The sequence below is a fragment of the Sprattus sprattus genome (genome assembly GCF_963457725.1).
Source record: "Sprattus sprattus genome assembly, chromosome: 13".
NCBI lineage: Eukaryota > Metazoa > Chordata > Actinopteri > Clupeiformes > Clupeidae > Sprattus > Sprattus sprattus.
In genome coordinates, this window is record NC_137911.1 from 15019926 (window position 1) to 15091671 (window position 71746).

The 71746-nt window shown below is 44.5% G+C and overlaps 5 protein-coding genes across 5 annotated transcripts; 2 read left to right on the plus strand and 3 right to left on the minus strand.

Moving 5' to 3' along the window:
• Positions 1-11016: 11016 nt before the first annotated feature.
• chrm5a (cholinergic receptor, muscarinic 5a) lies at positions 11017-12684 on the plus strand (the record flags this gene model as incomplete). The annotated part of the gene is made up of 1 exon (XM_080849698.1): positions 11017-12684. One exon carries the CDS (start codon positions 11017-11019, stop codon positions 12682-12684), a length of 1668 nt encoding a protein of 555 aa, XP_080705824.1.
• Positions 12685-14225: 1541 nt separating this feature from the next.
• On the minus strand, positions 14226-16497 carry LOC308374654 (fibrinogen-like protein 1-like protein; the record flags this gene model as incomplete). Its single annotated transcript, XM_080850533.1, has 2 exons — positions 14226-14923; positions 16362-16497. 2 exons carry the CDS (start codon positions 16495-16497, stop codon positions 14226-14228), a joined length of 834 nt encoding a protein of 277 aa, XP_080706659.1.
• Positions 16498-17946: 1449 nt separating this feature from the next.
• emc7a (ER membrane protein complex subunit 7a) lies at positions 17947-20195 on the minus strand. Its single transcript, XM_080849801.1, has 5 exons — positions 19846-20195; positions 19572-19691; positions 19320-19458; positions 19130-19210; positions 17947-18943 (listed from the first exon to the last, which is right to left on the minus strand). Exons 1-5 carry the CDS (start codon positions 20079-20081, stop codon positions 18791-18793), a joined length of 729 nt encoding a protein of 242 aa, XP_080705927.1. The 5' UTR covers positions 20082-20195; the 3' UTR covers positions 17947-18790.
• A 9215-nt stretch (positions 20196-29410) lies between these two features.
• LOC308374798 (KATNB1-like protein 1) lies at positions 29411-33792 on the minus strand (the record flags this gene model as incomplete). Its single annotated transcript, XM_080850737.1, has 9 exons — positions 29411-29443; positions 29535-29628; positions 29728-29832; positions 30080-30169; positions 30281-30331; positions 30606-30721; positions 33101-33389; positions 33544-33581; positions 33679-33792. The coding sequence occupies 9 exons, from the start codon at positions 33790-33792 to the stop codon at positions 29411-29413; spliced, it is 930 nt and encodes a 309-aa protein (XP_080706863.1).
• Positions 33793-34303: 511 nt separating this feature from the next.
• acp7 (acid phosphatase 7, tartrate resistant (putative)) lies at positions 34304-51691 on the plus strand. Its single transcript, XM_080849545.1, has 15 exons — positions 34304-34343; positions 35327-35443; positions 35951-36084; positions 37134-37334; positions 37481-37663; positions 40041-40066; positions 41284-41381; positions 45750-45812; positions 47162-47276; positions 47465-47578; positions 49060-49126; positions 49634-49701; positions 50005-50076; positions 50834-50971; positions 51565-51691. The coding sequence occupies exons 3-15, from the start codon at positions 35973-35975 to the stop codon at positions 51628-51630; spliced, it is 1323 nt and encodes a 440-aa protein (XP_080705671.1). The 5' UTR covers positions 34304-34343; positions 35327-35443; positions 35951-35972; the 3' UTR covers positions 51631-51691.
• The last annotated feature ends 20055 nt before the right edge of the window (positions 51692-71746 follow it).

A 71746-nucleotide genomic window follows, 5' to 3' on the forward strand; every position in this document is an offset into this window, starting at 1 on the left:
GGAGCGGAGGCAGAGAGCAGTGCCCCTCACAGTAGAGGCAGAAGCAGCAGCAGCAGTAGCCAACAGCAGAGAGAGTGTTACCCACAGTAGCCGCTACCACCACAAGGCTCCAGGGCTGCTCCCTCTCTCTCTCTCTCTACTTCTTCTCTCTCCCTCACCCTCTCTCCCTCACTAAGCGAGGTCGACAGGCAGTGTGTGTGTGTGTGTGTGTGTGTGAAAGACAGAGAGAGAGTCTGAGACAGAGAGCCGGAGGAGGGGAGGAAAGTTATCTGTGTCTCCGGCTCACACCTGATAGCGCTCGACCTGTCAGCACTGACAGCCGCTACGTACTTCAGGGGCTCCTGGCAACTTGTGGATACTTCTTTTTTTTTTCTTTTGCTCTCTTTCTTTTTCCCCCCTCCCCATGACACTCTACCTCTGCCAGAGGCTTCTACAAACTGCCTGTCTTGTACGGTATCGACTAAAAGCTACTTCTTTTAAGGACTAAAATCCAAGTGATTGGTTAGGATTTTGCCTCTTGAAAGGATGGATTTCACTTCTATCCACACTGAAGACCCAGATCAGTGGGATTACACGAGTCGAGTCTCACCACAACAGCTGCCAGTCTGTTGTGTGTAATTTTTCCCCCTTCATCGCCAACGTCAAGCTAAGGACTTAAAAAAGAATAGGATTTACCATGAATACCCGACCACTGGGCACACACACCGGGAGATCCCTCCATGCCGGTGCAGACGGCGGACACTTTGGCAACGCTTTGTCCGTGAGTATGCCTGGCTGTTCTGACCGAAGCTCTTAACTCTCTGGAAAGATGGATGACTCACTTGAGGGCGAAAGGCACAGAACCATGGCCTTAATTCACGCGTGCACGTACAAAGATGCTACATACAGCCATGCATTTGAGAGGTCTGGCTGTGCATGTATATTTAATGTTGCCTTTTAAACTAATGAGAGGGAGCACAGTCTAAAAATCTCCACACAGGGCAGGAAGAAAAGAGCATTTCTAGCAGAAGAGACGAGAGCAAAAGACTCCACTGCACATCACTGTTGGATGGTGGTGACTACATAGTCTGTGACATAAAGCAAGTGCTAGATATGACCTTGTGGCATAACATTATTACAGTAAGATGAGAAGAAAGTAAGCGTTCAAAATATAACAAAATATTGTGGAGTCTCGATCATTGTCTTTGTTAGTTTACTGTTTAAGGATGCCTGTGAATGAACGCTCAGAATTCAGGTGTTTGTTCTTGTCCATTCATTCATCTGGCAGATAGAAAAGAACCAATTCATCTATGACTTCTTTTCATCATGTATTTCCTTTTTTTACATTTGTTCTTCCCATATCTCTCTCTCACACTCTCACACTCTCACACACTCACACTCACACTCACACTCACACTCACACTCACACTCACACTCACACTCACACTCACACTCACACTCACACTCACACTTCTTTACCCACTGCTTATTTTCAGAGAAACACCTGTTCGTCAATTTTTTTACATCCATTGTGGTTATTGCTCTGATCTTGCTGAGTTATTTCTTTCTTATCAACCCCTCCCCACCCCCCCAGCTCCCCCCACCAATCCCCGCCACCACCCCCCTCCATCTTAGCAAGAGTGGCCCGAGGGTAGTAGAGTATGCATGTGGAGAACACAAAAATAAATAAAAATGAAAATAAAAAATTGCCCGTCGTGAGGTTTGAAGTATGAGAGTTCTGCCCAGGCTCTTCATTAGCGGGGATGCGGCCCCATCGGAGCTGTGAGATGTGGGGGTCAGCACAGGGCGTCAGCTCCACCTCCACCTCATCAAGTGCTCAGTCTCTCGTTGACCTCCTGGTGTCCTCAGGCGGGGTCCAGAAAGGGAAATTGTTTCTTGTTCTTTTTCTCGGAGCGCAGGCAGAATTAAATATTAGGCTTTCAACTCCTTCCTGCGGACGTATTTTTAGGTCTGCGGCCATGGCGGGTTTGTGAGTGTGGCATGTGTGTGTGTGTGTGTGTGTGTGTATGTGTGTGTTAATATTTAAATTGAGTCATGAGCCTTGGAATGTATAAATGGGCCAACTGGGCATCTTTATTTCATAAAGCTGATAATGGTGCAGTTCTCCACGGAGGGACAAAGCTTAATAATTGAATGGTACGGAGGGGAGCCACGTCACTCTGTTATTATGCTAGTACACCTTTGCCAAGTACATTACATCACAAAGGGAAAAAAAATCAGTCAGGAAGGTTTGGAAAGATCGTGCTAACGGACTAACAAATGTTTTTTCACACAGATCAAATGCTAAAAAATACATGCCTTTACACACACACACACACACAGACAGACTCAAACACATATGATGACAGACAACCGTGTATTTTAGCACACACATGAGCACACATACTCATACATGTATTCTCTCTCCCACACACACAAAATCACACGCACACCAGATACACACACTACACTCTACACATAGAGCCATTTGAAAGGATTTGAAGCTCCAGCCCTCACCTAAAGGGATATTTACACTCTTCAGGCCCCTGTTCCAGCCCAGATGTGATTAGGGATGACAAAAAAAGGGCTTAATCACTGAAGCGTGATTTTTTTCTGGAGTCTTTCCAGAGTCCTTCAACTTACTGGAGCGTTCCACAGAGATGAAGTGTCGCGCAAGGTTGTTTAACACACTCAATACATGAGGAGCCGTCAAACTGAAAGACCGACTGACCAACACAAAAGTCGTCCGCAAAGCTCGTAAATTACAGCGGTGGGGGATTTTTCGACTGTTATTCCCGAAACAAAAAAACTAAGGAAATGGAGAAGGATACTGGCTTGATGAAATTGAATTCATCATCATCATGGCAGCTAAGGTTTGTTTCTTTTGAGAAACACAAGGATATATTGTTTAGTACTATGTGTACTGGACTACATTTACATTATGTTACATGAAAAACAATGCAGTCATGTTTGGTGAAATCTACCTCCAGGGCCCCTAAACATAAAGATTTTACATATTGTGGTCAAATTTGCATACAACAATCTATGCCCCCATTTGAGTGAGCTGAAAAGCTGCACAGTTTAAAACAATTTTGAAACAGTGGACACCTCTCAATGTCCGGCTATAACATGGATCCTTTGGGTCACAGTGCAGTGGAGTTCCGAACGCTGCCAACATTTCGGAGCCCATATTTGACACCTGACTGCATCTCAGCCATGTTTCATACATCAGCTTAATAGGGCCAGAGGAGGCAAGCAGGGAGTGTGGTGAGGAATTGAGTTGTCAAGCTGAATTTGAGGCCAATGTCCTTAAGCCCCTGGTTGTGATCCCCTTTTAGCAGGGGTATATCCTGTAAGTCTGCATGTTGGGAGTCAGGTCGCACACACACACAGTATTTTGTCATTACAGGCAACAAATTCAACACACACATGCACGCAACACTTTCTCTCACACACGAAGAATATTGCATATGGCATGCACACACACACGCACATACAGTACACACCCACTCTCTCTCATGTAGACAAACACAATCGCACTGTCACACACAAACACGCACACAAACACATACACACACACACACAAACAGGAAAAAAAGAGAACAAAATCTTTGTTTACTCTCCAGCTCAGCCTCACAAAGACTAATAGGCCTTTGAAAACAGAGCTCTAAAGCTGGATAGGCACCATGTTCAGTAAACAGAACCTAGACCCTCAGTCCAGCCTCACCACTTTCAGTCACATTCATCAAACAACCCCTCTGCCCACCCACCCCATCTGAAGAAAAGAAAAGGTGAGAAGAAAGACAAACTGGCTCGCTATCATGAAATAGTATTTGTGGCACGCCATTAAAACTTCTAATATATAAAACACCAAAAGAGGCCCACTCACTTATTCAGTCACGGACGGTTCCATAGACGCATAGGTGAGTCAGCAACAGAAACAGTGGCTCAATGGGCCCTCATAATCACCACCCTGGTGATAAAATGTGAGAGACGATCACCAGTGTGATGACATGTCATTCCTATTCCAACACATTGCGGTGCATGAAGTATCATTAGGCCCTGGATATGGAAGGCACTGAGATAAATCGGTGCTAATGGAGGAATTAGCGGCAGAAATTTAATGATGCGACAAAAAAAAATCATAAAACAGCAGCAAGCACTTTTCATTGTTGTTGTTCATTCTGCTAAGGAGCAAAAGCTTCTGTAGGATGTTGCTTATGATGTTTAATGTTCCTGATCAGTTAGTACAACAGTATGTCTGTTTGCATGTGTATATGTGTGTGTGTGAGTGTGTTTGCATGTGTTTATGTGTTATGTTTTGTTTGTGTGAGAGAGTTGAGCAAGTGAATGTTAGCGGACCGTGTGGGGTTGTACGTGTAACAGAGAGAGAGAGAGACATAAAGACTGATTGTGCATGTAGATGTGGCAGAAAGTGTGTCAGTGTGTGTGAGGGTGAGTGCATGTACATTTGTTTATGTGATTATGTGTGTGTGAGAGAGTGAATGTTAGCGTTGGAGGGGGTTTGTATGTGTGTCTGAGAGAGAGTGAGGTTGCGAAGTGTATGGATGTGGCGCGCATGTCGGAGAGAGTGTTGGTCTGGTTTTGCGTTTTGGTTGTTTTTGTTTTTGTGCAGACTTTTGCCTTGATTTGTGTCCCAATGGGAGTCATGCATCTCTCTCTGGCCGTGCACACCAGCAACCCTGCACAGGTCCAGCCCCAGAATGCCAGCTATGCACAGCTCTACAGCATGGGTCACTACACTCACCTGAGGCACGCATGTGGCCAGCACACAGCCAAGCACAGAGCCCTCGGCCAGTTTACACACACACATACACACACACTCTCTCTTTTTTCTCTCTCTCTGACACACACACACACACACTCTCTCTCTCTCTTTCACACGCACACACAGACGCACACACAGACAAACAGAGAAAAAAACATATAATAATAAACCTATGCTTACGTAGAAAACTATAAATATGCTAAGTATACTAAATAAAGTAATATATAATACAATATACTAAACCTATAGTAAACATATTGGGCAAACAGTATATAAAAGTGTCACTGTGTAAAGTGGCAAGTGAATAAAGTGGCGAAAGTGAATCACTGTCAATTGAGAAGCCTGATGGACCTCAAAAAGAAACTGTCCTCCCTCTGTGTCTTCTGTGTAAGCCCTACTCCTCTCAGTCTCCATCACTCTAAGCTTTTAAGGCAAAAGACCTGAAGTTCAGCCCCTCTCTTCCCCCCCATCCCTGTAATGCAGGAGAGACTTCCTCCATACGATCTGAGAGGAGTGATGCACATAGCAGCTCTCTATTTATATATTGAGTTTTTGGGAGGATGCCATCTGGATCTATGGCTTCCATAATGGCATCACTAAGAGGTCAGGGTGGAACAGTATCTTTGAAAACAAATGGGTACCAAAAGCTTTGTGGCTGTAAATGATTTATGGTGTTTATGTCTGAAAGACAAATGGACACACAGGCACACACAAACACACACACACACACACGGGGACAGTAACACTGCATGTTGGATGAAAACAGGAGCAGAGAGTTTCCATCACTGAACGTCAGTATGTACATACCTTTAGCTTCTATATTGACCAGCTGTTATGGAACGCCTAAAGATTTTGGACATTTTGAGGGGTGGCGTGTTGCTGACAGAAACAAACTTGGAACATTTCCGATTTCAACCGTCTGAGACACGAACTAACACACTGAGTGACAGGTACGCTGCATTGAAAGAAACCTTCTCTATCAAATTCAAATCAGCATGAGTGTTTGGATACAGTGTTGCCTACACTAGAGCAACAGAGTAATATAACGAGAATACAAAATTACAGCAATGTGAATATAAACAGTAATGAAATTAATTAAATGAATTTAAACAGCAACAATGAGAGAAAGAAGAAGAAGGAGACAAATAAGTGTGTGTGTGTGTGTGTGTGTGTGTGCCCAAGTTTACTTGAGGCTAGTGTTCCTCAGATCGTCACATTTTAAAACATACTGTGCTGCCAAAGCAGCTGAAGGCCCTTCACCAAGAATCATTGGCATGTTTCCATTGGTGTGAAGACGTTCAAAATGTTTTAAATGAAAAAAATCTATTTTCATTTTTCATATTTTACACATTGTAGAAGAAAGTGCTCCTGTCTTAACCATCTCTGCCTGGTAATGACATATTCTTTGTTCTCTTGGCAGCCGGCTTTTTCTGTGTCTGCCTGTTTCCACTACAAGGTTCACTAAGGCAAGGTCACTGAGCCTGTACTTCATAATCCTGCTCTGCTTCATATCCCTGACAGATAGCAGACACTCAATGCCTATTTAGATTATCTTTTTAGGTTTAGATAGGTGTTCATTCTACTTTGGTTGTTAGTTTGATTTGTCCAATAGTCTTCTTTTGCTTGATTCTTGGTTTTGTTGACGCTAATTGGTGTTTAGGAAGCCGAACTGGACTAAGTGTGCAGGAGAGTGTGTTGTTGAGTTGTGACTGAGTTAGTTAGCTTCAGTACCAGCTGGCTCAGAAGACCCTTTTGGGGTCCAGGATTCAAAGGTTGGTTTTTGAAAAGATAAAGCTCTTTTGTCCTTCATGCATTGTTGGGTGTTTTTGAATGAACTTTTAGTATATTGGCAGAAATCTGCCGATACACTATGTAATCATGCATTCTGTGGAGGCCCCAGGCCTCTCTTCCATATAGACCACTAGGCTTGATTATAAAGTGGGATATATGGCACCAGATTGTAAATGGGGTGTTTGTATTGTGATTTTTTTTTATTATTGTATAAATTGAAAGTGTCTAGAGGTTTTCAGCGCTGCCGAAGTGGCTTAACACGGCGGTTTATCGCTGGGTCTCAGGAGGTTGGTGTTCTTAAAATGTTTTTATACAATAATTAAAAAAAAAATCACAATACAAACACCCCATTTACTATCTGGTGCCATATATCCCACATCAGAATCAAGCCTAGTGTGCTATATGGAAGAGAGGCCTGGGGCCTCCACAGAATGCATGATTACATATCATGGGATAAGCATCCAGCTTTAGTGTATCGGCAGATTTCTGCCGATATACTAAAAGTTAATTCAAAAACACTTTTTCCTTGCCATTTACCGTCACTACATTCACTGCCTTGCTGCAACTTCCTGATGCAGTAAGAACTAGACCAAGGTAAGTATACTGCATCGTCTAGGGTGGCGCGTATATCTGTGTTCTTGACACCTGGGCTTTTTTTGGAAAATCATCATCTTGGTCTATCTTAAGGTTCACTGCCAGGGCCCAGTACTGGCAGTAAATCCCGAATCCTTTACACATATTTTATGTGAGTGGTTAAAGTGTGTCCCTCTGGATCGGTGAATGACTGATTGGGGAAAAGGTTAAAAATGGAAGAAGAGACACAACAGACACAGACAGGAAACGTGACACACATGCGTGACAAAAGAGAGAGGAGTCTGCAAATCTTTTTTTCAATTTCCTTTTTTTTCTCCTAGTGAGTGTATTCTCAGTGAGGGACAGTTTGTTGAGAGTCAGGAGATGGAAGAATGCTTGTGTCTCTCTTTCTCACACACACACGCACACACACACGCACACGCACACACTCACACACACACACACACACACACACACACACACACACACACACACACACGCACACACCAGTCATAATTTATTCATTCACTTCCTGACTAGGGGGAGCTGACTGAGAAAACAACAACCCACGCCTCCTCCCCGACCGGCCGATCATTTTAAGAACACCAACCTCCCGAGACCCAGCGATAAACCGCTATGTTAAGCCACTTCGGCAGCGCTGAAAACCTCTAGACACTTTCGAAGAACCACCAAACGACACCGACTTTAGCCGAGAGGAAGTTGAAGAGTAGAGTGTGACACAAGTTATGACTCATCGGAACTGAGAAGTGCTTTGGCGTCCCCTTGCTGGAATTTATGCAGTGTGAACGTGTCGGCAAAAATTGCGTTTTCACTGTTCTGGTGTCAGCTTAATGGTAGATACAGCCACCTTTAGGGCTGAATTTGTGACAGTATAATGGAAAAATAAATAATCCAAATAGCAATTAAAACTGTCAGCCTTGAAGTCTGTTCTATTTATTTTACATTTGTTAGAGGCTGGTTCCCTTCACCTGTGGCTTATTGTTGTGGTTTCACCAATAAAGAAATGTGTTTAAAATTATTTAAAAAAAAAATTAAACTGGAACACCACTCACATCCCTTTGTCGTTTTGAAATCGGTTTCTGCTGTCAGCCAGTGACGTTCTACCACACCAGTGTACAAACAAGGGTTGAAGTCAAGACCAAAGAGATTAATAGTAGGGATGGCAACTAAATAAAATCCTTCACATCATACCATGAAAAGTGTTTTTGTTGTCTATTGAAGACACCCAGGACCGTCAGAGAATAGTTCTTAGTTTGTGTGTGTGTGTGTGTGTGTGTGTATGTGTGTGTGTGTGACAGAGGGTAGAGAGAGAGAATGAAAAAGAGAAGGAATAAAGTAAAGGAGAGAGAAAGAGGGAAAGCAGATGAAGACTCAAAGACAGAGAGGGTGCTAGGCAACTGAGGGAATACAGAGTCAAAGAGAGAATGAAAGGATGATAGATGAATTGCACATATAAAATGACAGGACCATATTTATTAAAACACACACACACACACACACACACACAGAGAAGCTACACACATCAAGCGGTACCTGGGCCTCTGCTGTGATGATGATTGCATGAGTGATCTGAAATGTCATGGTAACTGGGCTGAAGGCGAGACAAGATTCCCCCCCCCCCCCCCCCCCCCCCCCCCCAAGCACGCATCATTTTATTCTCTGGACGCTCCTACTCTCACTGCCTCTGGACTCCCACACCCAACACCCCCCGCCCCAGCCACCCCCGACAGGCAGGGGTGTGTGCCCGTGGAATAGGAATGAAGTGGGAGTTGCTCAAAATGAAAGGTTGTTTAAGGGGGGCAGCGCCCAGCGGTGGAAGGGGAGTACAGGAGCATGGCTTCCCATGATGCCTCAGTGTGGGGCTGACGTGATGACAGATCGCTCCATCACAGGCTACAGACACGGAAAGGCTGGATGACTCAGAGGGTCTATTGTGTGTGTGTGTGTGTTTGTGTGTGTGTGTCTGTGTGTGTGTGTGTGTGTGTGTGTGAGTGTTTTTGGACTGGAGATCAGGGTTCAGTACACTGACATGGAGATTTGGTTTCTTCTTTGGCCTTTGCATGTTGAGCTCAACCCCAAGGCTTGTCTTGTTTGTTGAATTGAATGCTTAAACTAAACTAAACTAAAACTTAAACAGGTCTTGAAAAGGTGTCTTTTTTGCCTGTTTTTCTTCAGAATGCTTTAGTTCTGAAGATGCTTGTTGAATTTGAGAAGGGTACAGTAAGGGTACTAATCCCATACACTTTTTCTCAATTTCAACAAATTGCTCCTCAATGTCCTCTACCTGTCCGTTGAGTGTTAGCGGTCAAATAAGAACTCAACCACAGTCCTGGCTCTGCAAATGGCAAACAAATGAACCCAACCAATCAACACATGTGCTTCAGGAGCAGAGATTGGAGGGGTATTAGTTGATTGGCGGTTAAACTCAAATAGTAACAGCCTTTTCCAAAACTGAAACCAAACTGCAGACTGCATCTTTAACATCCTAAACTCTCTCTACACTGATTGTTAAATAAACAGTACCTGTTTAGAAGTTTTAAACCAGAAAAGCTGCAGAATAAGAAATTAACATCTTTAGTCATATCCAAGAGTTACACAATGTCTTTTGTAATGTAAACATTATCAAGCACAGCTGCCTTGGGATAAGATTATTCCAGAGGACACCCTGAAAGTTTGGCAGAAAATGTGTCAAGAGTCAAGACCAGCATAACTGACATCAGGAATTTCTTCCCACAAAAAAAAAAACACAAATCACACCAGCATTCTCCTTTTTTTCTAATTCTCTTTCTTTCTCTCTCTCTCTCTCTCTCTCTCTCTCTGTCTGCCAGTCTACTGACCTTTCTAATGTTGGCTGTCCATGTTACATGAGTGGTTCAGCTTCCTGATGGCCGACCCTGGCTGACTGTACAGCAAACACCTGCTGCATGTGTGGCCCAGTTCAAACAAGCTGAAAGCTCAGACATGACTGGGCCGTTTCTGTTTTGTACAGCGTGTCTGTGTGTGAGTGTGTCACTGTGTGTGAGTGTGACACTTTGTGTGTGACACTGCGTGTGTGTTTTCCCCGTGGCGCCGTTCTCAGTACCCTAAATGGTATCGGCTTTCGTCACACCGCGGGCAATCACTAGGCCGTCTCCCTGGAAACAAAAACCCAAAGAGCCTGTTTTGTGCCATCGCTGTCCCTCTCTGCACACAGACACACAGACATACTTCCACACACACCACACAGCTTGTTCAACGTCACATTCAACATCAGAAGGAAATTGAGTTTTCATCCAGCTTTTGATGAGGTTAAGAGTCAGCAGTCATTTTGATGGGTTTGTAAATAAATCAAAATGATCAAACAGATTAATTATGGCAGATGAATGAATATGAGCAGTGGTGGTTTGATATAAAAACATCAAAGGTAAATTAAAGAACACCTATGATCGTAACCTTAGGCTCTAATCCCTCTCTGGCTACTGTCAGATAAAATGTTGATTTCACCCCATTAAAAATGGACAAAATGAATTACTACCTTAAATTAAAAAAGGTGTAGGGCTGAACAGAATGAACAAAATGAAATCATTCCCTATGTTTTGTGTGTTTAGCTAATACAAATAGACTTTATTAGACTATTAGGTTTTCAACACATTTTGTGTCTGGGTGCAAGATTCAAGTTGATCAATCCTGCCCCCTTGAGGCTACATTGTGAAGTAAAGGCGATTTGAAAGAGGCACTGTAATTGAAACTATATCCCAAGGCACTATCTTAACTGCTAATTTCCTCTTCTCTTCTCTTTTAGGAGAGCATTATTGAGATGGAAGACTGCATACAACACCTTCAGCGAATGAGTGCCCGGTAGGCACTTAGGGTCTGTAGCAAAAATGGAGGTGGGCAACATAGACAACTCCTCCACCCATGACAATTCATCAGACATCCACCCAGTCACACACAGCCTGTGGGAAGTCATCAGCATAGCAATGGTGTCGGCCATCGTCAGTCTGATAACCATCGTGGGGAATGTTCTGGTGGTGCTGTCCTTTAAGGTAAACAGCCAGCTGAAGACGGTGAACAATTACTACCTGCTGAGCCTGGCATTCGCTGACCTCATCATCGGTGTGTTTTCAATGAACCTATACACCTCCTACATACTGATGGGCTACTGGTCTCTTGGTAGCTTGGCTTGTGACTTGTGGCTAGCGCTGGACTATGTGGCTTGTAACGCATCGGTCATGAACTTACTCGTCATCAGCTTTGATAGGTACTTCTCCATCACAAGGCCTTTGACGTATCGAGCCAAACGGACACCAAAACGAGCCGGGATCATGATCGGCCTGGCGTGGCTGGTGTCAATCATCCTCTGGGCGCCGCCTATCCTGTGCTGGCAGTACTTCGTTGGCAAGCGGACTGTGCCCGAGCGTCAGTGCCAGATCCAGTTCTTTTCGGAGCCGGTGATCACGTTTGGCACGGCTATCGCCGCGTTCTACATCCCCGTCTCCATCATGACCATCCTCTACTGCCGCATCTACAAAGAGACGGAGCGGCGCACTAAGGACCTGGCTGAGCTGCAGGGCATGAACTCTTCCATGGACTCAAGCAACAATGCCAAGCCCCAGAAAACCATCATCAGGTCCTGCTTCAACTGCAAGCAGCTGAACAGCACCACACGAGACCGCAACCAGGCGTCCTGGTCCTCCTCGAGCAGAAGCAACGCTACCAAGTCCGCAGCCATGTCCAACGACGAGTGGTCCAAAACCGACCAGCTGACCACCTTCAACAGCTACGCGTCCTCTGAGGATGAGGAGCGTCCCGTGTCCCCCGGGGGTATCTTCCAACCTTCATTCAGGAATGAGGCCTGCTTGGAGAACAGGTGCTCAATGGCGGCGACAGCACCAACTTGCGATGGCGAGCAGCTCAGCAGCTACGACGAAGACAGCTTTTTCCCCTCACCGCTCAAGAGCAGCTCCCAGAAGAGCAAGAAGTGCGTCTCCTACAAGTTCAAACCTGTCGTCAAGGAGACCAGCATTGGCGACGTCGGTGCCGATGACAGCGACAGCCCCCGTCGACACCATCAGCAGCAGCAGCTGCAGCTGAGCAAAAACGGGGACACCAAGGGCGGCACAGGCGCTTCCTCCTATTCCTCGGCGGAGTCCATGAGCGCCCCGTCCACCTCGTCCTCCTCAAAGCCGGCGGACGGGACGCTCAAGAGCCAGATGACCAAAAGGAAGAGGATGGTGCTGATCAAGGAGCGCAAGGCGGCGCAAACGCTCAGCGCCATCCTGCTGGCTTTCATCCTCACGTGGACGCCATACAACATCATGGTGCTCATTTCCACCTTCTGCTCCGACTGCATCCCCCTCTCAGTCTGGCACCTGGGCTACTGGCTGTGCTACGTCAACAGCACCGTCAACCCCATGTGCTACGCCCTGTGCAACAAGACCTTCCAGAAGACCTTCCGCATGCTGCTGCTCTGCCAGTGGAAGAGGAAGCGGGTGGAGGAGAAGCTCTACTGGTACGGCCCAAACCCGGTGGTGAACACCAAGCTCACGTGAAACTGTCATAGGCTCACACAAGCACCTGGATCAATAAGCATCCTCTGATAATTATATATGTAGGGATGCACTGAGGGAGACAAGTGCTGTTGAATACTACGTTGTGACCTTGTTGTTGTTTAAAGGGTGTTTGTGAGATTACCACTGAGCCTAGAGAACAGCAACTGTTCTGCCTGTGTACCACTTCCATTACAGAAGAAATGTGAATTGGAGCGACATCTGGTCAAATATATGATATGTAAGTAAAAAGTGTAAAGTCCTCAAAACACTAACTCTTTTGGATCTGCAATGTTGTTGGTGCTCTTAAAAACTGTGTTCCAGAGGCGTAAAGCACATACTGATAAGCATCAAATGTAGTTTTGTCAAAGTTCATTGTCACCGCCCGGCCGCACGTCATCACCACGCTAACATCCAAGGGCTACCTTTGCTTCCGTGTGAATTAAGTGAGCTAACGCTAACTGTGCTTAATGCTGTGAAGATTGTACACGCGCAACTCAAAGCCTTCTTCCAACAGTGCCATTTTTGGAGACAGACACAAAGAAAGAGTTGAAGGGAAAAATAGTATTTTGACAGGCCCAGAAAGAGAGTGTTATTTCATGTACAATAAAACCAATGTTAATTTTTAAGTCTGGTTATGCTGGTAAATGTGAGAAATTGTATGGAGACGTCAAATATTGCCGAAACCTGTATGGTTGCTTGAGCTTCAGTTAGCCTCTGCCAAAAAAAAAAAATTTAACGACATATCTCTGTTTTATTTGTGTATTTTACAAAAGAAAGGTTTATGTACCATTCCTGATCAAAAGAGGTAATTTTATTTTGATTGCTTCATCGCCACACCAATGTTTTGTGAAGCTGAGAAAGGTATTAAAATATCAACTGTGTACATTAATGCATATATAACTACTGTTCCCCAATCATGAAAAATAGCCCATTTCATGCATTGCCTGCTTTCAGTGATGACTGGATATTCTTTGTTGCTGGTGTTGACAGTATTATGCCTATGAACCATTTCAAACTTGCACAAAAAGTGAATAGCATATCTGTAAAGGAATACAGTATGTAGATGTAATTACAGTATGTGTGCTGATGCATCATTTCTTTTATTCCATTCAGGACACAATCTACTAAATACCGTCTAGGAGAATTAGTGGAAATCGTCCTTCTTTATTTAGTGTTCAATGTATTTCTGTGCATTATAATTCATTTTTTTTTTTATATAAAACATAAATCTGTATATTGCAAAAAACAATGTCTCCAGTGTGGCACTAGTCTCGTTCATCCCATCCATTCTTGTCTTCACACCTCAAAGCTTTCTTGATCACAAATCTAATCAACATGATGTGTGAAAAATCAACCCAAACTAATTAACCCTGATAGGACGAGCGAGTGTGAGGCTTTAAAGAGGGTCATCAGCTTCCGTTTCATCACTACGCTCTATTGATCGATCCACCCTCAGTGCCCACACACTGGCGACTCGACCTGATTAAATCAAGCTCGTCTCGCCACACCTCGTCTCATCCCGACTCCTCATTGTAATGCAATCACAGCTCATCCTTGCCACACTCCCCCTTGACTTTTACCACTTTGATCAGCTCGGACGGCTTCACCATCATCCAGGCGTATTTGCACAGGTGCTCCTTGTTGCAGTCCTTCTGCCAGTAGATAACGTTGCGGCGGTTCAGGTTTGCGCCGGCACAGGCGTCGTACCACCAGCCTCCACCCGCCACGCCCTGGAACTCCAGCCGGGCACAGTTCTGAAAGTAGTTGTCATTGTCACGGTCCTTTGTGGTGAACCTCTGGTTGTCGTGGAGATAGTTCTCCGTGTCTTGGGTGAGCGCGTCGCCGGCTGTGCCCTGGAAGAGACCCAGTCGGAGCCGATACTGGGCTTCCTCACCTTCCAGCAGAACCGGGTCGTACTCCCCAAATTTGGTCACGGCATCTTTGTCCACCAGCTTGACACCCAGCTTGTAGCGCACAGGTCCAGAGGTCAGCTGGTGGAGGTAATGGTTCCCCAGCCAGTGGTTGCCGCTGAGGGCCCCGAAGCCTCGCTTGTACTCCTCCCAGGTGCGATCGAAATCCACACTGCTGTTGACAGTGATGTGCTGCACCACGGTCCAGCCGCCGTCCTGCATGGAGCAGTAGGCTGAGATGCGGAGGTCCGCTGGCTGGATGAGGTAGATGCCGTCCCTGGCCTGTCCACCTGAGCTCTCCCATACCTCGTGGCAGTCCCTGGGAAGCACTGACAAACACAAACAAATATTTGTAGATACAGATGGTCATTGAAGTCCCTGGAAAGCACTGAAATCATAATAATCATTTTGACAGATGGTCACTGATGTCCCTACAAAGCACTTACAAACACAACAGTCACATTTACAGGTTGTCATTGATATCTTTGCAAAGCACTGACAAACACAATTTATCTACAGAAAGCCTTTTAGCACAAGGCTACCTGGCCCTGTCACCACTACATGAATTGTTAATTTCTCTGCTTGCTCTCTCTTAGTGACCCACACTTTTCCTGTCAAGGCCTTTGTAATTATGAAATCAATTTCAGTAATTATAAGTGATTCCGCCCTGCATACCAATGCTGCTCCCAGTGCCTGGGCATTGTAAGGCAGTATGACAATAACTTAATTTCCCTGGCAGCCTGAGCCAAGGACAGACCTAAAACATGATGAAAGACACAATATTTGTATGACTTCCATGGTCGTTTTGCCAACACATGCACCATCAGTGAATATAGATTCATTTGTATGATGATTGGCATAAGGGAGAAAAAGGGGACGGACATGCATATCATACTATACATAGAATATTCACACTGATAAGATGCCTTTTTGCCACATTGACCTAATGCCCTCAATTCCACATGTTATCTTCCAAGGAATGAATCCAGTGACCCTGGCCAACTAGTGAACTCTAGCACAGGTAGAGACAAACACTGAATTGTGTCTGGGTGTGAACTACACACTCACATACGTGTATGAGAAGGTCTTTGTGTGTCACTTAACCATTGATTCTTATCAGCTATCAATAGGAGTCTACAACCTCTAAATTCCATGGCGATATGTAAAGCACGTACTATAAACACTCCATGTCAGCTTTGAAAGGGCATATAGTGGACCTCGGACTACTGTAGTACAGTATTGTTGATCCAGACAAAACAAACTTGACAGTGCCATTCTGATGAATGGCATCCGACACCATTATAAATATAGTAGATATTCATAGTAAATAGTAGATTACAGTGAGTTTAACAAGGAATCAAGGGATGATGTTTTAAGATTCTTAATACAAATAAGAAGAGGCCCAAAATAACGGAATCATTATTCAGTTGAATTGTTTCTGAATGAGCAACTTATGACGTCATCCCGTACAACCAAATGCCAGGTACTGGACTGACACTCAACATGCAGACACAGGGCTATTCACTTTTATCAACATCAGAAGTTCAGTGATGCCAAACAGATTTCACATTTTCCAGAGCCTAAAATGTTACCATTATTACCGAAAGGTACCACAAACCACACTACTAGCCAGTGGATCAATGTTGGAACAGAGTCACATTAGTCCCAGAGACAATTATTACTGCATTCACCTTTACACCTACTTTTTATCAGTAGATCACAATGGCGGATATTCTGGCGTGAATATGTGTGCACCCCCGGCCCTACCTTTCTGGCCGAGGTTGATGATGTCTTTGTGCTCCTCCGGAGAGAGCATATGGAGGTTTTCAGCGGCGGGGGGCTCAGCGCTCAACACCTCAGTGAGCCCCCAGAGGAGCAGCACCATGGCCCCTAGACACTGCATCTTACACTGGATCAACCCTGGAGATACTAGAGACACAGCCACAGATAGTCATGAGATAACACCTCACACAACACAACACAGCAAGAGCACGAGTGATACCCCCCAGACGCTGCATCTTACCCTGGATCAACCGTAGAGACACTAGATACACTTGGGACAGTCACAACACAACCCAGCAAAGCAAAGTACCAAAATAGTCACAACACACGCCTCCACTGAAGATCAGGACAAGTTGATTGTCTTCTCTAGGGTAGAGCACATCTCCACTGAAGATCAATGCTTTGTGATAACATACACTCTGCAGACAGTAGATGATCAGATTATGAGTTTACGTACAGCACTAATTTACACTTCATAAAACAACACAACCTTAGTCTACTTACAAAGTTTATTCATCAAAAAACACTTACCTTCATTCAAATTAAATATCCAATTATGTGATAAAGAGCTCTATAAAAGTGATTTAGTGAGCTTTTTTATTTCTGACTGACTAATCTAACTCTTCTCCTGATTATCCATGAACAGAAAACTTCTTGGTGTAAATAATTGTGGGGAGACACATAAGCTTACCTTCTCTGCTAGCTGCTACAGGTTGCAATCAATGCTCTTCTGTGAAGTTGTGCCCGTTCTCATTCATTCACACCAAACATCAGCTGCGTCTAAGGGAACGATCAAGTGTGTCTGCCCTAAACCAAAGACTCAGAGTCCATAAGAGGTGTGTGTGTGTGTGTGTGTGTGTGTGTTTTTTTGTGAGTTGCCGTCACTCCGTTCCCTATCAGTGCTGGACTTCAGCCTTAGCTTCACATCACACCGGGACACGCCAAGGGTTAAATCCTGGCTTTATCTGTGTCCTCACAGAGTTACTTCATGCTTTAAGGCTTTTTTTATTGGCTAATATAGGCTTTTATTGGGAGCATTTCTTCTCTTATTTTCTCCCTGTCTCTATCTTTCTCTGTGACAAAGTAGACATTGCACTTGCAGTGTTGCAATTATATTGTTTGTTCAACGTGGATGACTATTACATCCTCCGATAGGGGTGGGTGGGTTGTGGGTATTTATTAAGTGCTTGTATGGGTTATGGTTTCAGTATGCACTGGCATTAGTGTTGGTTGAGTGATTTTCAACCAAGTTGAGACATGTTAAACTGACCCTCTAATGGTGAATGCCTTTCTCCCACTCACTCGAATCACTCACAGACACACACACATGCACACACACACACACACACACACACACACACACACACACACACACACACACGTGCGCACACATGCACACACAAACACTATTTCCTCAATTGACTTGTGTCTAACTACATGCCAAATGTTTAAATAAACTCCCATTTATCTCACTTTCAGTGTGTTGAAAAAAAGGAAAAACTCTACACTTATTTCAAATAATTTATTTAGCGCAGCATTAAATAAGTGACTTCTATTCAACTTCCACACTTCAGCAACGTTTATGTTAATAAATAATGTAAATAATGCTTTTCATTAATGAAGCCATACATCTATTCTTAGTAAAGTGGTAAATCTCACTTATTCTATACATCATTAATAGGCAGAAAACTCTCAGTCCTATACCATTGGCACCTATGCATTGTTTGCATATTCTATGCCATGCATTGCACACACAAGGACGTAAACTTAATGCACATCATTGATTGTAAAGCGCTAAAGAGGGAAGATGACTTCTAAGGCAATACAACGGTAGAGGTCAAAATGGAGGGAAGTGATGGGTGGTGTTTGCTGACAAAATTCAGATAAATCCAGAGAAAGGCCGAAAAATTAATCATGAGTGGAAACAAAAACATTTAAAAAAACTAAGGCTCAAAAAGATTCTCCAAACATCATTGTTTCTTATGTGCCTAAAAAATAATACAACCTCAAGAACAGGATTGACCTACGCTAGGCTTTAAGCTTACGGCTTGACACTTTGTGCTGTAACTAAGTGACAAATGGTGAGGCAGTTCCAGAGACATTGATCAACCTTAAGTTTTAGGGAGGCAAGCCAAGGATTTAGTTATAACTAAGGGCTTGGCTACCGCATACCAACAGATTAGTGAAACATGAAGACACTGCGCTACTAAATTAAGGGACTCTTAAAACAGTGTATTGCATGGTTTCAGAGGGAACCTAAGGTGAATATTCCTTCATTTTTGAGATGTTTTAAGGACTTTGTGTTTCCGAGTGAGGGGTTCCCTGTGCAAGGAGCAGGATTGAGATACACAGGTGCGGTTCATCGGAGGAGGGGGGGCCGGGGGGGTGGTGAGCACAGGGGTCAGAGGTCAGCGCTACCTCCTTTTTGTCGCCCCTCCCTTCGGAAGCCGACCAACAGCTCCTCCAGTCTTGGTGGGGCTCTTTGAGGAGAAGAGCTTGGTCATAAACTCCGAGACGTCTGGTAACTCAGGATTGGGATTTAGCATGTTCATTGACTGCTCCATTTCCTAATAAAAGAGGAAAAGGCTTACAGTGACAAACACTTACTGTACTCCAAAAACTTTAGAACATATTGACACTTCCTATCAATAACACCCAAAACTGGACAAAAATGGCAAAAACACAAAACAAAAATAGATATACATATGGTCTATAATAAGCATACTGAACACATACAACTTATGATCACTTACCCTTCTCATCTCTGGATCATTCGTGTTCACAACTTTAGGTAGAAGGACAATAACCACTAAAGGAAGCACCATCATCATAACCTAAAATGAATCAGAACATGTCACAACTGTGCAAATGCAGCCCATACTGACTGTCAGTTGTCCTCTAAACGTTATTTTATGTTTTGAACAGTATGGTAGTTTCACTTGCCATTGGGTTCATGAGGAAATCAGACCAGCCCCAGGTCTCACGTTTCACAAAATATGAGTGCGGGCCTATAGACCTCATCTGGAGGGGATAAGGATATCTAACTACTTCAGATGGTTTGATGTAATTCACAAGGCGTGCCCTGTAATACAGAACAGAATAAAATAAACTACAACAACATCAATTGTATTTATCATTTGAACATGGTGGCTGATAAGCACGTTTAATAGGCCTACTTGCCCGACTGATGCCTACCTCATTTTGCCTTTGGTTGTGATATCAACTCGGACAGGTTCAAATCTGTACGCCGGTGAAATTACTTGAACCACGTAGGATCCCGGTGGCACATCGTTGACAGTGAAGCTTCCATCAACTCTACGGGATACAAACCACAGTTAAGAACCACACACGTTACAATGTGAATTATTTATCTTAATTGTTTTAATAGATGCATTATTATACAGCGCCGCTTGCTTTAGTATCTCCGCAAACTACAGAAGCAAGCAAGCACATGCACACGCACACACACCTGAAAAACCCGACGTGTTCCTCCCCCTCGACAAAAACACGTGCTGTTGAAATCCAGTCCTGTAGTCTCACTCCAGGTACAATTGCACGGCCCTCGATTTTAAAGGTATCTCCATTTGTTTGCATTCCTGTCGAAGTTGCAATTGACACAGGGTCCACATCGGTGAAACATGCGCACAATCCTATTAGTACAACAAACACCTGACATTGCAACCTTGTATGCCTTACAGAAGGCATATCGATGAGTGTTGATCTGTTATAAAATCCTTACACGTTACATTAAGTTACTATAAAGGCGTGATAAAATCAAAATTACGACAATGTATCAAGAAACTCTGCCACACCACAGCTGTCAACTCGGCATAGGCGCCGAGTAATGACGTCAGAGAAACAACGTACCCGTTCTCCTTCCCAACATAGACATTCCCAATACTCCTTCGGTCAGTTCGTGCGACACAACACACATGCAAACGAATGTTAATGTTCTGGTTTTCTGTTTTTCCAAATGTTGGTTATAAGAAAAATTAACTGATACGCGTTACAAGTTACACGGATGTGCTTGCTCAATCACGCATCAATTTTAAGGGAGACATCAATTATTGATGAGCAGCGGCATCACCTCTTGCTAGACTTCACTTTCCTAACAGGATCATTACACTTCTTGTGAACACGGGCAATCATCTGTTAACATTTGCTTCCATTGTGTAGTTTTCTTCAGTGTATAGAGGGTGTATTCATGATATATATATATATATATATATATATATATATATATTCAACTCTTTTGGGGACGTGAACAAATAACTTGATTGCCTTACAGCTGCTCAGCACACCTCACTGAAACAGAAGGATGTATTGACATATTACTGTAGGGCAAAAAAAGTGTTGCGAGCCAATCAAAGACTCAACCTGATTTCTTGCCTTCGTCACAAGTTCTGACTTGAGATGGGTGATTCTGTTTAGTTGTGTGAGATTCATACCATTTTAGCCTTCCATTAAACCACTAGGTAATGCCGATGAACTCTTTTTTTTTTTCAGGAGACCTGGAGGTACGCCGTGAGTGGTTCGATGGCATGTGCGTTGCAGGGGGAGTTGTTACAGTCCCAGTGGACGATTCCGAAGTGGCCTGTCCCCACAGCGCCGTGGTTCATCCGCAGCAACTGGCCACGCACACAGGGAGGCACCAGCAGCTGGCAGCTGCAGTGTCTCGCGCTGTCCGGATGGTGTCTGTTGGTGGCAAAACAGTAGCCTCGGATGATAAAGTTGGGCCACTATGAGTACAGGGCTTTGGTCTTTTGGTTGGATGCTGCCCCTCTCCCACCCAAGAAAGGTGCCTGGCGAGGACAGGGTATTGTTCTTGCATCCGCTGCAGCTTTTGTCTGCCAAAGACCTCCCACTCGTGTCTGTGGACGGCACTGTGTCTGCGGTGTTGGCTGTGGGGACACTTGCCTCTCTTGGATGCTGGTCACGCGTTGTCTCAGCCGTCACCGTGCTCTTCCTCTCGTAACGCTCAAATTGGCGGCATTCCGTCGCCACACACAGTCCGCGTGACAATGTGTAATCTTGGAGCGTTTCTAGCCATCGAGCTAAACCCCTTAAGGTTTGTGGTACTTCAACAGCCAGGTAAGGTCGGCATGGTCTGTGTGTAGGAGGAACTTTTTCCCATCTTCTTGTAGGTTATAGCCCCCTTAAAGTCTGCAGCATGGCATAGCAAGCCGTCTAGTAACACCACACAGCGACTCCGTGACACAACCGCGAGAACCCTCTCCATTAAGCGCTTGAAGGTGGCGGGCCCGTTGCATAGTCTGAATGGTAAGGCCTGGAATTGTCATAACCCTTGGTCGATGGAGAATGCCGTTTCTGGTGTCAGGCGTATACCTGCCAATAACCGCTCCGGAGGTCCAGCTGAACTGAACTATCTCGACCCGGCAATGTCATCGAGCCCGTCGTCGATCTGTGGTAACGTGTAGGAGTCTTTCCGTGTGACAACGTTCAGGCATCTATAATCGACACAGAAACGCTATGTCTGATCTTTCTTCAGGAGCTGCTGGGTTCCTGGTGCCATCAATCGGTCGGGCCACATAACTTACTGACAATCTAGTCTGGGAGGGCTGGTAGTTATCCTGTGCTGGTCTGGAGGTCTGCTGGCGCTGCTCAGGCGCTGCAAATGGACGACCACTAGAAACTGGAGAGGACGGTCGATGCCAGGTCTGGACTAACTTAGCAGGAGCTGCTGGGTTCCTGGTGCCATCACTCTGTTGGGCCATAGAACTTTGTGTTAATCTAGTCTGGGAGGGCTGGTAATTAACCTGTGCTAGTCTGGAGGTTTGCTCATCTGGCGCATGTTCACCAGAACTGCCAAAGTACTGGTCATTTGGATCACTGCCTCCTCTTGTGGAGCCAGGGGACTCAAAATAACACCCTAAATAAAGGATTACACAGGTTAGTTAAGATGAAAGCCAAAGGCAAGTCAACATTATGACTTAATGAAGTGAAAGCCCTTACCATTTCCAATTCTGAAATCATGGAAAGCAATGACCAATACTAGCAAAGTCACCCTGAAAAACCAAGCAAAGCATCAACAGACAAGTTGGCAGTATTGGAACATCATTCACAAAGACATGCACATCATTCACAAAGACACAGCCCATAAAAACATACCGGAGTTGTAATTCTAGTGAAACCACACATCCAGCACGGGTGCTGCTGGCCAACTCAGCGCTATGGTCAACAAGACAAAAACCTGAGAGAGTGTAACGATGAAGCAGTGGCGGAGGCAGCTCTTATCTGGGATGCAATTTGTACCAACCAATCACAGACTGATCATTAAATCCACATCAGCTGCTCGTAAAGCCAACAGCGGATGCTCGACTAGTTGGGGTGTATTTTTTTTCATAAGATTATGATTGGTACTTGTGTTTTTCTTTCTTTCTAGAAAAGAAAACCAGACTCTAGTTTTTCAACTGAAATAAGGATTGCCAGCATGATTTTGACAAATGTCAAAATGTCTACTTCTTCATAACACCTTCAATTTTTAAACCTTTTCAAGTTAGTTTCAGTTACTTTATTTTGTCCCTTTAACGGACCTGTCGTTACACAGCACATAAGATATCAAGGACTTCAAATCAAATGTGAATTATATATTATAGGCCTGCGTAGCCTAAATATCACCGTAAAGGCAACAAATAACCATTGGGGTTGTTACAAATTGTACCTACATTAACAAAGGTCTAAATTTAAATTAATTATTAATCATTATTGTTTGTTATTAATTCCAACCTAAATCGAGTACAGTAGAATACAACTTATGGTTCAAAGCGTTTAATTGATTTAGGCATGCTTTATGCCAATGTATGTGGAAATTGCAGACAATATGGACCAAAATGGCAGTATTAACAAATCACAAGGTGTGATAATTTGCTGCACCTACATCCCTAAGGTCCCCATACTCCACCAAGGACATGGAAACGGCCAAAGAACTTGCCTGACACAACTGCCCCTGCCAGGGGCGGATTGGCCATCGGGAGGACCGGGATTTTTCCCGGTAGGCCGGTCGGCCAATAATCTATCGAGAACCAGCCTGCAGACCGGCCTTCGCAGCCGTCGTGTCAAATTCATGAGCGGCCCATCGAGATTACATGTACGTCAAATCATGGTCCCGTGAAAATCTCTAAGTTCTCTGAGAGTTCTGTGGTTCAGCAGTCCAACCACTATTTATAGCTCTATTTGTCTCTGTACATCACACCTATGGTGTGTGTCAAACTCACTCCCATTAATCCAACCTTCTGATTTTTGTTTAGCCTCCTATATTGATGTAATTCTTTTTTATTCAGACGCTTCATTAGGCTACTTTCATGACCACAAATATAAATTGGCCAGCGATTGAATTCGTTTTTTGTTGAATGTAGAATGGTCGGAGCAAATTGCCTCATGGGAAATGCGTATCGTTGTGCCTTTATCAAGTGAACCTAGGGAGATAAATTAGCGGCTATCAGCGAGAGAGAGCAGGTGAAGTGGACCTGATTGAGGGACATAAGAGAAAGGAGAAAGGAGGGGGCAAAAAGGCCAGACTGAAAAAGAGGCGGATGCTGGAGGAAAGTGCATCAAAATGTACAAGAATTACGGATTTATTCAACCAGCCGTCAACTAAATGCGAGTGAGTTGACAGGACACATTGTTGCGAATTAGCATAACATTTGAGCCAATACGGGACGCGATTTGTCCCGTATTTCCATAAATGTACATATACAAATACACTGTCACTGTCACTGTCATGTCTGTCACCCACACATCAACACTAAACTAAACTAAACTAACAATAATGATCAAAAGCCGCCCGTTTGTTTGTGTAGTTGTTATGGGAGGTGGAGGGGATGCGGGTTGGGCCAGTTTTGGGCACGTTGTGGGCCGGTGGTGGGCCGGTGCAGTCAGAATTGTCCCGGTGGATTTTTGTGTCCCACTCCGCCCCTGGCCCCTGCGTGGAGCAGTCCCTAGGTAGCTATCTGGTGCCATTCATCAACACTGGCATTAGACCTGCTCGCCACTTTTCGGCTGCTACACTGGGTAAAATCTTTAGGTCTATAGACAACAAGAGCCCAAAACACAGTTTCCATATTACTGGCGTACCTTGTGGAGCTGGGGGACATGTCAGGCATGCTGGATAGAGGGGAGCTGATTTAATTATGGGTACCAGCAGCTGTTTCAGGAGCATGGGGTCAGGACCAGTGGCAGGAGCATGGCGTCAGAACTCAGAACCCCTGGCGGCATTTTGCCAGAGTCCCTTCACCGCTGACGTCTTTCTCCATTGTGTTCACTCCCACAAAAAAACAGTAAATGTTAAACACCAATGTTAAAGTCAAGCACACGATGCACACAATGCCGAAAGCACAAACTATGCCCCTCAAGCATCAGGTTTCAGCTTCATAAACCCTCAGCTTACCCAGGGCAAGGTTTCAACGCAACTGCCTCCCTTTTTGTCTCCATGTCTGGTGTGTGCACCAAATGTAAGCCCAGCAACTCTGGACACAGTGGCCAGCTCTTCCTCTCTATGGCCACTAGAGAGCGCCATTGCTTCACAAACAAATCAGGCCAACAGCTAAACCTCTGATGCCAACCTGTGGCAATGCATAAAACTACACCCTGGGTATTGCAAACGATATGCGGACATTACCTTGGGTTAGACTTAGGGTTAGCGGTCAGCCTCTGCACTGAGGAAGGAAATTCCCTTCCACCAGAATTGTCCCGGCAGGAGAAAAGGCTTTTACAGCCACTATTTTTTTGGAAAAGGGCAAAGCCCTCAACAACTACTTACTTATGTACATTAAAAAAAGCTTACGCATTGTCATACGCCAAATAAACTGCTTTCCTACGGTGGATCTCAAAGACTCTCTACTTTTCTTTTGAAGGCATACGAATATCAATCCCTGCCCTCCAGCCTTACGCTAGCAGACACAAGCTCCGTTTTCTCACGTTGTTCAGCTGGGCTTTACTGTAAACAATGCATTGTTGGTGCTGATGTTGGACTCCCTGTCCACCAGAGCTTCCCTGATGAAGGAAAGAGTCCAGACCTTCATTTCCTGTCTGTCTCTCTTCGGAAGAGGGCACAAAGTTCATTTCCGCAACTGTCTTCGCCCTCTCTGCCTCATGGCCTCTGCGATTGCAGTCATTCCCCCTCGGCATGCTGCACTTGAGGGACTTTCAGAGATGGGTACTTGAACTCCCTCTTTGTCCCTCACGCAACTATCACCGCATGAGATGAGACAGCATTGTGTCTCTGCCCTGCGCAGCTGGTAGACTCCCAATTTCCTAACCACGCTTGTCCCCGTGGGCAACGCTGTGAAACACAAGGTGGTGGTGACAATAGATGCATGACTGACAGGTTGTGGAGCTGTGGGGGCTGAGGGATGAACAGCCCAGAGTCTGTTTCACGGGAACCGTTTACGGAACTTCTCCTTCTAAAACATTTCCTGTCATGTCTAGGGGTCTAACTGTCTTACCACAGTGGTTGCATACAAAAATTGTCATGGTAACACTGGCTCCCGGAGACTCCCAAAGTCTTCTATAGACGACACCTTCTGTCCCTAAGAAACATATGAACAAATGATTTGGGATTGGTAGGTAGTGTCCCAGGTCGATTTATTCTCCCCTCAAGAAAACTCAGGGGTACTGTAGCGTGCAGGGGTACTGCAGGGGTACTGCAGCGTTCAGGGGTACTGTAGTGTGCAGGGGTACTGTAGCGTGCAGGGGTACTGCAGCGTTCAGGGGTACTGTAGCGTGCAGGGGTACTGCAGCGTTCAGGGGTACTGTAGCGTGCAGGGGTACTGCAGCGTTCAGGGCTACTGTAGCGTGCAGGGGTACTGCAGCGTTCAGGGGTACTGTAGCGTGCAGGGGTACTGCAGCGTTCAGGGGTACTGTAGCGTGCAGGGGTACTGCAGCGTTCAGGGGTACTGCAGCGTTCAGGGGTACTGTAGCGTGCAGGGGTACTGCAGCGTTCAGGGGTACTGTAGCGTGCAGGGGTACTGCAGCGTTCAGGGGTACTGTAGCGTGCAGGGGTACTGTAGCGTGCAGGGGTACTGCAGCGTTCAGGGGTACTGTAGCGTGCAGGGGTACTGCAGCGTTCAGGGGTACTGTAGCGTGCAGGGGTACTGTAGCGTGCAGGGGTACTGTAGCGTGCAGGGGTACTGTAGCGTTCAGGGGTACTGTAGCGTTCAGGGGTACTGTAGCGTGCAGGGGTACTGTAGCGTTCAGGGGTACTGTAGCGTGCAGGGGTACTGCAGCGTTCAGGGGTACTGTAGCGTGCAGGGGTACTGCAGCGTTCAGGGGTACTGTAGCGTGCAGGGGTACTGCAGCGTTCAGGGGTACTGCAGCGTTCAGGGGTACTGTAGCGTGCAGGGGTACTGCAGCGTTCAGGGGTACTGTAGCGTGCAGGGGTACTGCAGCGTTCAGGGGTACTGTAGCGTGCAGGGGTACTGTAGCGTGCAGGGGTACTGCAGCGTTCAGGGGTACTGTAGCGTGCAGGGGTACTGCAGCGTTCAGGGGTACTGTAGCGTGCAGGGGTACTGTAGCGTGCAGGGGTACTGTAGCGTGCAGGGGTACTGTAGCGTTCAGGGGTACTGTAGCGTTCAGGGGTACTGTAGCGTGCAGGGGTACTGTAGCGCTACTGTAAATGAAGAGATTGTAAATAGGGATTAATGTGTGATTATCATTCTGGACTCTGCCTCGCTTTTGTTTCTAATGTCAGTTTGAGTACCTGATATAATTTAAGGCTGTGTGTTATGGTAAATTAATGTGACATTATATCCCCGCTTCTGTTAGTGTATCTGTCTACCATCATGGTGTGTGCCATGTCTGTAGAAGATATCCCCTTGTGTTCAAAGCATTTCATGTCCATTCATTGACCGATGTATGCCATTCTCAGGATCATGCAGTGTATAGGATACAGGTCCTTCCCACTCACCCAGAGATGCTTGTGCCTACCTCCATTCATCCTGCCCATTTTGCCATAGGAATGTAGCGATGAGTGCAGTCAAAGCTTTTCTTTGGCAGTAATGCAGTTTATTCAGATGTAGGTCAACTGACACAAAGTAGTAGATAGACTCTGGGTCTTATACACGGTTGCCTACAGTTTACAGGATAAGGGTAGACACGCTAGGAAACCATATGAGTCATCCCACATAACACACTGACTCCCAATTGCTAACAGAAGACACACGCTGACCCTAACGTCTTCCCCTGGTGCTGGCTAATCTATGTTAAACCCTTTGAGCTCTTACACGGAGTGGATATGCGATTCCTCTTATCTAAAGTGGGTCTCTTTTTGGCTCCTGTAATACCTAAATGAGTGGGTGAACTGCACAAAATCTCAGTGAGCGCCCTATGCACTCAGTTCACCACAGATGATTCTAAGGTTATTCTACGGACCCTGCCTTTGTGCCTAAGGTCATGTCTGCAGCTAGCAATTCAGTGCATATCGAGCTAGCTTTTTCCTGCCCCCCACCGTTTACCTTTGATAGACATTGCCTTATGTCCACTATGGGCTTCACATACTTGTATGGACAGGAAAAGGGATTTGACTAAATGTTTGTATGCTTTGTACTTCCCACACAGAGTCGGCCTTTGTCAAAGCATTGTCTTTCAGTGGATTGTGCAGGCTGTTAAAGCCTCGAACCAAATGAAAGGAAACGGAATGAAATTCGTCACAGGTGTGCGCCTACTGTACACACATGGCTTACACATAAAACAGATCCATTTAGCTGCTGATTGGGCCAGTTCTCATCCATCCATACGCTTTTATGTGTTTTGAGATCAAGGCCTAGTGGCAAGTAGGCTTGATGTTCGCCTAGGGGCTTTTACTAGGCGACTTTTAGCTATTCACATTCCGGGACCTTTTCTATATCACCATATGTGAGCTGTGTCTCATGAAGTGACCAAAGGAGAACCTCCGGTTTCTTTAAAACCTTGCTTCCCCTGAGAGAACAGACTGAGACACAGCCCAGGGTAGTCCCAGAATGCACACTAGTTCTGAAAGCAACTTGGCCTGATGGTGGCAACGGTGGGCAGTGGATAATGTGTAGCTCTTCCCCTGCCTAGTAGTTGCCTGCTCAAAGCCTTGATTGTAGGTGTTTCAGCAAAGTTGGCTATGTTTAGACTGCAGGCAAATTGGATTTGTTTCTCAAATCAGATCCTCTGAGATGACTGCCCACGCTGTTATTGTGATCAGATCGGATTTGTGAGTCCGGACATTACCCATCTATCTGCATGGGTTGCTGTGGTAACAGCGCAGGGGTCAGCTTTGCCTATACAGACGCCAGCAGACCATTTTTTTGGGAATCTGTCCACAGCCTGTTCTCCGTGGTGTAATTTGACTCCTCCATAGCACTTTCAAACAGTAAAGAAGCAATGACTCAATCAATGTAAGTTATTTGGCGATTTCTTTTTATAATCTGTTCTTTGGCTCTTTGCAGCATGAATTCTGGCACTCCTGTCACCCTAGATTTGCCGTGGCCATTTTGGGTCGCGATAAGAGTGAGGCAAAAGACACTCTAAAATCTGATTTGGTTGATCCGAGCTGATCTGTAGAAATGCAATTTGGAATGGCAAAAATCTGATTTCATGTTTTTTTTTCCCTGTTTAGACTTTCACAAATCTCAGAGAATCAACTGGACTATTTTTTTAAACTTTTGTATTTATTTTTTTAGCAAGTTATAATTTACATTAACATGTTTATCTTGTGTCTCACATTTAAACATCTCTCAAGTTGTTTTTCACAAATTTTGATAATGATCACCCAATCAGTATATTATGACACCATAACATTATTGATAAATATAGGCTACTATTTGGATTCATGTCATGTCTGAGTCAACAGAAAGGCATATTTACAGAATAATAATTCTTAGTTACAATAACAATAACAATAACATCCACAATCAGTCAGCTACTCAGATTCTTTTGAAGCAAAAGTCCAGTGGTTTCTGGTTAAATTAGGTTTGACAACCGCTGGGTGATGTGAATTAACTTTTCCAGTCGTGTGAGGTTTGGTTTGAGCTACCTCTGCATCAGCATCGTCAAGGCAACTGAAACAAGCATGCCTGTACACTCTGAAAAGGAAATTGTGCAAGCTTGATATTTCTGAAATAAATCTACTTTTTCAATTATTCAAATAAAACAAACTGTAACCACTATTCATACTTTTGCTAGTTTACCGGTTCTTCCTGAGAGTGAACGGCAATGGGACGCTTGTTCCCGCAGATCTTGTAGTTGGTGCTTTATGATATAGATATTTCTGTGAAGAGAGGTTCGAGGATAGGCTTTATGTTAAACATATGTTCTGACACACTTAATTGTGTGGTATGACAATATAAATCTTCACTGAAACACGTACCTATCGGAACGATATGTGTCACTAGCTTGATTATCCTGTCCCGTTAATTGTGGCCACCATTTGTTCAGGACAGATTGCACCCAGCTCAAACCCACCATCAGGTAGCTACAAGAAAATGAAAAATATGTTGATGGAGAAAGATTTAGTCTTCAGGGCAGGGTAGTTTACAGTGCTGTAATATATTATTGTTAATAATATCTACAGTATATTCCTGCATTATAAATTATAGGCTATATATTGTATGAAAAGAACAATAATAATAGTTATAATACTAGTAGTAATAGAGGTGGTAGTGAAAGAAGCTGTGTCATCAGCCCTTTTCCCTGCTTTACTGAATATGATCAACACTCACTCTTCAAATGGACTCCTGAGGGCGCTCCTCACCAAAGGTAGAAGATCCACACAGTAGCCAATGGTGATGTCTGATGTCTCATCTTGAAGGCTGAAAGCAATGAGGGGAGAGGAATATGAGACAAGACACACACAGTCAGTGGAGACTGGGCATTTATATATTTATAAAGAAGAAAACTCATACACTTTTTAAAAACCTCACCGTTTTGTTATCATAGGTAGGCAGTCCACGAGCAAGCTTGTGTCTTCAAGCCTATAAGAGAACAAAGGATGTTTGAACTTGCCTCATTATACATCTTTGTCCTATGTACCTCTGCAATGTTTAAAATAATCACAGTTTTGCATTTTTCCCAATTCAAAGCAACCAAACATCACCAAGGTTGCCTATCTTTTATGGTACAGGGTCTTATTGACCTCAACAAAAAAACTGAAGAAGCTGAGATTCAACCATATCAGTTGTTGGTCAACCACTCTTTGAGCCAAAAGTGACAGGCATAACATTTATAGTTTCCCTCAGTTTAGTTTACCTTAATAAATATGTCAGTAATTCCCCAGAACCTTTTCTCCACAAACTGGATGCTAACTTGAGCTGCAGGTGTCTTCCAGAAAGCACTTGATTCATCTTCCTGTGGTCTTGAGACAGCTGGGAAGTAAAAGAGTTTAAAGTACTGCGAGTAAGAAGACAATCACTACAAATTGGCTGAAAGCAGACATACCACACTGTAAGCAATGGTTGTCTATAACTGAGGAAATCCAGGGGATGAAAAAGTTAACATACAAACAGAAATTGAAAGAAGAGTTATTTGTAAGGAACTGGGGAACATGGCTACAAAATGAAACAGGTGTATGACTGGGTAATAAAATAAAATACAAATGATAATATATAATATACATTAAAGAAAGTCTCATCCTATTATAGGCCTGGTTCACCCCAACCCCTTGTATTTCTTTTTATTTCTTTTTATTATTATTTTATTTCTGTTTACTTATTTCCCCATGTGTGTTCTTACCATATTTCTGTTATTATCTGCACAATATGTTTGTGTGTCTTACTGTCAATAAACACAATTAAAAAAAAAGAGTGTAAAGTCAGAGTCACTGGCTTGCATGCATGATAACTGCAGCTTGGCGATATAGTAAGCGATGCCATGCTGTGAAAGCTTTACTCCCATATTTGCTTATAGTATAGAACTAAGTAGTGAAAAGCCTGGATGTCTAGCGGGAACAACACTTCGGTTTACCTGCCCTTTATATGACCATATACAATCAGATTGTATGTGAAGATCATACAAAAACTAGTTACCCACAAAAACATACCTCATAAAGAAGTACATTTTGTATATAGTGTTATAGGTATATAAGTATACAGTGCCACTTGAAAGTATGTGAACCCCTTGAGCACTAAGAGTTTTCTGTTGTTTTACCATGATTTTTCATTTTTTTTCATCACCAATTTTCCATAGATGAAATGTCAGGTTTATGTTTATCATGTGCATGTACTTGTTTGGAGGGAATTGTTTGAATAGCCAAAAAAATACATGAAACATGGAATTAGTCCATTTCAAAAGTAAGTGAACCCCCAGCTGAATTGGTAAAGTCAAGCAGGTAACAGATTCGGTGAAACTTATTTGGGTGCTTAATTAGTCAATTCAGCAAACCGATCAACTGAGACATCCTTAGGGAAAGGTTTGGGCAACACAGATTAAAAGAGAGAGGAAACCAACCAACTACTGTTAGTGCCAAGGTGTACCCACACAGATCAACAATGCCGAGAGGAAACGAGATATCCGAGAACATCAGGAAAAAGGTACTGACAGCCCATCAGTCTTGGGAAAGCTATAAGACCATCTCCAAAAGATTCCAGCTCCATCCATCCATCCAAGACAAATAATTTAGAAATGGAGGGCATTCAAATGACCGCATCTCTGCCTTGAGGTGGATGCCGATCAAGACCATCACCAAGAAGCACCAGAAGAAGAATAAATCAGGTAAAAGTCAACCCACACATCACCTCTAAAGAGTTTTGGACCTCTCTGGCAGCATCTGGGGTAAATGTACATGGGTCTACAGTCAGATGAAAATTGTTGGTTTTGATCGTGACCAAATAATTGTCTCGGACTCATCTGTCCAAAGAAGGGACTTCCAGAAGGCCTTTGGTTTATCCAAGTGCTCTCTGGCAAAGTTGAACCGGGCAGTTTTGTTCTTTCTTGAGAGCAGAGGCTTCCTTCTAGCAACCCAATCATGAATGTCATGTTTTTTCAATTTCTGTCTGATTGTAGACCCATGTACATTTACCCCAGATGCTGCCAGAGAGGTCCGAAACTCTTTAGAGGTGATGTGTGGGTTGACTTTTACCTGATTTATTCTTCTTCTGGTGCTTCTTGGTGATGGTCTTGATGGGCGTCCACTTCTAGGCAGAGATGCGGTCATGTTGAATGCCCTCCATTTCTAAATGATTTGTCTTGGAAGGATGGATGGAGCTGGAATCTTTTGGAGATGGTCTTATAGCTTTCCCTAGACTGATGGGCTGTCAGTACCTTCTTCCTGATGTTCTCGGATATCTCGTTTCCTCTCGGCATGGTGGATCTGTGTGGGTACACCTTGGCACTACAGTAGTTTGGTTGGTTTCCTCTCTCTTTAAATCTGTGTTGCCCAACCCTTTTCCTAAGGATGTCTCAGTTGATTGGTTTGCTGAATTGACTAATTTAGCGCCCAAATATGTTTCACCGAATCTGTTACCTGCTTGACTTTACCAATTCAGCTGGGGGTTCACTTACTTTTGAAATGGACTAATTCCATGTTTCATGTAGTTTTTTTGGCTATTCAAACAACTCCCTCCAAACAAGTACATGCAAATGATAAACATAAACCTGACATTTCATCTATGGAAAATTGGTGGTGAAAAAAAATGAAAAATCATGGTAAAACAACAGAAAACTCTTAGTGCTCAAGGGGTTCACATAATTTCAAGTGGCACTGTAGGTTTCTGACTATAACTAAAAATATAGTATAGGTTTCTGACCTCTTTGAAATAGTCTCCATACTTGGAGATTTCTTCTGCCTTCATCTTGAGCTCTTGATCCCCCCGCTGCGGTGTCCCCCAGTAGTCTCTGCGGGAGAGCTCTTGCATGTCCTCAGGGTGGTCCTCGTCCCTGCTGCTGTTGCTGCCGTCCGTGTCCAGGTGCTTTCCTGTCGAGTGAGACTTCCTCCGACACCCTGAGCTGACGGTGAGAGGGTGGTGGGTCTTCCTCTTGCAGGACACCACTCGTTTCACTCTCCCCAAGTGGTTCCCAGAGCGGCCCGGGGAGTGTCTTATAGGCAGAGAGACGACAAGAGGTTCAAACAAGTCGTCGCCTTATTAATTACACAACATTAGAAGAAAGAAATGATCTTTTGTTATGTAATGTCTGCTGTGTGTGTGATGAGATTTAGATATGGTTAACTGTTTCTTGATGAAGGGTTCACCTCTTCTTGTTTGTGTCCTCTTTTTTACAAAACTCCACCTGGAAACCCAACAAATAATCACCACAATTAGTTAGATAAGCTAAAACCATGCTTTTCTGTAGCATTAATCATTAACCAACTTCATCTCATTCTTGCCTCCACGTGTTTAGCAGCAGAGAATCTTATTCTGTAGATATGAGCCTCGTTGGACAAAATCTCTTCAGGGCTCTGGTAGCCCCCCTCTTCATCATCGTGGTCTTCAGAGGACATTGTGAACGACAATCCTGCTGGGGTACAGTGACAGTGGTGCTGAGTAGGCCTACTGTTAAAAACAGGGAAGCATTGCATATCAGTACACCTTCAGCCAGTAGCTAGAAGCTTTACACAGTTTTGACCATGACACCTTGGTGCAGCCTTGGAAGGTTGGCAGTGTTGGTGGTGTAAATAAAATCCAAATTCCAGACCGCACAGAACCCGCATTTCACAGTAGACTGTGCAGGACTGGTTTAGTGCAAGCAAACTCTTGTGCAAATGCCTGTCATTCTTATTTCAGCTTATTTCAGTCTTTTCATCTTCTGATTATTATATTGTATTATAGTCACAACAATGTCGCCACATGAATAAAAGAGTTACCTAAATCAAACTAAAAATCATTCTGCCAAGGTTCCCACAACAGATCGTTTCAATGGCCAATTGCATATTGTGTAGATGGCCCTTTTACAATTTCATTTTACCCAGAATGCTCTTGCTACTGCCTTTTCACACTTCCTTGTTAAGGATCATAACAACGCTTCTCTCTCGTTGTAGCGTACCGTTTGCATGTAAGTATTGTTTTAAGGACAGTTTGATAAAACACTTCTAACTGTAGGCCTGCATCACAGTAGGTTACAGCATCATCGTAGCATAGTTGTTTTGAATAGCCTATAGCCCTATTAACAGCAAACACTTTGCAGATAATCTTGTTGTCGCCTCGGTATATTGATCGATGGGGCAATTAGGTTTGTAATATCATGAAAAAGGTAAGCAATTAAAGAGATAAAACAGCTGAAATGACATCATTATAAATAAATAACACGGACGGTGGTTAGTTTCGACTCGATGTTAGCGTCTACATGCGTCCTATCTTCCGACCCAAGTTTGCTGGTTAACTCATCTGACTGCCTTATTCATTAGTTCGTAACGCTACATTGTTTTAAATCAGACAGCCCATGACAGTAGGCGACATAGGCATATGAACTACACTCATCAGTTGTATTGGATATTAGTGACAAAAGTTGATAATGTTAAGAGGAAATAGTCTCAACAGTAAGTTAAAACTATGCCTACGTTAAGAACTTGTGTGTGTAAAGTAGCCTGCAATAAGTGAGTTGTCAAGGGGAGACCAATTAGCCTAACATTTATCCACTACTTGGTAAACAGGAAAGTCAATGGTATACCTGTGGTGGTGTTAGAAAAGTATTCAAACTGAGACTTTGATTTTTTAATTATGTTTAATAATTTGTTTGAAAAAATCCCCCTGCTAAACTTAAAATTCCATTTTATTTCATGGAATGTTGAAATAAACCACTGATTGCAAAATGTGCCCTAGAGGAAAATACATATGCTGAAGGGGTTGGTGCTGTGTGTCTACCAAAGGCAGTGCAGTGGCCCATCAATTTTTGATCTTCATGACTGGATTTATGTGGTGCAATGCCCTTAGATTTGCTGTTAAGAGTTAATAAATTGCCAGATATTGTACTGCCAAACTGATTGACTATTATAAAAAATACATCATATGATTTTCTGACTGTATCATATGACCCAGACTTAGCAGGAAGGTCATTGCATGGTCAACAGCATGCAAGGATCTGCAGGGACCCAACACCCCAAGTCAGAAGCCATCTAGAACAATCAACAACCATACATTCTCCATACCCATCAGGTAAGGAAATAACAAAGTACTAGCCTATTGCATAAAGATGTTTAAATGGTTATCTATTGGCTATTGATTTCTAATGACACAATAATGGACAACTCAGGAATACCATTCAAGGCATTATGAAACAACACTTCATAAATAACTACATTTGAATGTTTAATTGTAAAACAAATGTTGGTAAGAAAGTTACAAAAACAAATCACAAGATTGACTTCTGCCAAGTTTTTGCTGAGCACATGAAGTTTTTCTGCAGTATTTGCACAACTGTGTTTGAGCACTGTGCATTGTCGTCTTCTCTGTTGGAGGACAGAGTCCAGTTGAGGTTTTTTCTTTATTATTTATTTTGTATCTTCGAATCAGGTGATGCTTGTGTGATAGCAATTGTGTTCTAGTTGAATGAAATAGCAGTTGCAAAAGTCACAGGGACCAGACCAGACAAGACCAGACAAGCATTATTTTATGATATATTTACTTTTTCCTCCCCTCCTCTTTCTCTTATTACCAATCCAGGAGTGTATGAGTCTACTCAAGCATGGAGATGGGAGCTTTTGCAACTATCGTTGTCTTCTGTGGGTTGATGCCTCTGGCTTTTGGTGTACCCCCTATTTGGAAACAGCCTGAACAGGTGCACTTATCCTATGCAGGTAAATATATGTGAATTTATATTGTTCCATGGCCTGTGTTCAACTAGCTTTAAAGTAGGATCACAGATATATGTCAGTTTATGACCCAAATAGCATAACTAGAATATCATTCCAGAAGGTGTTATTGAAGATGCTGGATGTCAATAATCTGAAGCACTGTTCCTGTTCAGTTAGACTCGTTAGTTCGACATTAATCATAGACATTTGTAGCTTGTTATGTTACTTTGTTGATGTCTGTATACAAACAGTTTGTGGTACAGAGTAGTATTCTGGTCAAAAAGCAGAGGGATGCTGCGTCTCGTCTCAAAAACACTAACCCTAAGACCACTCTGGTGGAAGACCATTCTGGTGTATTTACAGTATGTAACTGGGAGAGCTGTAAACTAATGTGGAGAAAGCAAAGTCCCCCAGTGGAGTTTTTGTTAATAGCAAACATAAGAGGTTAGGTGGTGAGCGGTACCACTAGCAATGATTTTGCTGCCATCTAGAGAAAAAATTAGGAAGTAGATTGATTTTTCTTATCCGCATATCGGTATGAGTGGTTGTTATTATTTTTTATTTGTAGATATTTATGAAAACAATTCAGTCTGCATGTTTTTCTCCTGGCTCTTTGATGTGTGACATGTATAATCTTCTACGTGTGAAATCCTTATACTGCAGTGGCATCATCTTCCATCGGCAGGCTGTATGCTCTCCTGTGGATGATCGGCCTTAAGGGGCTGGGTTGCTGTGTTTTGGTTGTTTGTCCAATGTCTAAGTGTCTCTCTGGAGGCTAATTGAGACTGCTGCTCTTTCTCTCTCTTTAAATTGACATAACAATCAGCATTTTCACATGAGAATGGTGTATAAAAAAGGGTCTGATTTGAGTAGTTAATGATGGGTACCTATCTATTTATTTGGTGATATTTGATGTGGTTCTCATTCCATGGTGTGGGTGCAGCTGGGGTATGGCCACACAGCAGCCTTTCTAGGTGTCATTGATCCAAAAGATTGTTCAGTAAAGTCTCTCTCTCTAACTCTCTCCTCCCCCCCCCTCTCGCCCTCCTCAGGGGTCCCAGGCTCCATGGTAGTCACCTGGACCACCTTCAGTGAGGCAGACAGCGTGGTGGAGTACAGTGTGTGGGCAGGGAAGCTGTTTGAGCTGACAGCAAAGGGACAGGCCACGCTTTTTAAGGATGGAGGCTCAGAGGAGAGGGAGATGTTCATCCACAGAGTCACGCTGACAGACCTGAAACCTGCTGTTTCCTATGGTAATCATGTCCATACAACGAAATACTCTGGCAAAGTGTTTTTTTGTGTGTGTGTGTTATTTAAGTGGTTGTCTGTTCATCAATTTTTTTTTGTTAACTTATCTAGCGTGCGTGCGCGCGCTCGTGTGTGTGTGTGCCCCCTCTAGTGTACCACTGTGGTAGTGACTCTGGCTGGAGTGACATCTTTTACTTCACGGCACTGAAGGAGGATGTGGAGTGGGGCCCGCGGTTCGCCCTGTTTGGGGATATGGGTAACGACAACCCCCAGTCTCTGGCCCGTCTGCAGAAGGACACCCAGGTCAGGATGTATGACGCCATCCTGCACATTGGTAAGACCCCAGCCACATGCAGAGTAGGCTTAAAGTTGGGCAGTGACACTGGTCCGTGGATCTTCTGGCCAATCGATTTTCGTTTTAAAACCAGGAAATGGAAAACGGATAACGAGCCGTCTCCCGTCTCCCGTCTCGGAGTCGGAAAATGGGAAACGAGGAACGAACCTATTTCCCATTTCCGATTTCCGATTTCAAAACGTTTCGAACGTATTCTGTGGTTCGTGTGCGTGGTTATGAATGGAAATTCGGGTAAATAAAAACAGGGGCAATTTTCCATCACTGATTTTGCATTAATATGACCCGGGACTGGTTCTGAGACAAGGGCCTAGAAGCTCGTAGAGAGTCAGTTGATGGTGCATCTTTAGCGGACACATATTTCTGACATCCCGGTGCCTGTGGAGGTTGAAAACAAGGGCCTGGAAGCTCATAGAGAGTCCGTGGATGGTGCTCTGTCCTCGGACACATATTTTTGACATCCCGGTGCCTGTGGAGGATGAAAACAAGGGCCTAGAAGCTCGGGCCAGTCCGCTGATGGTGCACTGTCCTCGGACACATTATCTTCACATCCTGGTGCCAGTTGAGGATGGAGACAGGGGTCTAGCAGCTCGGGGCCAGTCCGCTGATGGTGTACTATTCTCGGACACTTGTTGCTCACATCCTGGTGCCTGTGGAGGATGGAGACAGGGGTCTAGCAGCTCGGGGCCAGTCCGCTGATGGTGTACTATTCTTGGACACTTGTTGCTCACATCCTGGTGCCTGTGGAGGATGGAGACAGGGGTCTAGCAGCTCGGGGCCAGTCCGCTGATAGTGTACTATTCTCGGACACTTGTTGCTCACAACTTCATCAACGGTAGCCATGATTAACAGACACTGACAAAAGACATACATTTCCGGGTCATATTAATGTAAAATCAGTGATGGAAAATTGCCCCTGTTTTTATTTACCCGAATTTCCATTCATAACCACGCACACGAACCACAGGAAACGACCCGTTCCCCGTTTGGAAAATAAATGGGAAATGGGAAATAGGTTCGTTCCTCGTTTCCCATTTTCCGACTCCGAGACGGGAGACGGGAGACGGCTCGTTATCCGTTTTCCATTTCCTGGTTTTAAAACGAAAATCGATTGGCCAAAAGATCCACGGACCGACACTGGTTGTGCTCATTTGACTCTTTACTCCTTTACTGTTTGGACTTTGAGATGAAAATGAATCCATGACGATGGAGATAAAATTCCAACCATCCTCTTGTGTTTTATATCCACACTAGGTGAAACGTAAATTAATTACACTGGCTCTCATACATGGCATTTATCCCAATACTTATGAACTGGTATATACTATGAACATGTTTTAAAGTAACACTATGGAGTTTCTGGAGCCACCAGGTAGGGGGCTACTTTCTGCTAGACTATTCAGTAATGTATTTGCTGTCTTGCTTTATCTTGTGTTGCACTTGCTTGATGTTTGACTGTGTTAGGAAGTTGTTGGCAAGCTAGCCAACATAGCTATCACAATAACATTACAAAAAAGCAGACGCGAGAGCACTTATTACTAGGATCAATGTCCATGCGTGTTATAACAAGCTTGCTAACATCTCTAACAAGATGTCTTGCTAGCGGCTAAACTTAGCGAAACCTGTTGAAATGAGTTTACTTTGTTTATGACAAACTAGCGAGTCAACAACTTTCCTAACACAGTCAAACATCAAGAAAGTGCAACAGAAAGTACTTTATTTGTCATTGCCACAAAGACAACGAGACAACAGAAGACAGCAAATAAGTAACTGAATAGTCCCGCAGAAAGTAGCCCCCTACCTGGTGGCTCCAGAAACTCCATAATGTTACTTTAATAATTTCATCAAGGCCATATTATGTACACGAACATAATATACATGTGTATGTATGTTTGTGAGTTAAGTGTATAAGCTACTGGATGACCTTCATTTCCCTCGGGATTAATAAAGTATCTATCTATCTATCTATCTATCATATTAAATACTGTATCAACAGTTGTGTTAAAGGTGCAGTCTGTGATTCTAATCCCTAATTCTAATAAACTTTTTGTCAAATTCAGTGATTTGCTCCTTGCAGACCTTTAGCAGTCTGTTCAGTGTTTGTGCAAAAAAATACACAGTCCTGGCTCTGTAAATGGGAAACAAACATCCGAACCAAGCCATAAAGAATCCCAACACAGGATTCAACACAACACACCAACATGCTGCTTCTGGAGCACAGAAGGGAGGGGTGTAAATTGATTGGCTGTACATCCTTTCGCGAAGTGAATCTTTAAACATTGCTGTGTACTGGTTGTTGAAACTTGATAGTATCTGTTGTTGTATTATTTTGTTGTTAAGTTATTTTTCTTTGTTATAGGTGATTTCGCCTATGACATGGAAGAGGTAATGCATTTTAATTGTGTTAAAATATTTTGGAGTAGGTTGCTGAAGGGCTTGCATGTGTTAACATATCCTGTTTTAACTGATTAACATTGTACAAGCTGCAAGCTGGCTACAAAACATGCCGCTTAAACCAGATGTGTGCTGGCAGCAAAACTATTTTAAGTTTGTCTATAAATAAGGTTTCTTTTAGACAAAACTTCAAATAGTTGCATGGTGCTTAATTAAACATGATCCAATGTTGATCCCCATAACCAAACAAGGCATTACTACTTGTGGTATATATTTGGGATGTATTTCTGAACTGTTACATATGCTATGACCATCTACAGGGCTTTTTGAAAGTGACGTTTGATGTCGATGCTGTTAATGCCTTCGCATTTCCTTTTTTGCATTTCTTGCCACTGAAAATCTGCCTCTAGGGATGTAATTGTTGCAGTCAAAGTCAAAGCTAAACCCGGATGTGCCGTTTTAATATACCCATTTAAGGAAGAGAAACATCGAGCGCTCTGTGATCAGGCGACCACGAGACTTTAAACGTCCCAGTACAACCAGTTCTCGGAGTCAGAGTGCCAGTCCTCATTCCTCTGTTGCCTGAACCTTATAAATAGAAAAACAGAGCAGGAAAGAAACCTGTCTGGAAAGTCATTAAAGCCAAGAAAGGCTTGCATGGTATGTGTGTGTATGTGTATATACTGTGTTTTATGCCTTAATCACGGCCATTATAGTATTTGTGAAATGACTGGTTCTGGTTTCGTCTTGGCTGGTTGGTATGTAGATGGGGCATTCTTGTTAGTAGCCTGGAAAATTGATTAGCTGTAATGACAAGCCCGGGCCTCGGACAAGATCGCGCCGTTCCTTCTCGCTCCCTCTCCATCTTCCACTGTCATTACAGGGCTTTCCTTGCCTGCACAATCCGTCTCATTAAATTAAAATCAAACGAATATATGGCTTATATTATTATCAGTGATGAATAGTCATATATGGCGCCATTTATTCTGTCAACATCACTTTATGCAAGATTGAACTATTCCATAACCCCAGCAGACATCAAGACAGTTTCGAAAGCCCTGTAGCTCAGATGAAATAGCACAAGACATGGCCATAGCTATTACCCATCTGGATATAAAGGTCAATATTCACTTATCACTGAGCAAGCAGAATCTGCTGTATTTAGATTGTCAGTACTCTGATCCATCAAAACTGTGTGTCTGTTGCAGGATAATGCACGGGTCGGGGACCAGTTCATGCGTCAGGTGGAGGCAATAGCAGCCTACGTACCGTACATGACCTGTCCTGGCAATCACGAGTATGCCTAGTAAGTACCACAGCCATAAACGACAGGTTTGGCACAGATACGCTGAGTTATTGTGCCTTTATGAGAGTTGGAAACAAAAACAATAACTGTCCACCCTAGTGGCCTTTGCCCTTATTAAAGTTATATGTGATCAGGACTGCAGTCATGAACAACAGGTCTGGAAGAAACAAGAAAACAGGAGTACAAACTGTGTTAATGTGCCCCCATCAAAGTTGGAAGTAAGATTACTTGTCACCCACTCTACTTGCTTCTGTCCTTAAATAAGTTGGATAAAAGTGTAAATATGATTGTATAGACTTCACAAATATGGCCACTTTTCAGGGTTTCTGCTGTCGGCTTGTAAAAGGGCACCAGAAATGGTATCTTCTTTAGTATGGGGAAACATGTCTTCCCTCACAGTTAGGTTCAGTTGAAATGGACTTATGAGGCAACTTAAGTGTGTTCCTCAGCAGTCTCCCTGGAGAGTTGCACTTTTATGACTCCATACACCTTTTGAGTCTTAAATCCATAGAGGTACAATTTGGAGGGTAATTTTGGATAATTGACCCTAGCTCACGCCCCTATTCAGCGCTGAAATTCCCTGTTTCTCGCTCTGGAATCCCCCATCCCTGTCTGTGACCACACACACACACACACACACACACGAACACCGGTCTGGCTGTCACTTTAGCGTGCCGCACTCCAGGACAATTACAGATGACGGGGTTTATCCAGCACCTAAACACTGGGTGCAGGGCTCTGTCTGCAGCCCTGCTCTCTGCTCCCCGTCACCCGCGCTCTCTCCCACGGCCCTGCCATTCTTCTGCACACATTCCTCAGGCCTCGACGCTCCGCTAAGTGTGTTATTGAAGGGTGCTAGGCGGGAGTAAAATGTGTACTCTATGACTGAGGGAGCCCGCCGTTTAGGTCCACCCACACCACCCTTAACGTGTCCCCATTCTTCCTAACTCTCTGCTGTGTGGTTTCAGTTGCAGGAGTCTCTTCAGAAAAAAAAATCTGCTTTGCTTATTCATTTGGTTGTTTAGTTAGAGTTTGTTATGTTAGTTAGTGTTGGTTGTTTGTGATCAGACAGTAGCCATTTTAGTCCATTATCCCCCAATCTGGCCACCAAGCGAGAGCTGCTATCATTTAAACAGATTCTGAGTCTCCAAAATAAACAAATAAACAGATTCTGAGCCTCCAGAATAAACACATAAAGGATTCGGACAGTTCTGATGGCAATGCAAATCCTGTGAAATCCTTTTTTCCTAAACGTAATGACAGCCATCCCCTGCAGAGGCCACAAGAAAATATACATTGAAGTTGGGTTAGTTATGAAAGGTGAAAACATTTCCCAAGATAAAGTATTTTATTAAACACTATTTGAAAGGCATGAAAATGTATTAAGTGTGTGTGTGTGTGTGTGTGTGTGTGTGTCAGCCCATGTGTACTGAACTCTGTCTTCTAATCCGGCGTGTGTGTGAATGTGTGTGTATGCATTACCTTTGCTCTCCCTACATCTCCTGGTGTGTGTGTGTGTGTGTGTGTGTCTATTGTGTGTGTGTGTATGTGTGTGTGTGTGTGTGAGTGCATGTGTATATACCGCCTGGTCTGGCTGACACAGAACAGGCCCTAACAGCAGTGCCCTCCTGCTTGACTGCCCCACCTGACATCAGTACCCACATTGAGACATGTTTCTTAGGTTGTCCCTAACATGAGCACTGGGCCACTGTGTCCCTTCACCTTTGACCTGAGAGCAACACAGGGCTCCATCTACACCATGGGCACTCCATCCTCTGTTACTTGACCCTCTCTCTCTTTCTTAATCTCCCTTTCACTCTTGTTCTCTTTCACATTCTCTCTTTCTTTTCTCTCTAACTCGCTGTCCCGCTCTCACTCTCTCTCACTATCTCTCCCTTTCTCTCTAACTCACTCTGTACCTTTCTCTCTCCCTCCCTTCCTCTATCTCTCTCTCTCTCTCTCTCTCTATCTCTCTATTTCTCTCTATATATCTCTCTATTTCTCTCAATCTCTCTCTATCTCTGTGATTCCCTACAGATGGGCCCTGTTTTGTCTTTCGCTCGCATTATAGTTCCAACCACAAAGAAGCAGCCCGAGTGAGAAAGCAATGGACAGAAAGAGCCTACCGCAAGAGTCTGCTATTTCAGCATTCCAGCACCATGATGTCCACGCCACGCACATGGGATTCTAAAACCCCAATCAAGAACCCCTTTGTTCTGCTCCACGCGCTGCACAGATCAGCTGGCTGCTTGGCTCAGTGGGAAGTGACCGCGGCCATATAAAACCAAATGAAGTAATGATGTGAATTATTGACATTGCATTGCTCTCGAACCAGAGAACAGTGTGTCCTATTATGTCAAAGCCAGCGAGGATTAGCCACGCATCTTGTAGTTTTCGAAAGTAATGCGAAAGAAAAGGTTGAGGCAATTAATGTCTACAGATGTCAAAGCAGGGATTCCGTGAGGCTGCTGGAGATGGGTTTCAGTTGGATTTTTTTAGGAGGTGATGCAGACAATGTCCTGTTGATGTTGTTCAGGAGTCCCCCCTATCCATATTGTTTCCAACAGCTCGAGAGGGAAATATTTTCCCCTCGTATTCTCGGTGGAATGCAGTTAAATTGTCAGTAAAAAAAAATAACTGTTTATTCCCAGTGTTATAGTCTCAAAGAGTGATTATATTGGGAAGGGAGGATGACTTTAAATAAAACAAGCCAGTGAGAAATCGCCAAAGCTCGACTTAGTCAGCCGTCGTTTTGTCTGTTGGGGTAGCAGACTAAATAAACACACATATCTGAGTCACATGTAGGACCTTGCAAAGAAATCATATGAGTATTCTTTCTTTCTTTCTTTCTCTCGCTCTCCCTCTATCTCTCTCTCTCTTTCTTCATATTTACCCAGCTGTTACTTTGCCGTACTTAGTCATCTCAGTACCATTCTGGCTGCTTTGCTAGTCACTCTCCTGTCCCAGTCTCCGGTTGCTTTGCACTCTGGGATTGCACTCTTTTATCCCAGTCTCCTGCTGCTTTGCACTCTGGGATTGCACTCTTTTATCCCAGTCTCCTGCTGCTTTGCACTCTGGGATTGCACTCTTTTATCCCAGTCTCCTGCTGCTTTGCACTCTGGGATTGCGCTCTTTTATCCCAGTCTCCTGCTGCTTTGCACTCTGGGATTGCACTCTTTTATCCCAGTCTCCTGCTGCTTTGCACTCTGGGATTGCACTCTCCGGTCCTAGTCTCCTGCTGTGAGCTGTGAGCCCACCCTGCCACCAGATGGAGGTGTAAATCTCTGAGATGGAGCAGGGGCTGCCATCGCTACCTGTGGATCAAGCAGTCTTGGATCATGGCTGTGTCCTCTATCTGCAAAAAGCCAGTCTCATGCTGTGGGGAATGCTCCAAGGCAACCACAGCAAAGCATTATTTTGGCTGTCTGTTTTGTTTTGATGGAGATAGTGCAAGTTGGGTTTTCTTGGGGGGCACATATAACTTATTTTGCTCCAGAGAATCAAAGTTGAAAGATGCCCAACCACAAGACATTTCCATTTTTACTTTATTTCAACTCTTATCATGGAATTATCATGGAATTATCAATAATTTAGTTGTTATGTAATGAAATTCATAGTATGATCAATGGTCTTCAAATGCTGAATGTTGCATTTGGTCACAAAATTAACCTATCCTGTTGCCTAATTATTTGCAACCAGCTTTACAGCCAATGCTCACCACTCTTAAAACAAGGTCTCTGTAAATTATACCCAACCCAAAGAGAATGGGCCTGACCTCTGGTTCACCCTTTGAACTTTGACCCTGACCTGTAATGGCTACCATGACAAACATGAGTCCATTCACCCGTCCCCAACTGGCGACATCTTCCCATGGGGGCATGCTCCTCACCTAGTCTTCCCCAAGTCTTACATAAGAGAGAGAGAGAGAGTGAGACGGGGCCCTGGTGCCAGGGACCTTACTCATGGAAATGCTGGACTCTCGTTTTACAGTCAAATGAAGTACGTCGATTAAATATCTATAAACGACGGCAATTAAAAGCCTGTAAAATAAAGAGCCACTTTCGTTCAACCCTGAATGGTCGCTTAAAGGCGCTTTGTCTGCCTGCCTGTTGAAGGGTTTGGATGAACGAGGAGTGGGTTTCCTAGAAAAAAAAAAAGTCTTTCGCTGACGTTATGGCTCTCCCAAATAACAAACAACGCCAGTCTGACCCTGGGCTGGTGACTACGTATAGCTACTGCCCTGGCTCTTACTGGTATTTAGATGAGATTGTTATTATGTGTAGCTGTTTGTAAAAAAAAAAAAAAAAAAAGAACAGTTGGGACTGATTTCAACTTTTCAACTAATATAAAATGTGTCTGCCTCCACAGCAACTTCTCCAACTACCGGAATCGCTTCAGCATGCCAGGGAACACAGAGAGCCTGTGGTACAGGTGGGAGAGCTACAACACACACACACACACACACACACACACACACACACACACACACACAATCACATCGGTGGAACAGCACAGAGCAGCATCTTCCAGTTACATAACTTCAAGTAGCTCATCCAAAATAGAAAATACCAGAACAGTCATTAATAAAAACATCACTTTAGTGGCTTCATCAAAGCCACGATCTCCCCTCGTCCTCCTATTCATCATCCTTCACACTCCCCACATACCCCGGCGGGCAGACGGAAGCGGCTGAGCCCAGGGGCAACGGCTCCGTCTGTCAGCCCGGTAACTCTATTCCTCTCCCGGGGCCACCGCAGGCCTGCCTCTGGGCCTTCCTGTTTAAAATGAAACGCCGCTCTGTCACGTTGGACTCGCCTGCGCTAAGCGTGCCTGGCCAGACCACCAGTTGGTACAGTATGGCCAGAATGACAGAGAGGATCATGGGACTGTCATTAGTGGGCTCGCTGGAATGCAAGGGCATTGTGATGATTGGAGACCCAGGGCTAGCGTTTTGCTACCTATTTGCCTATCATAGAGATGATATGATATCATATCATATCATATCATAACGCCTCTGTTTTTGCTTGCAATTTTCCCAGTTTTGCTAAATTAGAGCCACTGCACGTTCCATTTCACTCTAACGGTCTTCACCAGCCCTCTGTATAGTCTTGCGGGTCTTCTTACAATTACATTTCTTTAAAGTAGTCAAGGGGTTGGGATTACAGTCAAGGTTCAGCATAGTGTCAGCCACAGCGTATGCCACATATACCTATGGTAAACATACATTTAGAGGAATGGGAAGGGAACGGATAAGATGGTATCGTTGTGTTAGTTCCATCTGGTTTTCGAGGAAAATCTCGACATTCTGCGGGCTTTCCAGGAACTGTGATCTGCTCAACTATTCTGAAGAATCATGAAATTGGGATAAGAGGAGGCACTTTTATGGTCGATCTTATTCATTATTATTGCCATTCCCTGCTGCTGGATAAGTCCCCTATAACATTTTTGTTTTTCATTCGGTGAATCACCCAGCACGTTAGTTCATTCCGTTCCGTAGTCCCTCTCCTGCGGGGACGAGGGAACGCGTAGAGTGTTCCAGTGTAATGACAGTGTGTCAGGACTATTTCAATTATTGATTCCGCCAAAGAAGTAACTGTTTGGAGGATATGTGCAACCATTTGTGTGTGTGTCTGTGTGTGTGTGTTTCTGTGTTTCTGTGTGAGTGTGTGTGTGTGTGTGTGTGTTGGTGTGTGTGTGTGTGTGTGTGTGTGTGTGTGTGTTGTATCACTCGCTGTCTGTTTCATGGGTCTCTTAACCTTGTGTATGTGGTCTACCCACAGCTGGAACATTGGACCTGTCCACATCATTTCTTTCTCCACAGAAGTCTACTTCTTTATCAAGTATGGCCTGGATCTCCTCTTTAAACAGTATGAGTGGCTGCAAAAGGATCTGGAGGTACTGCATTTTGCCCTTGTGGTTCAACCTTATCTGCTTTGCTTAATCAGAAAACAATGATAAACATGAGGTTACACTCTCTATGCAAGCAAATCTACAATCAGTCAAAAAAATGTTTTTGAATGGTAAGTTAAAAGTTTTCTAAACACCGGCACACTTGATCTTTCAATCTGACACGTGTCTCTCAGGAGGCGAACAGGCCGGAGAACCGAGCCCAGAGGCCGTGGATCATCACCATGGGCCACAGGCCAATGTACTGCTCCAACACTGGCAAGGACGACTGCACCCAGTTTAACAGCAACGTACGTACCAGACCATAACTCCAGGGTCAGAATGCAATGTTTGGAATAGTCTACATGTTTTTTCTATATAGTTTAAAATATATCAGATATAATTTAGATATACAATACATAATTTTTACGTTTATGATCTCTGCGGCAATGGTGAAAATGCTTTTGTGTGTGTGCACGTCTTACAAGCTGGTGTTGATTGCACAGCGCGTGTTCTTACATTTTAGTTCATCTATCCACTAAGGCCCTTATGTTCAGTCAGACTTTGAGCAATGAGTCAGTTGATCTTGTCATGTCAAGGAAGCAGAATGATGTTTTTGACCTAGTCAGCCGAGTCACGCTTTGCTGTCTGATTTGTTGCTGCCTCAGGGTGAGTAGGTTTCTTGAGTGTCTTTTTGAGGTGATCTGCATCAAGCCTGAACTCTGATGGTTCCAGTCATCAGCAGGAGGCCAGCGATCAAATAAACTAGCTGAGGTGTCCTCTGGCTGGCTGTGGCTGCTGGGACGTGACCAGAGGTTCTGGCTCCCGTGTGTATATCATCCCAGCCTGACAGGGGAATGGAACCAGAGCCGGCCTGGGAGAGGGCAGGAGGGTTCTGGTACTGGGGTTTGTCACTTAACTCTGGCGCCAGGCATGTGGTCCTGCAGCGCTGTCCCGTGGGACCTCTACACTGGCCGTAAATCGAGTGCAGCCAGCGTTCCTCGAAATTCGTCGCGTTACAAATTAATGAGGGAAAATAAACTCAGCTTTCATTCATTCGAAGCTTGAGTTCGGTGGAACACCACTAATTTGTTGTTTTTTCATTCCTAGGCCAACAATTTGTCATGAGAGATATTCATAACAGTGCCTTTTAAGATGGGAATAAAGGGACTGAATGCTGTTCAGAGTCTACCTACCCATGTGCTCTGTCAGGATGTGCCCCGGGAGGTTTATGTAAATGGGAGCCCATTATGAAGATTTGCACCCAGTCGCTTTGTGAGACACCTTAATGGCTGGGGTGTGTGGGATGCTGTTCCCGTGGAAACTACCATCTCAGGCGCTGTGGAATGTCTGCAGTCTCAGAACTTCAAGCTTCTGTCACATCGACAGTTGAAAATGTTCATTGTCCTTGTCACAGCAGCGAGTTAGAAAACATTCATTTCGACCTATTATATGCTGCAGAAGTTACACATACAAAAGTAGTAGTTCTGCGGCTGTGGCAATACTATTTTTCTTAAACAAACCTGTACTACCACAACCATTGACAACCCCCAATCGTTTTCTTATAGTTGTCCTTATTTGGAGATTTCTCTTGACAAATATAAAGTTATGGTAGTGATCCTCTGATGGGTTTACCTCAGGCTTCGAGAGAAAAAGGTTTGGATGTGGAGAAATATGGCAAGAGTTGAGGAAGCATGATTTCAGACTGAAAGTATTTTAAAAGTAAGAATCTTGGGTTGAGCGTAACCGACGGCAGTATCAGATTGAATTACTCCTCCGCTCCTCCACACAGGTCAGGACTGGACTCAATGACACAGACCCCCCAGCACCCGGGCTCGAGGATCTCTTCTACAGATATGGTGAGTTTACATCCTCGTCTGATGATGTCATCCTGTGGCCAGGTTTGATCATCATTTCATGTTCATGGTGTGGTTTATATGGTGACACTACAGACTCCTCAGATCAATTAAATAGTTAATGTGTTTAACAAAACGTATATCACTAGTGCTGCCTTTTCTGGGTATGCTTTGTATCTCCCATTCAAGGGTTAGTAGGTCAGTGTGTTCAGTTTTTCGTCTTTGTCCGCTTATTTACATTGTGTCTAACAAAGAACGTTTTCCCTCCTCAGTTATTCCATTAAGGAACCTTTTAAGTTTCCCCCTGACCAAAAAAACACTTGAGTCTCTCTCTTTCTCACATGGAACCATGCAAAATAAAATCCAGCCATCAGCCAAGCATACACAGTTTACAGCAAAGCAGACGTTTACTTTTAGAATCAGTAACCTTCCGACCTGAGCATTTTCTGTGGTTTGGCTGAATGTCGGAGATGAACCGATAGCTGATTCTGGTTCTGGTGTCCTGTGCAGGTGTGGACCTGGAGGTGTGGGCCCATGAGCACAGCTATGAGAGGCTCTGGCCCGTGTACAACTACACGGTGAGCTCAGCTTCACTCATTCAGACGTCAGCTTGGTCACATAAGGGCTCAGAAGAGTGTCGCAGTGATTGCACCTAGAAGCAGCCATTATTTGTAATGTGTAATGTTTTCGCACACGTGTTTATTGGGTGAGCAAGTCAGTATCACTTCAAGACCAGTTTCAAAATGAAATGTTAAAGAACATGAGTAAGCTGAATTCATGGAATACCCTCAAGGGCTCCACTGCCAGTCATGTTTTGTGGTAATGTGGGTAAATGTGTCCACTGCTGACTGTGGTTTGCATGTGATGCTGTGTGCCCACAGGTCTTCAATGGGAGCAGAAACGAGCCGTATGTGAACCCTAAAGCCCCAGTGCACATCATCACTGGATCAGCTGTGAGTAGCCTTCATGGGTCTGCATGCTCTCTCAACACCTTTACACAGCGCTCATACATCACACCCCATTCTGAGAGCACAGTCAGTCAGTCAGTCAGTCAGTCAATTTAGAGCCCATCAAGGCCGAAACAAGGCAAACAGGTTCAGTCAATCAGTCAATCCGTTGAGTGGACATCAAGGTAATACAAAAATCAATCATCATTAGTGATACATTGATAAATATGGTTATTTGTTTATTTGCCTTGTGCTTTAACAATCCCATGGGCCAACATCATGGACATTTCACACACTTTGCTGTTTCTGCCAGACCAGTAAGTGAAACCGTTGTAAATGTGTTACGGTAAACAAATGAAGAATAATAACGAGTAATCACACGGTGCAAGCAGGACCAGACTTCCCATAATTCTGTGCTCTGACTGAGAGAAGGGAAGGCCAAAGGAACTCAGTTCCAGCTATCCCACTGAGCCACAGGGCTGGAGGCAAGGTTTTCAAATCACTCGATGCAAATTGAATCGGCCGAGCATTGGAGCAATAGTGTTGGTAACTCAAATTTATGTGGATATTAAATACACATGTGTAAACATTCCAAATTGAAACACCTAGACTGGAATGAATTCGTATTGAAATATGGATAGCTTGGAAAAGCACCAGATCATTTTCATCTGGATAAAACAAATACAAAAACTGTCTCTGGAGTTTCCCAAGGACTCTGGGTAGAATGAGTGACAGTCGGTTGGAATACATTTGGTCTTTCCAGGGATGCCGGGAGAGGATAGACCCCTTCGTTCCCGACCCGCGGCCCTGGAGTGCCTTCCGGAGTGATGACTATGGCTACGCTCGGATGCAGGTGTTCAATTCCAGCCATCTTTACCTGGAGCAGGTATCTGATGACCAGGTGAGAACAGTCTCTCCACACCTGCCCCGAGCGATATGATGAGCTGAGGCTCCCTTTGATGTGTTTCTGCCTATAACTTGTCTCTGTAAGAAAGAGGACTCAGTGTTGGTGTTGAAGGTGACCATGGTAATCCTTTGCATGACTGAGAATGGTCTCAACACCTTTATTGGGGAGAGTTATATTAAGACCTGCTAGCTGATGTGCTCATATCTGACACTTTTGAAAAGCCTTCTGCCATAGGCCCTGTGTCAATGCAGGCTATATGAAGGACAGCAGTTCTGTGTCCATTTGAAAGTTAGTCATGGAGTAGAGACTTAATTGAGTTCTGCGGTGAAGACCTTGTGTGGTCAGTAGTTATTTGGAGATCAGCTGATCTTTGTATGACTGAATGTAACAACTCATATTATAGTGATATTATCTCTCTGTTTCCTCTTAACAGAGCCAGGATTGTGTATAAAAAAAGTATCTGTGAAACAAAAAGTGCATCGCATTAGAATTGCGGACTACACCTTTAATGAAATGAGGTTGATCATGTTGATGTTAAGGGTGACTTGAGTCCTGATCTACCTGACATTGCTATTTTCTCTCCTCAGAATGGGAAGGTCATAGACAGCATGTGGCTGGTTAAGGACCAGCATGGCCCAGAGGCATGGCTCTGAGGGGTCTCCAGGAAGTGACGATACCACAAGAAATCGTCCCTGACCAATCAGAGTCTCTCAGGAAATGTACTGGTTCACCTAATCAAAGGTGAAATGCACTTTAGTCTCAAGAGTTGATTTAACAAAATAAAATACATTTATAATTTTTAAATTTGAAAAAAATAACTAATTTATAATAATATAAAATGATTTACTATAATTATAACATTAAATAATTTATATTATATACAGAGACACGCACTGCAAATGAGAGGAAATCCAAAAGCATTTAAATGAATGGTCTCACTTTTTTAGAGTGATCAGACACACGTGTTTTGAAGGAGGTGGGCACGTTTGAAACCCAGTATGATTTCAGAGCGCATGTAGCCAGACATGCACTGTTTACTTCCCCCTGAAGGAAACTGGCGCTTCCTGGATCATGAGGGAAAGAATGAGTCTATTAAACAGAATGAGTGCAAAGATATAGATTTTAAAGTGTGGATTGCAAACACTATTTGGCTTGTCTAAAATGTGTCAAATGAGCAGACAAAATATTATGTCAGTTTCCTTTTTTATTGACAAGAAGATATTTTGTTTAATGGAGTTTTGCCGCATCCATAATTCTCTTCTTGTGTCTTGCTGGAACATTGTCTTCTCAACAGGCCCTCAACAATGTTTACACAGGTTTGAAAAGTATACGTTTTTAATCGAAATCCTTTCTTTATCTCCATTTTTTTTTTATACTTGTCCAATGCTCTCTCTTTCTGATAATGTATACAATGACTTTGATCTGGAACATACAGTGTTATAAAATAAATATTTTTTTTCCAATCCGCAATGTCTGGCTGTGTGTGTGTATGCACCTGGTCTATATTTCTCCAAACAGACAGGTCAAGCAGACAGATTGTTAGTTCCGAAAGTGGTTATAGAGTATTCCTCGTAGCTTCGTGACAGTGTCATATCAACAAGTTTGGAGCCTGTCTATCAACTGAAAAAGAAACACAAAACTCCCCGTGTTCTTTCCACCGAGACACCCAATTAGAGGTTGGCAGCTTTGAGTCTGCCCTTGTCTCGTGCGCTCTTGACGTGACCAAAACGTTTCAGATGAACCGGTGGCGGAGCACCCAGAATGACGCTAGACAGACACGCACCTTCAGAAGCGGTGTTATATAACGCAGCGAATGCCTGCATGCAGCCACCAGACATGCTGGGCTGAGGCCTTTAATGCCCTTCACAGAGGTATCTCCTCAGGCCTGGCCGTGCTGTTACTGCCTAATAACCACACTCCGCTCGGGAATACAACATGGCAGCCACCCAGCTCCACTGCTGTGTGAATCATATGGCTTGAGCACTTCCAGGGCTTTACCGTTTTATTTTTTTTCATTTTAAGGCATACCTTTGGCTCCGCAAATGAGACTACATGGCATGTCTGTGTTCTCTGCCTAAAATGTGGACTGCTCATGGATGCCATAGAAAACAAGGCATGTATATTTAACTCGAAAAGCACAACTAAATTCACTGCAGCGCTGCTAAAATAAGCCTAATATGTCCCTGGGATATATACAGCTGAATAAATGTGGTATAGAATGCACCCGTTCTAGAATGCCAGCCAACGCTCCGTTTACAGACATTTGAGCCAACCGAATAAATAACATTGAAGAGCATTGAAATTTGACTGCTTAAAGGAACAGGAAACCGTTATGCAACATTCAGTCGGTGTTAGCTCACGGGCATATAAAAAAGCAGACATTGTGACTGTTCTGGGTCATATTTCAAAATGATCACTGAGGCCACTCTCCATCTTTGTCATCTGGTAAATTATGTGACGTGCACATAAAGTCGACTTTAAAGCTGCCACTCTTCGGTGTGGATTAACAGACTGTCAGATGGATCTGTTGACTGTGTCATACACTCTTATAGTAGGCACTGTGGCTTATAGTAACTGTATACCATGCTTAGGTGATGGAAGGACTTGGCTTGTAGCATTTTGAACTTCTAAAACGGCTAAGTATAAGTTTTAATGTTTATTTCTCTTTGGCTTTTCATGGCTTCATTTGGACAGGACTGTAAAGAGCAGACTGGTAATGAGTAGGAGAGAGAAGGGTGGAGGGGCTGAAAAATGGACTGAACAGTCTCAATCCTGGGTCCTTATGGGCATCTGGACCCGTGCATAAGGCGGGACTCCGTCACTTGGACCTCCAAGATGACAGTGAGACACGGATGGAGGCGATTAGTTGGTTGGGCAGAAAAGAAGTGGCAAGAATGAATGACATTTTCAGAGCGTGTATACAGAAGGCCCAGCGAGGCAGAGAGGAAGGCTGTTTGTGGCCTGCAGAGCCCCACTGGAGCCTGGAGGAATGAGCCCACAACATGTCTGTGTCGCATTAAACGGCAGCGCTGGACCCCGTTATTGAAGGAAGGGGAAATCTTGGCCCATGTGACCCCGACCACAGAACTCTTACCCCCTGACCTCCACTGGCATTCTGGACCATGTGATCATAAACTATCGAAGTGAGTCAGGAAGGTGTCCGCCCCCTTTCCCCCTATTCCAATGAGAGAAAGGGAAGCATCATGGGAGAAATTAACACTTTGTGAAGTGATTTCCTGGGTTCATCACACTGCCACATTTCATTGGTGACAGCTCTCACACTCCAGGCAAAGGAGCTTAATGATATAACAAGAGTGTTAACTAACTCACGCACGCACGCACGAATGCATGCCCTACAGCTGATGAGGTGAAGCACTACTTCCACTGAATGAACTAGGTAAAAGATATAGAAAGCATATCATTCAAATCCAAGGGGTTTTAAATGCTGAAAACACACACACAAACACATATTTCAGTGAAGCTCTCAGTGGTCGCCTGGAGCAAGGACAAGGAAGCCGCAAAAGGCTTTAAGACAGTTGTGTTTAATCAAAGACTGGAAATCTTGAGAGTGTGTCAAAGGCCATTTGCCTCTGCAGGTATCTGACTCCATGCAAATCCCTGCCTTAATGAACCCATTGATCAGCGTCCAGGAAAAGAAAGTCCCGGGGACAGAATGTCACCCAGCAATCACATGGCGGCAGTCTGAAACGTGATCTTATTATGACTGTTGTCGCAGTGGGAGCAGAGAGCTGGCGGGAGAAAGGGAAGCCGTCTTACAGAGTGAAGTGATTACTACCCGGTCCCTCTGCGCCCATGTTGAAACTGATCTTGATTGAAATCAATCCCAGTCATTTGAGGACGTGGTTCATTCTCTTCACACAGTCCTCCCCGGGAATTGCTGTGGTGATATCGGTCTAGTTTATAAGAACTACAACATACAGACTGCACACTTCTAGGATAACCACAGATAACGAAAATCTGACATTACATTAAAAAAGACATTACATTAAAAAAAGTGACATTCTGGGAGGCTTTCCTTATCAATGGACGCACATAGCATTGCAGTTACAGTTGTCGTTATGGTTATAGTTGAGTGATAGTGTGAACAAGCCTTTAGTTTCTCTATGCACAGGGGTTACAGAGGATGAGAGGAACCTGAGCTTGAAAAGGATTGACCTGGGTAAACGTGTGACTCATCAGTTTAGCCCTAAGAAATAAACTAATAACAGTACTTCCTGTTAGCATTATGAAATGAATACTTAATAGGAAGGGACCTGTGTGCTCTGTTGTGCAGATGGCGGGATTTATCTTTCTCTTTCTGCGGGTTTGTGTCTGTGTTTACTGAGCCTCCTTGGCTTCTGGAGGTCAACGGAAAGTGCAGGCTGTGTTAGCGTGTTAGCATGGGCAGATGGGTCCCCCTCTCTCTCTCTGCCCAGGAAGTGGGGAGAGGTCATCTGGCTGTTTGACTTGTCTCATATGCACAGACAGGAATGCAGGTCGCGCGTTCCCCCTGCACAAAGCACAGATCTGGAAGCTATTACCAGTCCTTTTTCTGGAGGATATGATAGACGTGGCATTGGGAGGCCGGCAGACATGAATACCCTCTTTACCAAGAAGAATCCGTCTGGCCCACGTAGTCTCTGTTAAGGTTTCACATTATAAACTTTTCTGTGTATGCATAGACATCCAGACAGCCATATGCATACATCTGTCCAGCCTGTTTAGGTGACGTTGTCCAAAAAGTCTGATCACACACATACACACATGCTTCTCACCATATTGGACCTACTTAACCTCATTGATTAAATCAGAGACATTCATTTTTACTTTCAGATATGTGATATCACTGAGCATAATGGAGAGAATGGACACACACTTCCACCTGAGAGAGAAATGTGGCTCTGACGATTTTAAATATTTCAGCACAAGGTAACAGTAAAAAGCCAATTGATCGTTCTCATCACACGCAGGCACGCAACAGAAACACCAAAGATGCCAATCTGCACACTTTTATGATGGCTCTGTCTGGCAGGCCCTTGGCTTGGACTTCTCCCCGTGATAGAAATAACAGAAGGAGAAAATGTGCTCGCTACTGTCCATTATAAGAGCATTTCATACCACAAGGCAGCTGACAGCGTTTCAAAACAAGAGTGCCGCCCAGAAGGCCACGGAGAGGCACAGTGGTGGATCCGCACGTGGTTTGTTTATGTTTCTGAGAAGTCTGCCCCCCCCCCCCCCTTCCAAAATATCTCCCCTGAGAGGGAAAATATTGGGTGGTATGACCGCCCTCCTACCCAAAGCACACACATCGTGAAGGTGGTGGGGGGTGTGTGTGGTGAGGTCAATCCCTCTGGGATGTTATGGAGTGTTTTAAGAAGCTCTCTGGTTGGACTCTGAGGTGCACAAGCGATTTCACCCGTCCCTGAGCTAGTCTGCCTTCTTGACCACAATGCCACTGAGAGAGAAAGAGAGAGAGAGAGAGAATCATTCTCCTCAGCCCACTACAAAGAGGCCCCTCTCTCTCTCTCTTGCTCTCTCTCTCTCTTCAGCATTCCCTGTGCATCGTGGGTCGTTGCTCCTGCAGTAGATCTTCCCTCAATCACTGCGCGTCTGCCTTGGCAGGCGCAGGAATGCGACGGCTAGGGAGACGCGGCAGCACCAAGGCTTTGAACCCCTAACCACCGTGGTGAATCTGAAACAAAACACAGTGGCACACACAGAGCCCGAGGCCCCCAGGGGCACCACCACCATCACCACAGCAACAGTGCACAGTAGCCCCGGCTCCGCAGGCGTTCCAGGGCCATGTGCCGGCACAGGGTGGTGTGGGGGTGGAAATAAAGAACACATTTTTACACTCCACTACTGAGAAATGTAAAGGAAAGTGGATTAAGGGCCCCTCAATGGAAAGCGGTATGTTATTCCAGGGAGCATGTTGGTGCCGTGTGCTCGGGGTCAGAATCACAGAGTGTAAAATGAGTGTCAAATTTGCCTCTAGTGCCTCCTCAGGACAAGACCCGGTGGGGTGGATGGAGCTTTGGAGGAAAAACCATCTCTTTCTCACGCGCGTGTTGAGCATCTCTGTCAAGTTCTGTGTCAAGTATTATAAAAATGTATTTTCCCGTCATCAGATACTTCACAGATTCAGAGTTTGGAAATGTCCTTGAACAGAGCTTTCAGAGGTTTAATCCAAACAAAATGCACTCCCAAGGTGAAGCCAGCATAGTTTCAGCTGACTGGCAGTACACCCAAGGTGTAAGAGGGTGCTCATTATGACATTAAGACCGGACAAATTGGCTCCCAGTTTGGCAAGCAAGGCGGAGAGGAGACTTTTCACAAGGCACAAGCGATCATTGTTTGGTAGTGCATCACGCGAACAACTCTAGTGTTTTTGCCATAGTGCCTGTATGGTTCTGTGGGAAAGACAGTCAGAGGGGAAAATAATTTCCACTGTGAAATCATCTGAGGGCTGAGGTGGGGAACACCGCAGCACCGCAGTTCACATGTCTGGAGGGAACCTCAGGACTCACGTGCAGCCCGGTGTGGACTCTTCTAAAGTGCAAACAAATACTGACTTGATGAGGTCCGCTTTTGGCTTAACAATTGATCCAGTTTCAAAAGCTAATCCACTCATTCTGGACCCTGTGGCTTTGGACTCTTGGCTTTGGAGGGATTCCCTGTCCTGACCGTTACCAGGTTCTTCCTTTTACTACATGCGTCTTAGCTTTTTTTATAACACACCTCGGGGCGTGTTGGCACACGACTCAGTCAGACACGCACACTTCAGACTGACTGCACCCCCCCCCTCCCCCACCACCCCACCCTCTCTGTCTCTGAGGCGGCACTAATGGTTGCCACGGCGGTGGGTGCTTTTGAAGCACAGAGGGAGTGTGCCCTGTCCTGCACAATACCCAGCTTGTTCTCTGTGCCTTCTCTTCAACCCGCAAAGTCAGCCAGGACCAGCTAGGCAGGCAGAGAGGCAGCCAGGGCATTTACTTGCCTGGCGACTGCCATAAGGTCACGGCAGTGTTTAAACACCAGAGGGCCCAGTGGCAGTGCCCACCCCCCGTGGACAGCCGATCTCTATCTTTGTATTTGTTTTTGTTGTGCTTGTGAGACATCCCTCCACAGGTGTTCGCTATATGCTGGCTGATTGGCAACCTACGGGATTGGTTGGGTCACCGCATAAAAGCAAACTGAGATTTCCTCTCGGGGTGCTTGCACCCTGACGGCGATGGTGTTTGCACCCGCACGACAACGGAATCGATGCACGGAGGCGAGATCCGGAGCCAGCTACTCTCTCATCGGAACACTGAGCGATAGGCCAGCACGGCGACTCTAGGAGGTTTGTTCGACGCACCCAACTCCACACCCTAAAGCTCCAGGAGAAGCAGACGTCGCCAGCAGTGACAACGACTACCCCGAGACTGATCAACGCACGCTACTTCCTCATCCTAAGGGAAGTAAACATACCAAACGTTGCCACTGAGTGATTGGGCTGTGATCCTAACTTTTGTTTGGTGCTGATTAATGTCGCCTTGTTTCCCAGCCTGGGCGGAGCTGTTAGTGCACGGGAGAACTACCGCATCCGTCACTCAAACCTCTTCCTGGACTTCTGTTGGCTAGGCCGTGGGCTGGGCCTAATACTGGACTGTGATTGGCCTTTGGGCCCGTCCCGCCGTTAGAGAAGTGAATGGTGTTTTTAATATAAGTGATGGTTAGACTTTCCACTGGCTGCCCGCAGTGTCATAATCTGTACATTGATAACCCTATGCCTAGAGATCTATATTTCCGTGTTGTAACGTTAGGTGGTGGTCTTACCTATAGACTCATTTAGTCTTTAGCTGTTTGCACGTTTGCACAAATGATTGAAGTGTTGTATTTTGGACATGCTGATTGCCGTGTTGGAGGGCTTATATTTTGCACAACTGATCTCAGTGTTAACCACTGCTTAGTTTTTGCACATATTGATTCCTATCACTAGACTATAATGTTACAACATAGTCGTTTAGAATAATTCTAGCCATCTCTGCAGATTTGCACGTAATATTTATTGCCACTGTCGGCGCCTAGTCTAGCCACTTATGTTTTCTTTCTATGCCACTATTTTATAGGATTGTTTTTCTGTTTTAGACCTAATTAATAAAGCTCAAATATTTCATAAATACGTTTTGGTATTGTTGTGTACTCAAGGGTCTAACGATTCAACCTGCACGGTTACAAAGGCACCATGAACAAGCTGGGTATTGTTTGGGACACGGTACGCCCTCTCAAAAAAGCCCCCCACCGCTGTGCCAACCACCAGTGCCATCCGAGAGAGAAAAAAGGGGCAGACACGGCAAAGACATTGCAGCTGCCTTCCTGCCTGGCTGGCTGGCTGGCAGGGCTGACTCCGGAGAGACTTCAGGCCCAGCAGAGAGCCTTCTGTTTGGGCTCAGAGGAGGGAAGGTTCCCCTGGAAAGCAGTGTGGAGGAACAATGTCTCTCTGTTTGTGGCTCAGTCACACAGAGGGTGCAGGCTTTAAGACGTGATAACTTGAGAATGTTTTTTTTGCTCTGCCTCTCTGTGTGTGTGAATGACTATGAGTGTGTGTGTGGGTGGGTGGGTGTGCGTGTGCGTGTGCGTGTGTGTGTGTGTGTGTGTGTGTGTGTGTGTGTGTGTGTGTGTGTGTGTTTGTGTGTGTGTGTGTGTATCTGTGAGTGACTCGCTGCGAGAGTGTGCCTGGCAGTGACATAAAAGAAAGAGTTTAAGAGGTACGAGATTTGATAACTTGAGAATGTGTTTGGCTCTGCAATTCTGTGTGTGTGTGTGTGTGTGTGTATGTGTGTGTGTGTGTGTGTGCGCGTGGTGTATTACATAAAAGCATTTAAGAGCTAAAACGAGACTTGATAACTTGAGAATGTGTTTGGCTGTGTGTCTGTTTGAGTGTGTGAGTGGCTTAGTGACAACTGTGTGTGTGTGATCTGGGGACATTAAAGAGGCAAAAGACCTTGCCGTGTGCCGGCACGTGCAGTACATAACGTCCCCACTCTACACAGGAAATCCAGAAATATGGCGAGTGAAACCACAGACCCCGCGAAGCCCCTCCGTAGGAGTCCACACGTCTGCGCCTCCACCAGACCACCCCTCTGCCAGGAGCTCAAGCCCCAATAAAAATGAACCCCAGGGGATCAGCGCTTAAAAGGGCGACAGATTTATAACGATGAGATGCTTCCCTGCAAAGCTAGAGAAAAGGAATGGTGTAAGCCTACCACGAGACCAGAGCCAGTCCCCCAGTCACTGACAGACTCTCTGTATCACCATGGGACGACAGGGTGAACTTCATTAGGAACTAATCCTCTCATACTCATCATCATCATTTGAGGTGACATTGAAGGTGACTGCTTAAGTCTGTCATAGGGGCCCCAGTTTCCTGCCTGTAAGGCTGAGTCCCAGGTGGCCCACCCACCAGTGTGGAGCTTCCTGGTGACTGGTGATCAGTGGAGTGCATTTGACTGCCATTCTAGAGGGACTGACTGGTATTTGTACCAATGAAGATGCTCTCTGGGGGTGAGACAGTGTTGGACTAAGACACACACACACACAAACACAAATACACACATACACACATACACACACACACACACACACACACTCACACATGCATACTCGTAGTTAAACATAATAACTTCATGCATTTTTTTAAAAAAAATTTACAAATCATTGAGAATACAAGATGGAAGGAAAGGGATGTTTTTTTCTCCTAGCACACACAGACAGACAGACAAACACACACACACACACACACACACACACATGTTTGCTTGCAGCCATGTTTGCTTTGCTCTGTTCTTCACAGACTTCAGGGAAAGTGGTGGCCTTTGGTGGTGAACGCAGAGATGTTGCACGCATACGCTGATTTGTGTCTGTTACCGGAGCATATGTTCCAATGATGCCCACAAATTGGAGGAAAATCAGAAACTCATGTAGCGCTCAGCCTAGTGATGTTACATAACTGATTGCAGAACAAAACCAATTGAAAAGCCACGGAACAGGGAACTTGTGGTAGCATAATATGAATAAATGTTTAGCTTTTTTTTATACAAACGTGTATTAGAAAAGCGTCATAACAAAAAGTTATTAACGAGCAAGGGAACTGGGTGTGCAATCAGGCAGACAAGTAACCATTTGGCATAACTTGTGAGGTTGCTTGGTTGAAGGCGTAGATCAATCAGCGGCTCTGACAGTTCACTCAGTCTCCAGGAAAGCAAACAGTAGTGTCCTTCGTTGGAAATTAAACGATATCAGCATTCTATTAAAAGCAGATGCACAATGTTCCTTTCCTCTTTGTTTTTCAGCCTTCACAAAAAAAAAATGGAAGAAAAAAAAGAAAGAAAAATTTCATTTCTGGTTCTCTTGCGGATTGGGCAAAGAGAGCTGCTCACACACAAAGGCCTCTTTTATGGTAGTGGAATGAGAACCCTGCGTTTCAGATGTACCTGGATCCTTCAGTCTCTCCCATTATCCCACCACCACCACCACCACCCCTTCTCTGAAGAGTCAGATAGCACGCAGCCATCCATCTCAGACGGAGACCAAAAACACCACCCGCTCTTTTCATTAGCTCTTGGTTCAGGACTCCCACACTGACAGGGAGGCAGATGGAGGGAGAGGAGAGGACGGGGGGAGAACGCCTTGCCAGGCTGCCGTTCACCATCTGCCTGAGTCTGACTCTGAGTCTGAATCTGCTTGCTTTTGCTGGAGAGGTTGTTTTGCACTCGGGTCGCTCCCCTCAATCTCGATTTGAATTAGTGAGCCAGCATACGATACAGAGTTGCAAATGAGGCATCCATTGAATGAATTTCCACGGGGGTGTTTTATGTGAAACTCACTGGTCCAGGTGGTTCAAAAGAACCAACAGCATAAGAATGACAACAACAATAATAATAAGGAAGAACGCTGATTTTCAGCTGATTTTCAGCAGAGAGTCTCTGAGTCCGGTTCTGCTCTGGGCCTGATCATCAGCTGCTATTTGGGAATGATCATAATCACAGGGGAAAATCCATCAGGGGGAAATAAACCCAGTGTTATAGCCGAGCGACAGCATCTCTCTCAGAGATCCAAAACACTGGCGAGCAGAAGAGAAAGAGAGAGAGAGACTCTCCTTCTGAGACGTGGGAATTCAGACACAGCGGAGTACAAACAAATCTTGAGCAGGCCTGAGAGTCACTCTGTGGTTCCTGGCCACTGCTTGTTTAAACCGCACTCTCTTCCAGACGAAAACACTGAAAGGGGAGTCACTGACAGCCGGTTTGAGGAGGTTGGGAGATGTGGGAGCTACAGTGACTCGTGTGCGGCGACTGGGAAGCCTCTGGAGTTAAGGGGAAGAGGGGAGGTCTGTGGTGAGGCTCGGTTGTGGCTCCCTGGTTATGTAAGTCCAGAAGGGTAGTTCTGACACATGGACAGAGATCTAGAGAGAAGATGGTCTGCACTGGAGCTGTCCAAATGTACGCAAAAAGTGACGATCTGATTTTTGTAATTATATATATACTTATATATATATATACTGTATATGTGTGTGTGTGTGTGTGTGTGTGTGTTTTAATTAATATATTCATTTCATAATACACATTCCTAAAATGTAAGAGAGGATGCTGAGGTCCTGAGACAGATTGTGCTAATATTGATTAATCTTAGCAGCTCAGATTCTCAAACTGGTCTTAGTGAAATGATTACGCTAAATGTTTATAAAATGGTTAGTCACAGATGCAATGTGACAAAACTAGTCTTGGGCATTACACTTCTGCCAACTACATTTACATATTTACCAATTACATTCTCACCTTACATAATAATTCCACATGGACAATAACTCTCATTGTACTTCAAATTTAGGAAACGTCTGATGCAAAATCGGATTTTGAATCTTTAGGGCCTGGGAATGTTGGTATGGAACGCTGCAGGCAAATCTCTCCATCTCGCCAGGAATTCCAGGCACATCCCCTTGTAGGTGGAGACTCAGGTGGATCACAAGCAAGGCAACACCTCCGGAATGCCGGAGAGACAGCGAGGACTTTCAGCATGCTTATCTGATGTCACTCCAGTAAGCTCCAGCATGGCCAGGCTCAAGGGCAGACCACTGGAGCCTCTGGGCCACAAGGAGGCCTGCAGGATCTCAGATATTATTCTAAGAACTCTGCACAGTAGCTTATTCTCCCACCAGAGTATGTGATCTCCATATCAGTGCGGAGATCCTGGTCGCGTTATGTAACCGCTTCGTGTGTGAAGTGAAGGGAACATTTTTTTTCCTGGAGATGGTACAAACAACTGTGTCTGTGTGTGTTCCACAGATGGGCATTTTTTAAATCACTCAACCAGAAAGCATTTTTAATTTTTGGAGTAAAATCCGTTGATCCAAATATTACAAGCTCAGTTCCGACATAAAATATTTTTCAATACTCCTTATAATGAGACATGCTGACGGCTACAGAAAAAAACCCATCTGCATATCAAAATTCATCATCCAGACAATGAACACCACATGCATTTTTCCAGGTTGGATTTCATATAAATTTAGTTGGGTGCAGAGAATATGACTGCTGTGGTCAACACACCATTTTGGAGACCTAGTGCTGCATGAGTAGGTGCCGTGGCTCCTGTTCGGCTGTGCTGTTTGACCCAGGAAGGGATGAACTCCAGCACCAGGTTTAACACACTTATGGAGAATGGTCTTTCTCTTGACCTCTGACCCCTAGTGGGGACCTCTTATACCACGAGACAGACAGACCAACACACAACCAAAAGGTTACTGCAAGTGTCCTGCAGCTTTTGTGTAGTACTTTAAAAAAAATATTTTGTGTCATAGCACCTTGCATTTTTATTCTGTGTTCTATGTGTCACTGTGACCCATGGAAAGCGAAATCTTATTCCCCTATATGTACATATACACACATACAGGGTCATGACAATAAATGCTGACTTGACTTGGACCTGTCTGTCCCATGAAACTAAACTCGGAGTGAATTGGTTTAGTATGTGCGAGGGAGTGAATGCCACATCCAGGCCCAGAGATCTAGATCCCCAGCCCGTACACGCAGGGAACAGAGGGCCAACTACAACACAGCCAGTCTCGGCTGCCATTTCTTTATTCTTAAGGAAAGGTAAGATAGAAAGAAAGAATTGAGATCTATGACTTGGCAAAAACTGATATCCCAGCTGCTGAAAGTAATTTAAGACTTCCCTGCAAGTCGATTCTTTGAAAGAGATAGATATTCCAAGAGATATTCAGAGCAGTCTTCGCAATAAGACGGACGGATTAAATGCTTTGGAGTGTGCTCACTGGTACTGCTTCATGCTGGGTTATAGTCCACACATGAAAGACAAGCTGGTTGTTTTGAGAGACTACTGATTCTGCATGCGCAATATACTCAGAGCATTTTCACTCATCGCTTAATGTGCTGTGGTGAAAATATTTTGGCCTTGCTTCGCTTTGTATTTGATGGGGAGATAAACCAGATGCTTGAACTGTTGACCACTTTTGATCTCTAATATCCCAGATTTACCCGCTGAAACGACCCCCGCTACTTAGAGTTAGCCCCAAAAAATGGCACGTCCCAGTAGGGACAAGGACATAGTGGATCTGCGTTTTAGCACATTTCCGGATCAACAGCTCGTAAACGAACCACCCCGTCTCTGTGATTTAAAGACTGCAGTTGTTTCTCTCTCTCTCTCTCTCTCTCTCTCTCTCTCTCTCTCTCTCTCTCTCTCTCTCTCTCTCTCCCTCTCCCTCTCTCTTACGCCACGTCTGGGGCTTATCAAACTGCTCGATTGCATCATGACAGGGCCGTTTTCCACAGAGGAAGTGGAATACAAACGTGGATCAGATCAAGCCCATCTCACAGTAAATGGCCTTTCAAAGGAAGAACCGGGCTTCAGTTTTAGAGATAACCTAATTTAGGCAGATAATTGCATAGTTTATGACGATTCACAGACAGATTGCTTAAGAAAACGATTCAGGCTATGAACCAATAAAGTGTGGTTTTGATGTAATACAGATCTTTTCTGTCAAAAGCTTTTTTCTGTACTGGTAAATGTATTGACAGGTTATCCATGTTTAAATCCCAGATTACTTCAAAAAGGCTGACTTGGCCTCGATGTCTTAGTGCACTAGTCCTCCTCAGCTGAAGTGAGTGTAAAGGGAGATGCAGCAGTCGCAGGATTTGAGCCAGTTATTGAGAAAAGGTTCACATCACTAAAGGAAGTGAGTGAGAACCCAAAGGAGATAGGCTACTTCGGTCAAAGACCGCTATCCACCCATCCACCCCTCCCTCCATCCCTCCATGGACTCCTGACAGCCAGCTGACCAGTGGCCAGTTTGGCCTGAGATCCTAGTGGTCAGTTTAGGACGTCAATTCTCTCTTATTTTCACACACTCTCTAGCTCTCTCTCTCTCTTTCTCACTCGTCCTTCCTTTCTCTCTCTCTGTTACTCACCCTCTGTCTCTCTCTCTCTCTCTCCATCTCCATCTCCGTATAGATTAAGCACCGATGCTTTAATGCCTTTATTGTTTTTCACTTTTAAATAGCTAACAGATTTCTGATCACTTTAGGTTGCATGACACTTTTAAAACACTTTACTGTCTTCAGTGGCCATATAAGAAGAATGCTTTAAAAGATGTGATTTCAGTTATCTTCTTTTTATGCCCCTTTTGATGTCATGAATTACTGCCAAGACATTTCATACAAGTTTCCTGTCTGTTGATAAGGGGAAAAAATAATGTGATATACTATTTCACTGTAATGTATCCATTCCATAATGAGAAATATCCTTAGTCCTTGTTAGTGATTAACATTCCAGGCTGACACATAATTGACATTATGAGGGTTTGTCGTCCTAATAATGAGGCTTGTTTGGATCATTTGCCCAGGCTATTAAAGTGCTCTATCACTGACAGCGGCTGAGGAATGTGAGCACTCTGAGACCCCTGTCTCTCCATGAGAGCCAAACGCCGGGACTTGAACTGCCTTCAGAGGCACTTTTTATCGCTTGAATCAGCTCCCACTTAGCCAAGCATTTCGGAAGGCCAGGAGCCAGTTTTTCAGATATCGGATGGAGAAGGGTCAGTCAAGGTGATGTGTCGGAAAGTGTGCAAAGATGTTAGAGGCAAGGAAACAAGGGTGTTTTTGGCCAGAAGCTTTTGATACGTAATATTTTCCAATGTGAAGATAAAAGAACAGTTTTAGCTGGTCGATTCTGAGAACGGTATCATCAAACAATTTTACAGTCCCTCTCTCAGACACACAGAGACCACATGACATGACTCATTTACGTCTCAGTTTAAAGTCTGGCTGTTGTCTGTCGGAGCTAATATCTAAATATAAAGAGTGACTTTTATGTGTGTTTTGGGTGTGCTAGACCCCTGTGAAACCAGGGGTGTGCAAGTTTACATCATCTCTAGAATAGCTTCTCTTGTCATCCCGTCCTCCACCCTCTGTGCCCACCCTGCTACAATGAGCTTCATGTGGGTGGAGGCCGGGGCAGCTGAATGGAGCTGAGGGGAGGGGGGCAGTGAGCTCAGCCTCCACCCAATGACGTGGTCTCAGGGGGCTCTGGTTAAAGGTGAAGACTCTGGTGCGGATCTGGCCCAGGATCACATCCGGCATGGTTTTGAGAGATCTGTGCCAATTCAGGGCCAGATATATTCCAGTATCAGCTGCAGTCTGGGCAGGAAACTAGACAGCGATGGGGTGGGGGGGTTGAAGTCTGTCGTCTGTCTACCCCCATTACGAAAACCCACCACCCACCCACACCCAAAATCCCCTCGAGAAGCACACTGGTCTGCAGACTCTCCAGAAAAATCAGCGATCAGCGCAGTCAGATCAGTGCTGTCTGTTGTTGGAATGTAATGCACGACACCCTGTGCGTTATTTGTAGCAGATGTTGTCGATAATTAGCCTCCCTCCAGAGAGCGTTTATCAAACACAGGCACAGCACAGCTTTCTCTCAAACAATAGACTGAAGGGGTGGATCTGCCAATGTAGACCATTTCTACTGGTATCAGGGGATTTGGATGATAGCAGTCCAGCACCAGTCCATTACACACAAACACGCACACAGAAACACACATGCCTCTCACACACACACACACACACACACACACACACACACACACACACACACACACACACACACATGACTCACACACACAGACACACACATGACTCACACACACAAGGCCTCAGCTGAGAGCTGAGCTCTCTATTGCTAGAGAGTCTGCCCATGATTAGACATGCATGCTTGACCATGGCGAGATCCAAAGTCAACTCTGCAGATGTAAATATCCCCAAATGATTGGTGAAATGGCGCTAATGATCGATTGGCGCGATGAGGGGGGGTTAAGGAGCCCTCGGGCAGCTTTATGTTGCAGTATTACACAAGCGTGTGGTGTGTGGTAATCATAGCTGTGCTTAACTGTTTACACAGACAAATTAAACACTGGCTCAAACCTGTAAACTTAGTAATCAAGGAAAAGCAGTGTTGCTTTCTTACCTCATTAGGTAACAAATAGGTGTGATGGCTGTTGCTGAGGTTAATATACAGAGCAACAAGCCATTGCAAAATCAATTCAGCTGTACCTAAATACAACGTGGATGTAAAGGTTTGAGTGAGTGTGGGTTTAAACAGCAGCTCTGCAATGTAAGTTGCAGTATTCACTCTGTTTGATTTAAAGGCCCACTGCCCTAGAAGTGTTGCAGCTGCCAAATTGAAAAGCATATGATTTATCACTATAGCAGTAAAGCTAAACACAGGGATGCCCATTGCTTTCAAAGGGAGACAGTAAATCTTAGCAAGATGAATGCTCTGCATTGTGCTATCTCAAAAAAGCATGGCCCCCTGAGCCCTGTGCAAAACAAATGCCCTGGCCCTAGCCGTCACAGTCTTAGAAAAACAAACACTTTTGCTGATTTGCTGTCTTCCCTCTGTGCTTTGTGCATACTGGAAAGTGAGCGAAAGGGGGTTGAGGTGGTAAGCCGTTTGCAGCGGTTAGCAGCGGTTAGCAGTTTTGACCAAAGCGTCCAGAGGAGAGACAAACGAGCCAGTGCTTTTGGCTTTTCCGCTCGGAACATCCACAGGCCCATAAAAGGAAGAGGAGGATGTTTTCACGTCATTAGCGGAGACTTGGCTGGTCAAACTCTTGGGGAGATTGAGGTGAAGGGTGTGTGAGTGTGTGTGTGGAGGAGGCCAGAGCATTGTAGACAAAGGAGCCCCACTATGGGAAAGATATGCGCCATGAGAAGGCCCAGCTGCTAAGTTAGTGAGTCACTCAGCCCCAGAGGAGGAGGAGGAGGAGGAGAAACGCATCACACAGAGAGGAAACCTCACTCCCCCTCCTCCTCCGACACACACAGAACACACAGCAGACAAACACACTCCGACAACATGACCAGTGCATTTTTCTGCTTCAAATCATGCAATATCTCTTATCCTTTTTATGAATGAGGTGACTGCTTTATTGTGTGTGTGTGTGTGTGTGTGTGTGTGTGTGTGTGTGTGTGTGTGTGTGTGTGTGTGTGTGTGTGTGTGTGTGTGTGTGTGTGTGTGTGTGTGTGTGTGTGAAGTTCTTTACACAAGGATTGTGATACAAAACAGGACCTCAGATTGTTTAAAGTTATGAAGTGTGTGTCTGTTTGGTCTGAGTGTGTATGTATAGCCCTGCTACTAACACAGATGTCCTGACACAGAGCACTACCACCGGTTGTTTATACCTAGGAAGAGAAGACTGTGACATTTTATTAATATTATTTGCATGACACTCAGTAAACGTCCCCTGCTGAAGTAAGTGAGTCACGCAGGCAACAGAGCAACTGATTAAAACATAAAGGTATTAGGATGAAACAAAGATGGCAGCTCTGGTGACACATCAGAGAGATTACGTGTTCATCTATTCCCAGCCATCTTACAAACACAGCTGAGTTTACACATATGACCTTCCGTTTTTTTTAATGTGATGTGTGTGATCTGATGTATGGTGCATCATACTCGGTGTGAAGAGAAAGGGTCTGCTTATGGAGGATCCCCAGGGACAGGTGAGCAGCTTTTCCTCTGGCTGCTGAGTGTTCTTGTGAGTGGTGTGAGTGTTAGTGTGAGAGGTGAGAGTGTGAGTGTGAGTGTGAGTGTGAGTGGTGTGAGTGTTAGTGTGAGAGGTGAGAGTGTGAGTGTGAGTGTGAGTGGTGTGAGTGTTAGTGTGAGAGGTGAGAGTGTGAGTGTAAGTGTGAGTGTGAGTGGTGTGAGTGTTAGTGTGAGAGGTAAGAGTGTGAGTGTGGTGTGAGTGTGAGTGTGAGAGGGAACAAGCTTTCTAAATTCTAGAGGCGGCAAGGAGGCATGTCCTGACCTTCTCAGTAGGGGGTGAGACAGGGATACTGTGAAGAGAGTCCAACGAGCCTGAGGCATAGTGAATCACTCACTACAAGAATACACACACACACACACACACACACACACACACACACACACACACACACACAAACTCTCTACAAGCCGTCAGTGGGGTCATGGACAGGCAGGCAGTGAATTTCATCCAAAACAGCTTACATTACCGCGCAGATATACATATATGTCTGACATAGAATATGTGCAGGCTAGGTATCTAAGCTATGACTGTGGTGTTGTTCACACCTTGTTCTACCAGTTCAGCTACATCAGCCAGACTTCTGACTGCAGTGCAGACACACTCAGAGTTTGATCTCTTTAGCCATAACTGTAGAGCTGTGGCCAGCTGATGTGATGTTTGTGCTCTGTGTCTGATCAGTTTTACAACACTGCGTGTACAACGAAAGGGAAAGCCTCTTAACCCAGAGGAAGAGTTTCATGTGTGTGGGAGTGTGTGTGTGTGTGTGTGTGTGTGTGTGTGCATCTTTGTGTATATGTGAGTGTGTGTGTGTGTGTGTGTGTGTAAGTTGGAGGTGGGTGTAAGCACGGGATGGTTAAACTAGTTTTCCAGGCATCCCTTCTTAATCCTCTGGGTACCCCTCAAGTCATCGGCAATCCCCCAATCACTCATAAAGGAAGTGCAAATTTGGAGCTAAAATCCATTAGTGGAGCCCAGAGCCCAGCTATGCCATCAGTGACACTAATGACAACCATTCCAGGAAGTTCAAACTGGTGTCACAGTCACACATCTCTAACCAACATCTTTTGGACATTAACGGCAGACAGTGTTGATTAGCCACATAACACTCAGATCATGGGCATAATCAACATGGCTATTACACAATAAGAGAAAATCTTGACCATGCTCTACAATACATCACCCTTGTACTATTAACAAACAGCGCATTGATACTTTATCATTGTATGAGACTAGTTACTATGCCGTTACTAACTAATAAGTGTTATGTTACATGGTAGTAAATTGTTATTACACTATCTTGTTACACTACACTATACTGTAACCATCACTATATTGTATAAAGTGTTTTCTAAATGTCTTTGAACTACACTCAGCGCCAACATGTTACCCCTAAGGAGTTAATTCACTTAAGCCACCCTCCCTTGTAAAAGTTGATGCATGGGCTGTTGTAATAAATCAGAACATGCGTGACGCCTCCCGTACCAAACGCTTGCTGGTAGAGGGCTGTCACTGCCAAACAAATGTGTATCAGCAGGTACATACCGTCAGGTCCCAGAGTGCGCCTCCGGAGGAAAGGACAAAAACAGATACAGTCTGTCGAGTATTTGGGACTTCTTTCTTCCTTATATGGCTTTGTGTGACTCCGTCTGTCTAGGTTTTCCACTGTGCAGGCGGACTGTGTCATTAATTACATAACAGAGTTGGCTTGTCCGGTAGGCCGGCAAGCTGAGATTTGGCGTGAACCTTGAACCCTTGGATTTGACAACAGCGTTTTGGGAGCGTGGCGGGATTGCTGGGAGAACGTACGTTTTCAGCTGAAGCCACACCAAAGGAACAAGCTGGGGTTTGTCCCAGAGCAGACTAATCTGACATTGTTTGCCTAATAGAGCCACTAAGCCTAGCAATGCAGCCCGGTGTTAGTACTCCAGGGAGTGGAGCGAGGACGCGAGGAAGTGTTAAGTGTGTTTCTTAGTTCAGTGTTAGTGTGTTTGTGTACATGTGTGAAAGTGTTTGTTTGTGTGTGTGTATTTGTGCGTATGTACTGTATGATTGTATGTCTGTCTTTATGTATATATATCTGTTTCTTGTGTGTGTGTGTGTGTGTGTGTGTGTGTGTGTGTGTGTGTGTGTCTGTGTGTGTGTGTTGTGTGTTGTGTGTTGTGTTATTGTGTGTGTTGTGTATGAGTGTGTGTGCATGTGTGAGTGTGTGTGTGTTGTGTGTGAGTGTGTGTGTATGTGTGAGTGTGTGTGTGTGTTGTGTATGAATGTGTGCATGTGTGTGTGTGGTTTATAGTGGTAGGCGGCAACAGACTTCCTAAGTATAATCACCATGCATACTGCAGCAGCAATTGTTGGCGATGGCCGTTTTTACACACACAGTGGCAGCTAATACACCACTCCCCCGAGTTCAAGGAGCTGGGATAATCCAAAGCCGTCCCTCATCCATCTTCTAACAACAATCACATCACATCCAAGTCATCATGATTCAGATCATGTCTCTGATTAACTGGAAGGACGGGAGCAGAGAGAAAAATAAATAAGATGTGAGTCAGAGTTGAAATTCATCTGTAGGAAACTGAAAAGGCTTTTACGTAATTACCGAGCAAAACTAATTAAGTATAATCATTCGGCTCTTGGCAGAAGACATGCATTTATCCAAAGCA

What these genes read in the sequence shown, in the direction of transcription:
- emc7a (XM_080849801.1), bottom strand. Translation starts at nt 20,081, where the DNA reads ATGCCTTCTGTAAGGCATACAAGGTTGCAATGTCAGGTGTTTGTTGTA. An exon ending in ACAACCAAAGGCAAAATGAG is followed by an intron (nt 19,459 to 19,571) that starts GTAGGCATCAGT and finishes TCTGTATTACAG; the next exon opens with GGCACGCCTTGTGAATTACA. An exon ending in ATGATCCAGAGATGAGAAGG is followed by an intron (nt 18,944 to 19,129) that starts GTAAGTGATCAT and finishes CTCTTTTATTAG; the next exon opens with GAAATGGAGCAGTCAATGAA.
- acp7 (XM_080849545.1), top strand. Translation starts at nt 35,973, where the DNA reads ATGGAGATGGGAGCTTTTGCAACTATCGTTGTCTTCTGTGGGTTGATG. An exon ending in GGATCTCTTCTACAGATATG is followed by an intron (nt 49,127 to 49,633) that starts GTGAGTTTACAT and finishes TGTCCTGTGCAG; the next exon opens with GTGTGGACCTGGAGGTGTGG. An exon ending in GGCCCGTGTACAACTACACG is followed by an intron (nt 49,702 to 50,004) that starts GTGAGCTCAGCT and finishes GTGTGCCCACAG; the next exon opens with GTCTTCAATGGGAGCAGAAA.